Source organism: Culex quinquefasciatus, chromosome 1 (assembly GCF_015732765.1).
Source record: "Culex quinquefasciatus strain JHB chromosome 1, VPISU_Cqui_1.0_pri_paternal, whole genome shotgun sequence".
In the NCBI taxonomy this organism is placed as follows: domain Eukaryota; kingdom Metazoa; phylum Arthropoda; class Insecta; order Diptera; family Culicidae; genus Culex; species Culex quinquefasciatus.
Window position 1 is genome coordinate 80,387,483 of NC_051861.1, and position 72,089 is coordinate 80,459,571.

Sequence of the window (72,089 nt, forward strand, 5' to 3'; positions counted from 1 at the left end):
ACACTAAAATTTTGCAATCTTGGAATCTTATAACCTTTCAATCTTAGAAATCTTGGAATCTTGAAACATTTGAACCATGTATTGATGTAATTTTAGAATATTAATCTATAATCCTTTGAATCCTTGGAATCATGAAGTCTTGGAATTTTCTCGAAAATTTGGAATATTTCACAGTAAAAAAAATCATGGTACCGTAAACCCGGGTGACTTTGATAGGATTTCAAATTGTTTTTAGAATATTTTCCAACAGGTAAAGGTTTTCTCAAGATTATTATTTTTAAAACATGTACTGGGGTAGGCCACACAAAGTTCATGCACTATTTTGGAAAACAAGTTTTTTCAGTAGTGTTTAGAAAAATAGTAACGTTAAAAATTATTAGTTTTAATTCCGGGGTGACTTTGATAGTCATAGTTTTTCTTGCTAAAATCATATTTAAGATGTTTCAACTTTATTTTTACGTTAAATGTACCATCACTAAAGTAGCTGATATAGTTTGTAAGAAAAAAATCAATGTTTATGTTAAGTTAACTAAGTTTAAAAACTTATTAACAAAATACATATAAATTTTAGGTATAATTGCTAAAAAGTCGGAATTTTGCCTGAAATTTGTTAAAACTAGTTTTGTTTATAAAATTATTGATTTATATTGCATTTTATACTGAATTCGAAGCACGAATCACAAGTTTAAACATTTTACATGAAATTTGTTCAACTGAAAATGCCTATAAATTTGAAGATTTTTTTTTAACTGTGTTTCAAAAACACATATTATTTATTATTTACAAACTTATTTAATCTTCTCCTAGTAGAAAATTGTCAAAAGAATCCGAAAATCCATTCCGTTTTCCGATTCAAAATCATGTTCATTGAGAAAATCATGACACTTTGAGAAGTTTAAAATAATGACTTTCATTAACATTTTCTTAACTATAGTTAACTAACCTTTTTAAACTCTTCAAAATTTTATGAAAACTTCTTCTTGAGGAACTTTGAACACTTCTCTACCACGGTCAGTATGTTTCTGAACAATTCCTTATGCTTTTTAATTGTACTCTTCATTTTGCGGAAAAATCGCAAACCTATCAAAGTCACCCCGGCTATCAAAGTCACCCCGTTTTACGGTAGTAATATATCTGGGCAGGGCTACATTTTTTATGTCAGAAAAAATGTGTAATTTTACCTTTGAAAATGTGTAATATCACTTTTTCAATGAAAATTGAGGTAAAATTACATCATCAAAGAGATAATATTCAACAATCTGAAATTACAGCTTCGAAATTTATACAATTATTTACTGTGTGGAACATTTCAACCGCGCAATCATGCAATCTTGGAATATTGGAAGCTTGATATCTTGATATCTTAAAATCTTAAAATTTAGAATCATGAATCTTGAATTATAAAAAATTTGAATCTTGAAACCTGTGAATAAAAAAAACTTAAACTTTTTAATCATGAAATCTCAGAATCTAAAATATCTCCACAACATTAATGCCTAGAAATAAATAAATAACATCTAAAAATTTTGGAATTTTGAAATCATGGACTCATTCAATCTTGCTATCATGGAATGCAGATATCTTAAAATCTGAAATTTCGGAGTAAAAAAATAAAGATCTTTGAATTTGAAATCATGAAATCTTAAAACCGAAATAAAAATAGTCTTGAATCTATAAAGTATCCATAACTTCAATATCTCAGTAAACCTGACATCTCGAAATCGGTTTTTTGAGTATTGGAATTTGGAATCTTGGAATCATGACTTCTTTCAATCTTGCAATCTTATAATGTTGGAATCTGGGTATTTTTAAATTTTTAAATTACGAATCATTAATCTTCTAATATTGGAAAATTGGGATCTTAAATCTTGGAATAAAAAAAACTAAAAATCTAAATCCTTTCAATATTGGAATCTGGAGATTTATAATAATAATAATAACAATTTTGGGTCTTTAAAATCTTCACAACTTTAGTGTCTCAGTATCTGATATCACGGATATTTGTTATTTTGGTATCTCGCAATCTTGAAATCATCCAATCATTCAATCTTGCTATCCCAAATCTAAAAATCAAAATAAAAATAAGTTTGAATCTCTCAACTGTACAACTTCAGTATATCAGTAAATCTCAAATGTTGAAATCTTGGATTTTTGAATTATGGAATTTCAAAAAGTTGGCAGTTGGCATCTTGTAATCTTGCAATTCTGGAATCATGGAACCTTGAATCTTAAAAGGATAAAAATTTTATAAAATCATGGAACTTTGGAAAATTGGAATCATAAAATATTTCAATCTTGGAATCGTGAAATCGGGAAATACAAAAAAAAATACAATTTTAAATCTTGAAATCATGAATCATGAATCATCTTGGAATCTTAAACCCAAAATAAATCCTGAATCTTTCAAGTCAAAAAACCTTCAGTGACACAGTATCTGACAAGTCTCAGAATCGTTAAAATTTCAATTAGCAATGTTTTGCACTTCATTATTTTTCAGTATTTTTTAATTTATAAAATGTTTAAAATTTTCAAAACATTAAAAACGGTATATAATCCTAATCTCAAAAATCTCAAATCTAGGAATCTAGATATTTAAAAATCATAAAATCTTGGAATAATGTAAAAATGTTATTCTTGCATCAATCAAATTTGGAATATTGAAATATCTTTGTTAATGGAAACAAAAAATTTTTAAAATTGAACCTTTAAATATTGGAATCATGAAATCTTAAATTTGAACAATCAAATCTTGGAATCATAGATCTAAAACTGATAAGTTCCTGAAATCTTTAAATCTAGGAATATTTTAAAAATGATACCCTAGAATTATTCAAATTTGGAATGTTGAAATCTCAGAATCTTGAAAACTTTTATTATTGGGATCATGTAAACAAGATTTACAAATTGCAAACTCATATGATTTTGAATTTTTTTAGATACCATTATTACAGACCGAGCCGAACCAGCGTTTATGGCTGAAAGGCTCGTTAATAAAGACAACTAACTAACTAGATACCATTTTTTGATAATGAAATCTAAAAAACTAAAAATTGAACCTTGAAATATTGGAATCATGGAATCTTGAAATCATGATGTCATGAACCTAAATATCTTGGAAACTCAGATCTAAAACTGACAAATACTTAAAATGCTGTTAAAAAGGAATTTCAAAAACCATTTGATCCGGATTAGATTTATGTTTGGCAAAACCTATCATGGGATTGTTTGTCCTGTCTTCATATTTGTACACGGTTTTCGAAAATTCGTTCGAATAGGCTAAACAATGGACACACTACGAAATTAAGCAAAATGAATTAACGGATAGTTTGACTTTCACCATGGGAGAACACTGCTAAGAACGGAAAAGTAATTTCACTTCATTTCGCAACCTTTCAATCAAAATTCAAAATGAATAGAATTCCCTCCTGTACATATTTGAATCACTTTGTTCTACAACTTTGCCAAACAAGAGCTCCAAACGCTTGCAAAGAATTTGCTTAAAAGCTTCCTTTCTTGGCATACCAGAATTGGATGGATTCCGATGGACAAGAAGCAAAATTCCTGTACCATTGAAGTCAAAGAGTTTCATTTATTTTATTACAATAAAATACACATAACCAACCCCGCCTACCACCCCCCTTGTTGGCTAAAATCATCTTGCAGGGAAACGGAATGACTTCCGAGTCTCAGAGTTCAGAGCCAGGGCCAGTAATCCGAGCCAGGACTTGTACAACTTTCTTCTCCTCATCCTCCTCCTCCTCGCATGTAATGATTGCTTGCTGCTGAGTTGTCCGAAAAGTTTCAAAACTACAAACTAGCTCATCACAAAATTGCTCGGGGGGCAGTTTGCGATTTGTTCTGCTGTGGGATGTATGTGGCAAGGATATGAGATTTCTGCCTGTCGTTGGGAAATTTGTGGATGTAATAGAGGAAGTTCCATTAAAGTTCAGATATGCATGCAGATTTGAGCAATTTAATTCAATCAAACTAAATCTGAACAAATACGTTGTAGATGGCAGGGATAGCTTTTCGCAAAAGTTCAATTTTGATTCGATAGGCAGCGACAACATCAAAACCCAACTGAAACAACACAAATCCTGTGTTGATTTTGAATTAAATCAGTTAATTTGCTACAATTCCTGTGTTTAAAACATAAAACTAGCGTAACTTAAAACATTATTATACAGCAATTCCCCACGAAAACAGCGTTTTTCGAAAAAAAAGTTCTACGATCGGGCACAAAATTTTCCTTGGCCGAAATGATGAGACCCGTATTTTTTCGTTTGGACATTAGGGTGACCTACGCCGTGTTAGGGTGGTCCGAAAAATGGCAATTTTCGTCGATTTTCTCAAAAACCACTTTTTCCAAAAAATCATATCTCCGCGCCATTTCATCCGATTTTAGCTACCCTAGACGCAAAAGAAAGGTTATTAGTTTGACTATTTAAGAAAAATAGTAAGAAGTTTCAAAAATCTAGCTTAACATATGAAAAGGTCGTATGAAAACTTAAAATGCTGTTTTGAAGGTCTCGGGACCAAAGAGCCTATATCTGAAAATATTTTTAACGGATTCCTCGGAAAATTTCACATAACATATAAAAAAAATAGTGAAGTTATGTTTTTCGTACTCTGAGATACGATTTTTTGAAAATAAAAACTGAGTTTTAAAAATGACAAAACGGGAAAAAATCGTTTTTTTTTTTTTCGCTAAAACTGCGATAACTTGAAAATTTCAGCGATGACCTATACATGTAAGGGTTCCAAAAGTTGCGTATTTCAATTACGAAAATTTTGGTACCCTAACATGTATAGGTCATAATTGAAATTTTTATGTTATCGCCGTTTTAGTGAAAAAAGTCATTTTTTCCCAATTTCGTCATTTTCCCATTTCTGCGCGAGGCGCATCGAAAAAAAATAGTTTTTGTCCTCAAATGATCGTATGTGAGAGTATCAAAAACATAATTTTACCACTTTTTGATATGTTATGTGAAATTTTCCGAGGAATCCGATAGAAATATTTTCAGACATAGACTCTTTGGTCTCGAGACCTTCAAAACAGCATTTTAAGTTTTCATACGACCTTTTCAAATGTTAAGCTAGATTTTTGAAACTTCTAAATATCTTTCGTAAATAGTCAAACTAATCATCTTTCTTTTGCATTTAAAGGACAGCTAAAATCGGATGAAATGGCGCGGAGATATATTTTTTTGAAAAAAGTGGTTTTTGCAAAAATCGACGAAAATTACCATTTTTCGGACCACCCTTACATGGCGTAGATCACCCTAATGGCCAAACAAAAAAATATGGGTCTAATTATTTCGGCCAAGGAACCCCCAGAAAAATTTTGAGCCCGATCGGAGAACTTTTTTTTGAATCATGCTGTTTTCGTTGGGAATTGCTGTATGCACATTTTTCCAACTGTACAAATGGTCAGCACAATTAACACTCATTCTGTAAAATTGGTGAAAATTTCAATCGAGAATAGTTAAAAAGAACTATGTGAGACCATTTGTTTAGAACTAAAAAGTATAAAGACTGACGAAATTGATTGATGGACTTATGCAATTTATGTTCAATAAAAGGCTAGTTTAGCACATTTAGTACATTAGTTGTATTTAGTACAATACTCTTTGGTGTGTGGTTTGGTGAAATTTCAGCATTATGAGCCATTATTGGGCCATTCAGTTAGGTTCTGTTTAAAAACGTTTTTTGAAAGATGTTTTTTATTAAAACTCAATGTAAAATATGTTCAGTTCAACACAATTTCAACCAACACATAGTAAAATTGTGTTCAACTTTGTTCAGTTAAGTACACAATCAGCATACTCCCATTTCCCCATTGCTGAGAAATTTCATACAAGTTTAGTACAATTCTATTTAATAAACAAAACTTAGCACAAATTTTGTATGGTTTGACAAAAATCTAGCATGATTGGGCTCAAACCAGAGAAAAATTAACTCAAAATCAGCAAAAACAAGAAGGGCAACTCTAATAAGTTCCGTTAAGGACAATAACTCGTTTTTTTGCAAATTAAATCCACACAAATTCAAAATCATTTACAAAAAAAAGAGTAAGATAGATTATAATTGTAGTACAGTGAACTATATTTAAATGCAGCTTAATTTAATAAGGTTTTAAATTGAGTACCACTCTTTGAAATTCAAAAAATGAGCATAACTGTGCTTTAGCTTAATTAACTACATTTTCGGTTCTATACCCAAATCTGCTGGATAAAGCACAAATTTAGTACAACTCTCTAAAATCTGTACACAAATTTTGTTAATTTTAGCCATATTTTACTGAAGCAAAATTTAGTGCAATTGCATTACTTTATTTCAGCACAAATTTAGTACAACTTTACAAAATCTTAGCACGAATTCTGAAAAGCTAACTTAAGTTTAATGTAGATCAATTAATAAACAAAAAATATGTTGTAACCAAATCCGTAAATCTGAGCACAAATTTTGAAAAAATGAACTAGCGTTGTGCTTAAGCTAAATATATTATAAATTAGGTTGAAAAGTGCAACTTTAAAATTCTAAGTGAAAAATCAGTTAAATTTCCCAATAAATCATTCCAGCACAAATCAATGCAATTTAAATTTTGCCCAACACTGTGAAAATGGCAATCATTTAGTAGAACTTTTCGAAATTCAATAATATTGACCAAATTATGCTTGAGCTCAATTTATTACCGAATTGGTATTGTACACATCTCTGTAGAATGGTGCACAAATTTGTTGCAACTCTGAGAAATCTGTAAACCCATTTTATAATATTTAGTGATTTCACTTCAACACACTTAATCAAACATTCAGTATTGTGTCCAACACTGTAAAATTTAGCATAGGTTCAGAACAACTTCCCAAAATCTTGTTTTTACCAAACTCTGTAAACTTGAGCATTTATTTAGTACAGTTCATTGAAATAAAAAAATAATCTTAAGCTAATTTTCAGTACCTGGTTTTGTCCCATACTTTATTGGATGGAACAGAAAATTAATAGAACTCTATTAATCTGAACACAAAATCTGTAAATTTAAGCCAATTTTTTACTTCAGCCTTATAAATAAAAAAAATGTACCAAACACTGTCAAATTGAGCACATATTTAGTACAACTTTTTGAGATCAAATAAAATTGGCCAAATTGTACTTGAACTCAATTTCAAATATTAATTTTAAAATCTGTGCAACAGTTTTATAAAATTAAGCACATTATACATCACAACGCTTTCTTGCAGAATCAGTATTGTGCCCAACAAGGTGAAATTTAGTACCAATTAAGATCACCCTTTTCTAAATGTTGGCACCAATTCAGTAAAATAAAACTTAATTTTGATGCAGCCTAATTTATTACAAATCTATTTAATTTTAATTTTCGAAGCACCATTTTGAAAAACTGAGCACAAATTTAGTGCAACTCTTTAAAATCGAAAAATTACGCCAAATTGTGCATTATGGTTTATACGCTAACTAATTGACACTTTAGCCACTCTGGAACCGATTCCGGAGCAGCGGCAAATTGTAAAAAAATGTCAACAAGCGAAAAAAAAGGCAGAACGAAGTTTGTCGGGTAAGGCTTGTATTTATATAGAAATCCTGTAAGCTAATCCGGTAACTCTTTGTTGTTGAATTTGTTCAAAATCTTCGAAATTTTGTTCGATTTCATTGTAAATGTTTTCAAAATCGAGAACATTGTACCGTAAAACGGGGTGACTTTGACAGGTTCGCGATTTTTCCGCAAAATGAAGAGTCCAATTAAAAAACTTACGGAATGGTTTAGAATCATACTGTCTGTGGTAAAGAAGTGTTAAAAGTACCTTAAAAAAAACTTTTCACAAAAATTTTAAAAGTTTAAAAAGTTAGTTAACTATAAATATATACTAATATACTATAGTCTATAATTAAGAAAACGTTGATGGAGCTCATTATTTTAAACTTCCCTAAGTGTCATGGTTTTCTCAATGAACGTGATTTTGAATCGGAAAACGGAATGCATTTTCGGATTCTTTGGACAATTTTCCATTAGGAGAAGGTTAAATAAGTTTGTAAATAATAAATATATGTGGTAAAATCTCTAAATTTATAAGCAATTTCAGTTGAACAAATTTCATGTAAAATGTGAAAACTTGTGATTCGTGCTTCGAATTCAGTATAAAATGCAATATAAATCGATAATTTTATAAATAAAACAAGGTTTAGCAAACTTCAGGCAAGATTCCGACAACAATTTAAACTAAAAAGCTTATGAACTTAGTTAACTAAATATAAACATTGATTTTTTTTTTCTTAAAACTATATTAGCAACCTTAGTGAAGGTACATTTAACGTACAAATAAAGTTTTAACATCTTAAATAATATTTTAAACACGGAAAACTATGACTATCAAAGTCACCCTGGAATTCGAATTCATTTTTTTTAAGCGTAACTATTTTTATAAATACTATTGAAAAGGCTTGTTTTTCAAAAAAGTGCATGGACTTTGTACCCCAGTACATATTTTAAAAATGATAATCTGGAAAAAAAACCCTTACCTGTTGGAAAATATTCCAAAAACAAATTGAAATCCTATCAAAGTCACCCCTGTTTACGGTAGCTCAATATCGAAAAAAATGTTTTCGATATTTAAAAAAAATACTGTTTACAAATTCGACAACAGAAAGTTACCTGATAAGCTTACAGGGTTTCAATCCGTGTAACGAATCAGTTTAGTACCCAACTCTGTAGGATGGTAAATTTAGTAAAAATTTAAGCCAGATTCTGCTTCAACACGGCTCTTTTTTAAATAAATAAAAATGTAAGCAATACCTCGGTTAACTAAAACTAAACTGAGCACAAATGTGCACAATATGAGAAGTTAAATTATTAATATTTTTAAGGGTCAGAAAAAAAACGCAGATAAACTTTCAACCCTCACTTTCCTACCCTTCAAACAGAAGCATCCTTCTCCCTTTTAGCAGTTTCCCTGCTCCCAAGGTTCTCCCAGATTATGGCCCCGATGCAAAGTGGTTGGATCATTTGGCGAAAGCACTTGCACAGGGAGCGAAAATTTTCTGCAATGAAAAACTTATGCTACCATCGTCAAAGTCCTCGTCACCACCGACGACGACCGTCGTATGTGTGTGCGAGTGTGTGTGTTCAGGTCGTTAAAAAGAGGATAACAGCCTCAACCGGTTCCAAGGTGGCCCAGAATCCTTCCCCGACAGGACGAAGGAACTGGCGGCGGCGGCGGCGGCGACGTGTTTGGTATGTAAATTTGTATCTCTTGCTGTTTATTTTAAACTTAATTTATAGTCGGATTTATCTCTTTTTACATGGTATCTCTTTCCCCAGGTTCGCTCGTTCTAGGACCGAACCCGAGGATCAGCGGTTCTAGGGCGGGGGGAGATTGAATTAAGGAGCCGGGGAGGTGGAGAAAAGTTCAGCACAAACAACAAGACAAGAAGAGGGAACCTGTTATGATAACGTTTCGGGACGTGTTATTCCGATGGTTGCCAATATGAGGTTCTTATGGCACTTTACCGACCGTGTTCTACACGTGTGAGATTCTGGCGGGAAAAGGGCGACTCACCTGGAAAGAGAAAGAGAAAAGGGAAAAACTAAATTTAGATTTTTATTGCTGGTAATCAGAAGTGATTTGGTAAAATGGTTAGTAGTTCAGAATTTCTGAAATTTATTCATAATTTTGCACTGAGTTTTCACTCCTGGCACAGCTCTACAAATTTGTACAAACCTTGAAAAAATGACACAAATTATAGTTTGTTACACAGATCTTTAATTAATTGAGCCGAACTTCACCTAATTTTGTACAGCTCTACACAATTCTGCTTATAATGACAAAATTGGGCACAGCACTATACATATCTGCCCAGCTGTATTAGAGTGCACAGCTCTACAAAATTGTACGGGGCCCCACATAATTGTGAAAATTTCTATACAATGGTACAAAAGTTTACCTAATATCGCACAGCTCTATACAATATAACACAACTGCTCTTAATTGGACACAGCTCTACATGATTGTACAAAACTCCACCTACAGTTTTAGATATTGGTACACAACTTCACCTAGTTGGGCACAGCTCTACAGAGTTCTACATAACTTCACATAATCGGGCGCAGCTCTACACATTTGTGCTCAGCTCTATCAAAGTACACAAGTGTGGACAATTTTGAACAGCTCTAAATAATGGTAAAAAGTTCCGAAATGACCCTTTTTACACTAAGCTCACTTACACTACAAAACAAACCTTTGGTAGTGAGTGTTAGCTCCGTGTAAAGAGAGTGTCAAAACTTAAAAATGGACATCGATGATTCGACATCGATTTTTATCAAACCATCGACTATAGTTTTTTGTCTCGTCTCTGCACAATTTTTTCAAGCTATGTACAACTAAATTAAGCTTTGAACAATTGTGTAGAGCTGTGACAAGAATGCTAACCATTTTCAGTGTACATATGTTCGCACAATAGCGCACAGCTCTCAGCAATGTAACACAACCCCACGTAATTGATCACATCTAATGTTGAACTTTAGACAGTTTTGCACAGCTCTACACAATTGTACATAATTTTACACATTTCTGCCTAACTCTGTCAAATAATTGTGTACAGCTCTGCATAATGGTACAAATACTTAATATCGCACAGCTCTACACGATGTAACACAACTGCACCTAATTTGATGCAGCTCTAGATGATGTTCAGAAATCTACATAAGTTTGTACAGCTCTAGATAGATAGGTACACAATTTCACCAATTTGGGCACAGTTCGAAACAATTGTGCACAACATCACATAATTGTGCACAGCTCTACACAATTGTGCGCAACTCTTCTCATTTTTGTGGACATCTCTGAAGAATTGTGCACAGCTCTACACAATTGAATGCAATTTTACCTAATTGTGCACAGGTCTAGGCAATTGTGAGAACCTTTAAACAATATTTGTAAAAACAACTTTCAATTTAGCAAAAACTCATGGCAAAGTTACACATAATTGTGCACAGCTCTGCAAAATTATATACAAAGTGACTACAATTTTAAACAAAATCGCAAAAGATGGTCAAAAGTTAAAGTACAGCACTGGACATTTGTGCATAATTTTAAAAAATCATAAAATTTTCATGACTTCACAAAATTTAGCACAAAATGAAACAAAATCTTACAATACAGTAAAAACACATGGTACAGCAATGTTTATTACTTTACATTGTTTAGTACAACTTCATACAAAACTTCAACTGTGCAAAGCCTACACAGTTACAAATAGATTTGTCATGACTTGATATGATTTAGCTTACAATTCGTACAAACTGTCACAATTGAGCAGAAAGTCAATGCACACTTTTAAACAACTGTGCACAGCTCTACACAAATCTACAGATCACTGAACAGCACTACACAATGGTGCACAGGGTTTTATGACTCAAGATAATTCAGCACAAATTCGTTTAAAATCTCAGATAAGAGCAAAAGCGCATTTGGAAGCTCCTGACAGCAATTGGGCTCAGCACAAATTATTAAAAAATTTCAAAAATCTTCAAAATTTATTGAACATTTTATATTTTGTTAAGTACAGCCCTTATCCATTCATACAAAATATCTCTGCAAAACTATAGCACAGATATGTTAACATGAAATAATTTAGTACAACTTCAAACTCTATTTCAAAACAAAGCAAATTTCTAAGGACATCTCTACAACATTGTGCCTAGGCTACACGATTTTACACAAATTTATCATGACTTCAAATAATTCAGCATAAATTCGTACAGACTGTCATAATTGAACAGGAATTCAATTTACAGCTCTAGGCATTTGGGAACAGCTCTACATAATTTACACAAAGTTACTATTTTAGAATGACTTCACATAATTCAGCACAAATTTATTTAAAATCCTTTAAAATTCTACACGATTTTAAAAGATTGACACAATTCAACGCAACGTCAAAAACGCATATTGCTATTCATAGTTTAGCACAAATTTATACAAAATTTAAAATGGTTACAAACTTTAATGGCACAGCCCTACACAATTTTAAACAATGTCACAAATTTGCATGAATTCACTCATAGCACAAATTCGTACATTTGAGCACAAATTCAAACAATTCGGAACAGCTCTACAAAAGTCAGCTCAAATGGAGCTTAAAATTTCAAGCACATGAAACAATCAAATCATCACATCAAATCATCTTGAAAAAAAAATCATCTTGAAAAAACGATATCCTTTTCCTGTTTAACCATTTCACAGCTGCCTGCCACTACAAATCGTTTATGACAACCGCAGCGACAAGACCTGAACCTGAACCTTGTCACAATAGTAAACAACACTACCGGGCTCGTTAAATTTCGCCCCCTTTTTTAAAGTGCTCCAGCCGAATTCCCGACCAACTTGACAAAATAATGCCACCTTCAGAGACTCTTATTTTTCGTGGAGCTTTTCCAGCAAAACGTGTCGGGAGCAAAAAGAAAAAGCTGCACACCAGCAAGGAAAGCTCGCCTGCCATCTATTCAGGGCAACTCAGCCGGAACTTTAACCCTTTTTTTTGGAACAGCACTGGATGAAAAAAGGACGACGACGATGCTGCCAAAGAAGAGGGCGTCCCAGCGTCGTTCTTGTCTGAGATTCTGAGCTCTGTACAACAGAGAGTCAACAGTTTAGAGCGGCAAACTCTTGACGTTTTGGGATTATGGGAAAATTTTGGGCGAAAAATGGTCAAGATTTGAAATAAAACTTTAATTTGTTTGAACACAAATTTGGCGATGATTTATTTAACGTGTAACTGTCAGATTTCTAATTTTAAAAGTATAAGCATTCAAATTAATTCATCTTTTATCAAAACAGAATCTACTCACAAATGCAAAAATAGTACTGCTGATAGATTTGATTGAATTTAACTCATTTCGCATGAAGATTTTGATCTTAGCGGGTTATAGACTGGATTTCGTCATGTTTATGTGATGATTGCCCAGGCCAAGGTTGCTTGGATATTGATTGTAGCCACTTCTAGTCATCTGAGCTTTTTACTCATTTCTGAGTAGATTCGATTTTGACAAAAGCTGAGTGATTTTCTGACATTTTTTCCCCAAATTCAAACCCACCGTGCTTCACCCCTCCGTTCAAGAAGCGGGACATTTCGCGACGCTTCCAAAACAAGTTGATAAACATAATTAAAATTACGAGCCAATTTCCCCGGCCTTAGCCTGGGCCAGACCGAAGAACCATCTGTTCTTATCTGTGGACCAGCGAGCGGGAGAGATTTCTGGCTCTGGAGTGGAAAATCGGAACAAAAACCCACCGAGCTGGAAAAAGGTGCAGCCAACAAAAAATATAAAGAAGCAAAATTAAAGGTAAACTCATGTCATGTTGTGTTGCCTGCTTGCAGGCGTTTTCAGCTCATTCCTTGTTTGGGCAGGCGAGATGGGGGTTACATTTTAAGCAAAACTGCCTAGAATCGGGCTCAAAGTGTGGGGAGCTGGATTAGATAATGTTTGCCGATTAAATTTAATTAAAAGTGGCTTTCTGGATGTTGATCTTTGGATGCGTTGCAGAAATGCTGGCGAAAATTTGTGTTCTGACTCTCTTTTTCATAAAACAAACAGGTAAGCAAATATCATTCGAGCAATCACCGGAGAGACAAATGGGAGTTGAGAGTGTATTTGGCGAACATGTGAGTTAGGTTAGGTGGGTTGTGTATATTTGTATATTGGAATATTTTATTCAGAACGAGACTTTTAATTGGGTTTTTGAGCGTACTGTTTTGTGCGATTGCGAACGAGCAACTTTTTGGTGAACTTTGAAAACAAAAAGGAACATTTGAAAAAAACTGAAAACGTGTTTTGTTTTTGTTGATGAAGTGAAATTAAGTGAACTTTGTACTGAACAGTTGTCGGAAGTTGTGTTCAAGTTGTGAAAAATTGTATGCAAGCTTTAAACAGTTTTGCAGGCTTGAACAATTTTTGTTCAAGCTGTATACAGTTTGTGAGAGTTTTTGGGATTTAGTGAGTTGACTTGGAGAATTTGTGCGACCTTGAAAATGTTGTGTTAAGGCTGTATGCAGATGGCAAAAGATTGTGGGGCTCTCTGAGTTTACTTGGAGAATTAGTGCAATCTTTGAAAAGTTGTGTTCGGGCTGTTTTAAGGTTTTGAGAGTTTGTGGGATTTTGTGAGTTGACTTGGAGAATTTGTGTGACCTTGAAAAAGTAGTGTTAAGGCTGTATGCAGATGACAAAAGGTTGTGGCGCTCTGTGAGTTGACTTGGAGAATTTGTGCAACCTTTAAAAAGTTGTGTTAAGGCTATTTACTGGTTTTGGAAGTTTGTGAGAATTTGTGTGACCATGAAGAAGTTATGTTCAGGCTGTGTGCAGATGACAAAAGGTTGTGGGACTCTGTGAGTTGACTTGAAGAATTTGTGCAACCTTGAGAAAGTTGTATTCAACCTGCTTGAAGTTTTGAGATTAGAATTTAATTAAACTAAAATCAACGTTTGAACAAACTCTCGCCCATGGAAGGATATCCCCACAAACTTCCAGCAAACAATTTCAGCAAACTCAACCCACAAACTCTCTTTAACCATCAACCGAGCGGGAGTCTCCAACCGGTTTGATTGCTTCTCGGTGAATGGCTTAGCAATATCGACTCCGTCAATTTTTCATCGCACACAAGCCCAGCGTTGTGTTTGCGAGCATTAGCTCAACCGGCTGGTGAAAATGGAATTTTATTTGCTCATCGTGCCGAATAAATAAAAAGGCTTCCCCAGCCTGGGCCTGACTGATTTTTCTAATACACAAAAAATCGGGATTTTTGCAAGCTAAACTCACACTCACACAAATATTCGCCTAACATTATGCTGAGCGAACTTTTATTGCCAGGAATTCCTATAAAAACAAAATGCAGCATCAGCGTTGAATGAGCCCGAGATATGGGCTTTTTGCAGAAGGTATCACAGATTGACAGACCAAACCATTTCTTAAATTTGTTATTCAAAAAATTACTGTCATTTTCATGTTAAGATTTCAAAAAGCAGCACAAAATATGTCAAAACTCACTTTTGTGCCCATTTTTGGGCACCAATTCGTACAAACTTTCCCGTACGATAATCTGTGCCAAAGCTACCATTTGGGTTCCCTCGTCGTGTCACGCGAGGGGTTGTTCGCGTACTGCTTCCCATTTTTTTACGACCGGTCTCGCCCTCGGTCGCGCCCTGCCATGTGTGAAATGTGGAAAACTTTGCGCACCGGATTTCCACCGTCCGAAATTCGCACAGCTTCCGCGGGAATTTGCAATCGGAAAATTGTTTGTTTTCGCTAGGCTTATACCTAGTGGGCGAGCGCGCGTATTGTGGCCGGGGATTAAAGTGTTTAGTTTTGAAATGGATGCTGCCGGAAAGGATTGAAAGGTTAGGTTGCGTTGTTTGAAAATTGTTTTGCGGGGTTTGCATGTCAAAACGGTGGTTGTTTAAAGTTTTTGGGATTAGTTTTGTGGTTTTTGGGCAGTTGCACACCGTGTTCCCTTCACTTTACATTCTGTGCTACTGCAAGATAACTTCTAGAGCTGTGTCTTTTTATGCAAGGCTGTGGACATTTGTTAAGTTGTGCTTTTTGAGCAATCTAATGAATTTGTGCCCTTTTGCTTCTGAGCACTTTTCTGCCTCTTTGTAAGACTGTGCCCTACATGTCATGATAAATCAAAAGTGTAGAGCTGTGCTTTTTGTTTTTAATGATTTTCTTAATTTTGAGTGAGTTTTTAGTGTAAACTGAGTATACTAAGTTAAGCTCTTTTGATCGGATTTGTGCTCATTTATGCGATTCTGAACTAATGTGTTATTTTGAGAATGGTTGTGCATTCGTGTGCCTTTTTTTAAGTGTAATGCCCTGTTGTATATAATTGCTCAGTCTTGTAGGGCTGTGCTTTTCTGTATAGTTGTGCATTTTAAATGTTGTAAGGCTGTGTTAATTTGGGCTGTGTACAGCTGTGCCCTTTTTACCACCCTTTTTAGTGATGTGCCTTTTTATTCATGATTGTTCTTGTAGGGCTGTGCCTTTCTGTATAATTGTGCATGGTTTTAAATCTTGTAGGATTGTGCCCATTTGTGTTGTACAAAACTGTGCCCTTTGGACCACTCTTTTAAGTGTTGTACCTTTTTATACACCAATGCTCAATCTTGTAGGGCTGTGCCTTTCTAAAAAGTTATGCATGGTTTTCAATCTAATATTTGTGAACCAATTTGTGCTTTTCAGTAGAGCTGTGCCCTTTTGACCAACCTTTTCAGTGTTGTCTCCTTTTATACATGATTGCGAATTCATGTAGGGCTGTGCCTTACTGTATTACTGTGCACGTTTTTTTCGTTCCTGTGGGGTTGTGACCATTTGTGCTGTGTAGAGCTGTGCACTATTGACCAACCTTTTCAGCTTTGTGCCCTTTTAAGCACGATGTAGGGCTGTTCTATTCTGTAAAATTGTAAAAAAACTGGTAGAGTTATGCCCATTTGTGATGTGTAGAGCCAACCTTTTTAGTGATGTGCCATTTTATACAAAATTTCTTTATTTAGTAGGGCTGTGCCTATCTTCATACTGGGCTTGATTTTCAATCTAATATTATTTTCGGGTTTGTGTATTCTTAAATCTTGAAGGGCCTGTGTTAAAGAGTTGTTCCCATGATAACTCAGTCTTGTAGGACTGTGCCTTTCCTACAGGGTTGTGCCCTTACAGTAATTTGTGCCAGCAGTACAAAGCTGTCAAACGTTATTTTGAAGGTGTTGTGCCCTTTTGTACATTGCTGACAAATATTGTAGGGCTGTGCCCTTCTGTATATATATAAATGAATTGTAATCTAGAGAAATAACACATTTGGTAGAGCTGAGCACTATTTTTCGATTTGTCGATTTGGTTCTTTTAGTTTGGTTTAGCTCAACTATTGCTTTGTGTAGAGCTGTGCCATTTTGTGAACAAAAATGCTATTGTGCCATTTTGAAAGTGACTTTGTGCTTTTTTTTATCAGTTCATCACTTGTCAATAACAGGTAGGGCTGTGTTAAACTAATGTGATCTTTCAAGCTCTAAATTTGTGCAATCCTGCAGAGTTGTGTCCTTCTAGCAATAATTTGTGCCAGTTCAAAATTAATTTGTGCCAACTGAAGTAACTTGTTTCCAGGGCGTGGGAAGCCGTATTCCAACGAATCTAAACATTTCTTTTTGCTCAAGCCTAAAAAAAATCAACCAATCCAACTCATCAATCATTCATCAAACCGGGAAAGCTCCCCAAACCACAACCCCAGGTCTTACAATGAACTAATCAGAATCAGCTTTCGGTCAACCTTTGGTCGTCGGCAGCTGTCCAGCGTCAACGCACACATCTCGCCCCCGATCCGAGTCAATGAATTAATCAAACGCTTCAGGCGGACGATTCCGGAGGCCCATTCCGTAATCACCACAATCTTCTTGGAGCGGCCCGCTCCATCCGGCAGCTCGTAACTTTGTTGAACTGTTGGAAAATTCATCCTAATGTCACAACACTGCGTCCATTAGAGCCGCCGACTAACTGTCAGTCGCTGGAACGATGATTGGTTGATATCCCTTGGAGTGACTTTGCTTCAATCGTGAATCGTTGATTTGTATACCTTTAGGCGTTTCGAGTCCACATTCAGGCGAAAGATTTCCAAAAGTGAACCATTTGTGCCATGGGTTAACGGTACCGGTCAATCTTCCGCTTGGTTGGACCATACCCGGACTGACACCGGGGTCCAATTCAATCCGGATTCGGTCCCTGAATAAATGAGAGTGTGAGCTAGAGACGACGCACACAAATGATAACATCAACCGGTCGGAATTGCAAAGATCATCCAGAATTTAGTGCTGGTTGGGGAATTCCCGGGGCGTTCGATATTTTGTGACACGCTGCACTGCACACCGACTTGAAATCGGTCTGGCAACACTGCCCAGCCTTCTTCCGGAGTCCGAAACCCGTTCCGGATGAGCATCGAGAGAATATTGAATAAGAATCGATTCAGGCGTGAATATAATCTGATTGTGATTATATTTACCCCTGGTTCGTCCCCCCACCCTTAAGTTGGTCCAGCTAAACTTCTTCCTCTTTCCCTAGAAAAAGTCTTTTCGTCGCAGGACGTGACTTCCCGAGCCCGAGCATGGATCTTATCAGGTTGGACGTGGTCGTCATCGTTTTTCCTTCCCTAGTTGTTGTCGAGGATTCCGGAAGGGTCTTCCCTGGTTTGGTTTTCTTCCCGGGAAGGGTTGGCCAAGACTGGGGAAGGGGGACGGCAAAACTATTACTGACTTACTATTGCATAACCTCACTGCCTGTGCCGGTTGGGATGAAGTTCCGTTTCGCTCAACTTGGCATTTTTCCGCTAGGACGGCGTTGGCATCGATGGAGGGAGGGCACTTGAATTAGGGTAGGGGGTCGTAACTTGGGCAGAAATCTCAAAGTTGCTGAATTGTTGTTGATTAGTTGATTTACTAAGTTGTTCAATTGTTTAGTTGTTGAGTTGCTAGCATTTTGGGATCTTGAACTTAGTCAAAACATCATTCCACTACCCAACTCTCACAAAGATTCAGCAGTCGTGATGAGAGTAAATGTTCAGAGGAAACGAAAGGACTCATCTATCCTCAACGTGTATGTGTTGGTGGACGAAGTCGCCGAATACAGCTAGGTAAGTTTGTGTGAGTTGGGCGATTTTTTTGCCCGGTGGTGTGGATTAGTGGTGGAAAAAGATTGGTATGATTAAAATAAATCCTTGAAATTAATTACGAGAGCGGATAGAAAAGTGGTCCGTACAACGCGACGGCACAAACTAGTGGGTAATCCACCCGAATGAATAGTTTTTAGGTTTTCTAGTTTCGAAAGATAACATCGCATTATTTATGTCACATTCCAGTTCTTTTTTCAAAAGAAGTTGTCTGTTGTCTGTTGTCTGTTGTCTTTTGTCTTTATAATCTTTTGTCTTTTGTCTTTTGTGTTATTTTGCTTGTTAGTTTTTAATTTGAAACAAATCAGTTGAAAAAATCAATTAATTTAGTGATCCTGTCGATTTATATATTCTACTAACCCCATCCTACTATAGAAAATTCATCAACCTAAAAACTGCAGCCAAAACCAGCAAACTAGAACAAATCCCGGGAAAGCTGTGCCGGTGTGTCCCGCGCTCTAAATTCACACCAAACACTTCCCGGGGGCACCCTCACTCGGTGCTGCTGCTGCTGCTGCTCCGTCCTGAATTATTAATAAGCTTTTCGCTGCAGACTCCACCGGAAACTCTGCGGACAAACAACGGTGAACTCCACGGGGTGTGTGTCACACGTGCCCTCACACACACTTTACGCTAATTTGACCACGCACACACATAAATACACGTGCTTGCCCGGCAGGTGGCCAATGGCCAAAGTGTTGCCATCCTGCTGGGCCAATCGTTTCAATACACTGGAAGTTTTCGAGAAAGTTTAATATTTTGAAAATTTCATTCATTTTAAATTTGTTTAATTTTCAACTTTGGTTGAAGATTTTTGTTAAATTGAAAAAATAAATATTATTTTCAAAGTTATTTTTTCCGTGTACCTCATTGAGAAATCTGTTTCTCATTTCGTCAATGACTCCATTCCGGAGTTCGGATGGGTTCAGATTTCTTGGTCGTTTCCAAAATCACCCTCCCCCGCAGCTATTTCTGGGGAAAACCTGCTCCTACAGGAACTCTAAAATCTCATTAATTTCGCTTTTCCTCCAGGCAATACGAAATTCGATTACTGGCGCGGTGCCGCCTATCCCTCCAATCTTCATCATCACCGGGAGGGGGGGGGGGGGGGGTGTCACATCTTTGGGCAGCTTTCGGGCCAACGACGGAATCGAATTTGAATTGTGTGTGGCAGTCTCCAACTTTTGGCTGTAAGGATGCCATTATCGTTTTCGATAGAAATCTATTAGGAACTGAAAGTTAAACAAAATAGCAAATTTTTATTTTTTTTTCTAATAAGAAATTTTAAAAATACATATTTTTCCGTGCATCACTTCATTCTTCTTCCCAAAGCCAGGCAAAAGTAAAATGAGAAACTTATCAAGTGGATGAAAAAAAAAATCTCTCAATTTCACTCAAAAGTGTCATCAAAATCATCAAATTTGATCTGGATGATGATGGCGCGATGTCGATGATGGAGGAAATCTTCGAATTTTTGCCCTCCGCTTCACTACTGAAGCATGAGATTATTGAAATTGGCGCTAGTATGGCTTTGAGGTGGAAAATTGGGGGAAAAAACATTTTCATCGTTCGAACTATGCTAGGTTTCTCCTGCAGGAGATGCTATAGATAAAGTTTGTTTTCTCAAGAAGGCTCAGCGCAATTGTTGTGCACGAACAAGCCAGGCCCTTTTGACATTGTTGGCTTCGATGTTGGAGGAAGGAAAGTTTGAGAGTCTAAAATTTCAAGGAATATTCTGGGATTTTTTCTTGAACAAGTTTATTTCAAGGAATTAAATAAGGAACTGTCGGTTTTCACCGATAAAATCAGTGTAATTCGATAACGATAAAGTAGGATAGGAACAAATTTTATTTGAAAATCAATCCAAAAATCTAAGAATAATTACTTGATAAATAAAGAGGATTCAACACTTTTGTGGCTGATAAGCCAAGTCACACTTTTAAACAGATTTACCATTTACCATGTTCGATCTCGAAATATTAACTAAAGTTAGAGTTTACCCAGATTTATTAAGCAATTCGTAAATAAATAACTATTTGATAATATTATCAACTTTAAAGATCTGACCACCCTGCTATCGGATATCGTCATTTCAAAGCGATTGAAGTATTTTCTTTAAAAGAAAAATACAATTTAAATAGCAATACAAATAATCTGGATCACTTTTCCAATTAATCATGAACATTGAAGATATGGCAACTCTGCAAAACAAATATCGCCCTTCTTCGGGAAACAATGTAGTACAGAGTAAAAACCATGTGTTTAAAAGATAAATTCAGCTGAATATCATAAAATTTGTAAGTATTTTTTTGTTTATTATCAAATTCGTTAATAATTTGCATTGTTTCTATTATTGCATCACTAGAATAAATAATTAGAGATTAGTTTGGTTGTTCAAATTATAAATACTAAACAAAATTCATAAAATACCGTAGTTTTTAAAATTTAGCATGAACTTTGATTTAATAGATTTTTTTTTGGTTCTAAAAAAATCTCAGAGTTATGGATTTTATCGAAAGTACTCGGTTTAAAAATTTGCAAAATGAGTATGCATGCATTTCCACTTATTCGAGTTTTTTTTAAATATATATTTTTTTAAAGTACCGTAATTTTTCGAAAAAAACTAAAATTTTCAAATTAAAAAAAAACTTTATCGTCCAGGCACGAGAATTAAACTCACAACCTCTGGATTGGAAACACAGCACGCCACTAGTCGAAACCCATCCCCTACCGGTCAGGATTCCTAATGAGCAGATTTAATCTTTGAAGGGATCTAGCATAGGGACGTGGCGTTGCATCGTGCTGCCACCGGTTTTTTTTTATGCGCAAGAGTGGAAAAATGCTGAGTCATCGTCTAAAAATAGACGGCGTCCTATCCCGCCCAGCAAAATGAAGTCGATAAAGTAGTCGGTTTCGATGAGAAAAAGTGGAAAACGTGGTCTAAAAATAGCGACGCCATCCCCCTATTGCCAAGCCAGACAGGAATCGAACCCATCACTTTCCGCTTACATGGCGAAATCCGTAACCTTTCGGCCACGGTAGCTCGGCCATTTGTATCACATTTTATGCGCATTATTTTTTTATAACTATAATTTACACCACATACCGTTTTGCCTTCCTCACTGAGGTAAGGCTATAATCCTGCTCTAAAATTGAACTTTTTATTAAAAGCTCGAAAACCCACATTGATGTATACATATCGACTCAGAATCGAAAACTGAACAAATGTCTGTGTGTATGTGTGTGTGTATGTGTGTGTGTATGTGTGTGTGTATGTGACCAATAATGTCACGCAGTTTTCTCAGCACTGGCTGAACCGATTTTGACCAAACCAGTCGCATTCGACTTGGTTTAGGGTCCCATACGGTGCTATTGAATTGTTTGAAGTTTCGATAAGTAGTTAAAAAGTTATGTATAAAAATGTGTTTTCGCATATTTCCGGAAGATGAATAAATGGCAGTAAACTGAACCAAACATCATCATGTTATACATCGTTATTTAGGTAATTGAAAGACCTTTCCAACGAGTCCACAACTTTGAAGATCTGGCAACCCTGTCTCGAGTTATAACCACTTAAGTGATATTTATGTACTTTTTTTGTAGCCGGATCTCATTTAAATGTATGTAAACAATGTCCGGAACCAGAATCCGACCCATCGTTGATTAGGTAATTGAAAGACCTTTCCAACGAATCTACAACATTGAAGATCTGGCAACCCTGTCTCGAGTTATAACCACTTAAGTGATATTTATGTACTTTTTTGAAGCCGGATCTCACTTAAATGTATGTAAACGATGTCCGGATCCATCATCCGACCCATCGTTGGTTAGGTAATTGAAAGACCTTTCCAACGAATCTACAACATCGAAGATCTGGCAACCCTGTCTCGAGTTATAACCACTTAAGTGATATTTATGTACTTTTTTTGTAGCCCGATCTCATTTAAATGTATGTAAACAATGTCCGGATCCATCATCCGACCCATCGTTGGTTAGTTAATTGAAAGACCTTTCCAACGAATCTACAACATTGAAGATCTGGCAACCCTGTCTCGAGTTATAACCACTTAAGTGATATTTATGTTCTTTTTTGTAGCCGGATCTCATTTAAATGTATGTAAACAATGTCCGGATCCATCATCCGTCCCATCGTTGGTTAGGTAATTGAAAGACCTTTCCAACGAATCTACAACATTGAAGATCTGGCAACCCTGTCTCGAGTTCTGACCCCTTAAGTGATATTTGTGTACTTTTTTGTAGCCGGATCTCACTTAAATGTATGTAAACAATGTCCGGATCCATCATCCGACCCATCGTTGGTTAGGTAATTGAAAGACCTTTCCAACGAGTCCAAAACATTGAAGATCTCGCAACCCTGTCTCGAGTTCTTTTTTTGTAGCTGGATCTCATTTAAATGTAGGTAAACAATGTCCGGATCCATCATCCGACCCATCGTTGGTTAGGTAATTGAAAGACCAACCCCTCGCAACCCTGTCTCGAGATATCCCGACTTAAATGATATTTATGTACTTTTTTGTAGCCGGATCTCATTTAAATGTATGTAAACAATGTCCGGATCCATCATCCGACCCATCGTTGGTTAGGTAATTGAAAGACCTTTCCAACGAGTCCAAAACATTAAAGATCTGGTAACCCTGTCTCGAGTTCTGACCACTTATAATGCCACTTATGAGCCCTTGAGTGATATGTGTGTTTTTTTGGATCAAATTTGTGTCCAAACCCATCATATTACATATCACCCATTGTTGGAAAAGAGTGAGGAAGGCACCAACCACATAGGTGGATTAAGTTAGTTTTTTCAACTCAAATTTCAATGAAAATACGATATTTTGTGAAAATATCAGTATTTTACTAAAAAAAGGAAAGTAAAAATGCATACAAAATTTCGCATATTTTCATTCCAAATTACAATAATTTGAGTTTTGCCTTCCTCACTGAGGTAAGGCTATAATCCTGCTCTAAAAATGAACTTTGTATAAAAAACGTCGTAGACCCACCTTCATGTATACATATCGATTTAGAATCGAAAACTGAACAAATGTGTATGTGTGTGTGTATGTATGTATGTGACCAACAAACTAGCTCATGTTTCTCGACACTGGCTGATCAGATTTGACCCGAACCTGTTGCATTTGACTTGGTTTAGGGTCCCATAGATCGAGTTTTATACAGATTGAAGTTTCGATAAGTAGTTCAAAAGTTATGTATAAAAATGTGTTTTCACATATATCTGGATCTCACTTAAATGTACGTAAACTATGTCCGGGTCCATCACCCGACCTATCGTTGGTTAGGTTATCAAAAGTCCTTTCCAACGAGCCTAAAACATTGATGATCTGGCAACCCTGTCTCGAGATATGCCCACTTAAGTAATATTGATGTAATTTTTTGAAGCCGGATCTCACTTAAATGTATGTAAACTAAGCCCGGATCCACCATCCGACCCATCGTTGGTTCGATTATAAAAAGACCTTTCCAACGAGTCCAAAACATTGAAGATCTGGCAAGCCTGTTTCGAGATATGCCCACTAAAGTGATATTGATGTATTTTTTGGAAGCCGGATCTAACTTAAATGTATGTAAACTATGTCCGGATGCACCATCCAACCCATCGTTGGTTAGGTTTTCAAAAAACCTTTCCAACGAGTTCAAAACATTGAAGATCTGGCAACCCTGTCTCGAGGTATGGCCACTTAAGTGATATTTATGTACTTTTTTATTCCGGATCTAAAAAATAAATGATATTTTTGCACAATTCCATCATATAAGCTATTGTTGGTAACAAGTGAGGAAGGCTCCAACCACATAGGTGGATTAAGTTAGTTTTTTTCATAAAACAAGTTATTTCGCCAAAAAAATGTTTTTCTTTCTGAAAATTCTGATAAAAAGCAAATGTCAAGAATGTTTCACAGTATTTTTTTTCCTTGCAAATTATGAAAATTTTATTATTTTCTAAAACTAACCTAACTTTTGTGAACATTTTAGTATTTTACAATGAAAAAAATGAGTTGAGTGAAAATACGTAAAAAATTTTGCATCGTTTATATGCGCTTCGTTTTATACCGACATTTCGAATCATGATTTTTTTTAACTTTACGTACTTTCAAAATCATTGCATTTTTTTCTCAATGAAAGTTTTGAAATGGTTAAAGTCAATTAAAAAAAATTAAGGCCATTGCAAATTTTATTTCAAGTTTTGGTCCTCTCTCCCTCCTTCAAAATTGCCTAAAAAAATCAGAAAAAACTGAACTTGTACAATTCAGAAGTTTTTTTTGAAAAGGTCCAATAAACCAAATTTTCACTTTTTGCTTTTTGGGTGTTTTCCAATACCCCTGACTCAAGACGGTTTCAAAAACACTTAAAAAGCAAAAACTGGAAATTTGGTGCATAGGACCTTTTTCAAAAAATTCCAGAAATGAATGAAAGCATCTTGAAATATATTGTATAATATTCATTTCAGTATTTTGATAAAAGATTGTTTACAAATTTTGACTTTTGGGACCGCAAATTGGAAAAAAATACATAGAACTTCTTGAAAAAAAAATGTTTTCATAATTTCATTAATATTTTGCAATTATTTGGTAATAGCATAATTGTAATCGCTTGAAAACTTTGAAAGTTGAGCTTGAAATTTATTTATATATTATATTATTGCAAAATAATCGAAAGTACGAATAAATAAAAAGTAAATTTAAAAAAAAAGTCAAAGGATACATATATTTTAAACATTCTGGCAATCTGAGAGCACTGCCAACACTTAAAAACAAAATTTTGAAAAAAAGAGATTCAAAATCGTGCCTCAATTATCTCGAATAACGCAATTTCCAAAATACATTTTCAATTCCGCAAATCAGAACTTCTCACGTTTTCATCTCAAACACAGCTCCAAATCGATACAGAAAAATTGCAATCAATCATTAATTAAATTGCCCTACTTAGTAGCAGGAGCAGCAGCGGCGGTAACTCGCCCCATACCGTCCAATTTTCTCCCCTTCACCAACGGTCACGTTTTTGTTTCGCACGAATTTTTCCACTCTTTTCATCACAGGAAAAAAAAGACGTGCCGAATTTTCCTTCGAAGCAGCTTCCACGCCGACAGCTGGCGTTCCTGTTGTTGTTTTCCGTTGCTGGGGAGAAAAACTAGAAAAATCGATTTCTCGCGCCAAAATCGAAAAAGTTGTCGTTTTTTGTTCTTGGGAAGCCAGGATCGGGTTCATTAAAACGAACTTTTTCCTTGCCTTGGAAAAGCAGCTAAACCAGCCTGTGGCACTTCTAATAAGGACATTAGATTTTCGACGAAAACGAATGACTTGTTTGAAGAAGAGATTTGATCACTCAACTGCACGCAGTTGAAAAACATCTGCCAAACAACTGAAAACGAAAAAAAAAATGGATAAAGCGGAAAAGCGAAATGATTGAATATTCAAATTTATTTTCCTGCACGAATGTTCGAAGGGAAAAACATGCCGGAAAAGCGACACACACACTCGAACGAAAAACTCTCTAAACGAAGGTCTAATCGAATCACGGAGCCGGAAAAACTTTCGCACCTAAAATGTCCCTGCCTCTTAATGCAAGTCGAAAAAGATAGACCAGGGATGATGTTTTTCTCTCCTGCTGCCACCCGAAGACACAGACTCTTCGACAAACTTTATAATATTCATTTTCGTATATGAGTCTCATTAAAAATTAAAAGCATCTTCAAAACTTAATTTCAATTTTGGATTTGCATAGAAGAGACGCGTTCTCTCTCTCTCTTTCTCTGTTTCCATCAAACTTGTCTATTTCTTCAAGGTGAGACGAGTTCTTTTTCTAGGACACGAAAAACTTTTCCTCAAAGAGAGCGCTTGCAAGATTCGTCCAGAGGAGTGAGAGAGAAGGAGAGCGGGGAGCGAAGAGGAAGTATTTGCATTTCCCAGGAGAGCCGCTTCCGGCGCGACTCGCGAAAGAAGCATTCTTCATCAAACAAATAATACACACCGGGAAAAATAAACTGGGAGCATCCGCCGGTAGGGGTGGGTTGCAAAACAGGAAACGCACTTTTTCCAATGTTCAAATTTGCAGTGTAAGGGAATAAACCCTTTCTCATCAAACACCTATCTTCGTCATATGGAGAGTTTGATGCTCGATTAACATTCCAACGCCCAAGGCTCCAATAAAGTTGGAACGGTAACTTCAACTCGCTGGTTCTCGGGCCTAACTCAACCAATCAAGATGATTCTTCTTTCCAGTGATTTGTTAGGATGTCTAGATCATTCTAGAACTTTGCAGAACTTAATTTGATCAAATCTGTAATTTTTGTGATCAAAAACATCGTTCCAACTTTTTTTTCGCGTGTAAAAAAAATTCGCCAAAAATTCCGCGGAGGCAGTCGTTTTAAAAAAGGTGGAACGATGTTTTCGGTCGCAGAAATTACTGATTTCATCAAATTGAGTTCTGCGAAGTTCTAGGATCATTTAGACATCCTAACAAATCACTGGAAACAAGAATCGTCCCGATTGGTTGAGTAATGCCCGAGAACCAGCGAGTTGAAGTTACCGTTCCAACTTTTTTGGGAGACTTGGGCGTCCGTGTAAGTTGGACATGCGTTGGGCGTTCCAGTGTTAAACCTCCAAAAATACTATTTAGGCCATAAACTTACCAGCAACAGCACCGCCTTTAGTAAGCACACAAATTTATGCCGTTTACGGACCAAAAAGATTAAATTTAATGCACTTTTGATCATAATTTATATTTTGCGAGATCATTTCCCATCATTTTGGTGGCACACACATCCACACGCAAGATCAGAGGTTAACTGCTTAACGAAAGTCGCCATCAATATCTTTTCACTTGCGCTAACGATTTCAAAGCGCTTAAGATATAAAATAACTTCCAACTACCGGCAACATGTTCTTTTGCACATTAGTTAGTCACTCACTTGAAAAATAATGCCGAAAAATGTAAATAATTAGCAAGCACCATCAAAAACAAACGTGCTAAGTCTTCTGACGTTTGAATTTTGAATACCCATTCCAATCGAAGACTGCAAGTGCTGCTAGGAAACTTTTGCTATAAATGCTACTTTTCGTGAGTGTTCGTTTAAAATTTCATCAATTTTGGCAGCACTAAGCAGACCCAAAAGAGCGCTGGAAGAAAAAAAGAACTAAGCTGAAAATAGAAAAATGGGCGTGGCCCAATGCACTCGACTGATTAGAATGCATTTTTGAAATATTTTTTTAATGCTTGTAAAAGAAATAGCGTAACTTTTAATAAAAGGGATAATAAGCAGAATTGTTCACAGAAAGTTGCTCTACTCGTTGGTGTACTTAGATTTAGTGAATTTCAAAGAACAATCCAGATTATCCAGCATCATTCAAACACGACCGCTTATTAGGCTTAAAATGGGCATATTTCCCCTAGCTCACCAAGTCACGAAGATCACTTTTTTTATGTAATTTAACCATGAATTTAAGTGTAAACAGTGAAATTACACATAACGGGACGCTTGTGGCTCGGAGCGAAGAAGTGAAATTACACATAAAAGTATGTAAATTTACGGTAGGTAATCCGTAATTCTCTAGAATTAAGCAACTTTTTGAGAGTTCCAGTTTTGTATTTTTATCTATGCAATCTATATGCAAAACATGTAATCTGGCAAATTTTCAAAACAAATTACAATGTTTTCAAGTTACAGGCACTTTCAAGCTGAAATATTCAATTTTGCTACCTTTTTCTAAGTAAGCATCAACATTTCCCGTGCTCCTAATCCTCATTCCTCTACCGGTTAATGGTGGAGATGAGAGCGACCAGCAATGGACGGCTTTCATGGTGCTACCTGTCCTGTTCTGGTAGGATTGGTTTTCATTCCCTCTAATCAATTTCTAAGCAACCTGGGCTGGACAATTATCACACAAACATGACTAAATCCAGTCTGCAACCCGCTAAGATGACGATCTCTATGCGAAGGCGAATGCGAAATATTCGGAAAATGTTTAGATCGTTGCAAATATTTTTTGAAGTTTACGTCCCTCAACTCTGATCAAAGTCGAAGGGGGCAAAAAATAAAAAAAAAGTTTAAAATTGAAATTACAGGCCCGGTGTCAACATTTGAGCATGAGCATGAGCATGGTTGACTGCCAATGAGCTGCTACTCCGTTATTGACAGATCAGCTGAAGTTAAACAATGAATCAAAAATGATCAGTGGGAGCCAACCATCCGTTCACTGTTTAACCTCTGAAGATCTCTACTTTATTAGTCAATACCGGCGCCCTCCCAAGAAGCCTGCAGTTCAACGAAAGGGAGGAATGTTAGTCCGATAGTTGAAGTTGCAGACTCATAAAGCACATAGTTTTTCGCTATATAGGGGAACTATACCCTTTCTCAGCCTATTTCTATTATCGGCCTATCAGCACTTTTATCATGAATTACAGCTTAAATAAAGTGTTTTTGACTGTTTCAAAGTAATAAATAGCTCAAATAAAAGTGAGCAAGCAACTCTTTATTGTTGATACATCTGAAAATGTTGATTTAATAGCGGAAAACGGCAAAAGTGATGAGAATTGGTCGAACGGCTTAGTGTGATTAAAATGGGTATATTTCCCCTACTTGTTGATACCGCTTGAGACCGTTGAATCCACAGCATCTCCTTCAAGCATCACGTAATTATTTTTTTTGGGTTAGTAGGATAAGGTATTGGCTTTTCGATGCCTCCCGAGCTACGACGCTATGGAGAGGATTTTCATAACAGACCCGTCGGCGAGCCTTCCGAGCAACGATGCTATGGGAAGGTATTTCTGGTTAACACACAAACTCACTCACACACAGTTATTTTGCTCCACTATTAACTCAACGATCCAAATTGTCAGTGCGTCTTTCGTTCATTATATAGAAATGGCTTTTTCACCGCAAAAAATAAAACCTTATTCGAAAAAATTTAAACACAATATACCCGACACCGTGCCTTCCGATCCACGATGATATAGGAAGGGCTTTGAAAATCACAAAAGAAATCACTTTTCACTCCGAATATTTTTTACGACCACGCGCTTCCTTTGACAATAATGCACACTTACAGGCCCGGTGTCAACATTTGAATGAAAAAAGTGTTTTAAAATGTATCATGCAATCATTGATTCCAAAGTTTCTAAATACTGACGAAAATTTTATTTTTGCGAGAAAAAAAAGTTTTTGCGGTGCTGTACATTGTAATTTCATAAAAGTTCAAATTATTTTTAAATGTGTTAAATATGATTATCAATGCAGAAAAAGGCATTTAAGATTGTTCTCAGTTGATTAGACTTCTATTTCCATTGAAATTTTGATATTTATTTGAAAAAAATATTTTTTTTGCCACCTGATTTTTTGGGGTGACATAAACATTGAAAAATATTTGCAACGGCCTTATTATTTTCGAATGGTTGATAAAAATTCCTACATTTTTCATTTGTAATTTTGATGATCGTTTATTTCGTTCTTGAGATTTGAAATAACTGACTGATAACTAATAGGTAAAGTTCAATTTGTGGATCAGATCAAACAACTGACAAATTCCATAATTTCTGTTTTCGTCAAGGTATGATAGACCAACTCCCTGAACACTTTGCGATCATCAGAATTGTTTTTTTTTTGTGAATTTTCAGCGAAAAAGTAAATTTATAGTTTCGAGAATAAATCATGAGTAAGAGACGATTTAAGCTCAAAGTTTTGCCATGCGTAAAGCGAAGTGTCAAACTTGGTGAGCGTTTATCTCTAAACACCGAGTTGATTTACGGGTGCCACGATATCTCGAGATGAGATGGACAAAATTGGCTGAAATTTCGGGTGAGGTCTCTCGAGGCATATCCCGTGTGCATGACGAAGCCGGATTTGGAAATCTTGCTTTTTTAAAAAAAATACAAAAATCAAAAACTAACGATTGTTTTATATGAAAAACATAAAAAATAATTTTATTTTTTTTGAAAATGAACTTTTTGAAAATCGGCCTTCGTCATGCACACGGAACCAGTTTAACGAGTCTTCACCAAAATTTTGAGCCGATTTGGTCAAAGCAGTGTTGAGATATCGTGGCACCCGTTTTTTAAAACTGCAAACTTAAAATAGCTATATCTCGGCGAAGGCACAATCAAATGTGTTCAAATTTATTTCATTCATAGATGAAAATGTATTTTTAATGTCCTGAAAGCAGATTTGAAAAAAAAGTTTATGCGTGTGCTCAAACCAACCTCTGAAATGTATGCCGATTAACATGTATGTAACCCCTTAAGCAATCATGCAAACGCTGGAATTTTACTAAAATATTATCCTGAGGAATCCCAAATCTATCATACCTTGACGTTTACTGACATCAACTTCAAAAATGTCGAGATGTGTTGTTTGAAAGTAATTTTCAATGAAGCAAAATCTTGCCCATCATGACTTCTAGCAAAGCACCACCCTTATCCATCAATCGATCTCCGTCCATCGCGGACGTCTAAAAATTTACGTAACGTGCCCTCTACCATCGCCGTCTTCACATTCATCTTCATCCAGGTGGGTGCGGGTGGTATAGAACAGCCGAACGTGCCTACCACAAATTGCACGTTCCAAAAGTCAAGTCCACTTCACCTTTTCTTTTTTGGTTTCTTTTTTTCGCCGTGTAGTGGCCCCCAAGAGAACCACAAAAACAAACCGTTTCCAAAAGTTACCGTTCCAATGTCATAACTTCCGATTCCGTGACGGCGCGAGGACAAAAAAAGAGCGAGCTCCACGACCAAATCAACCGTCATAAATCCAGTGGTAGGTGGTGTAGTTTGTGGTTCTCCAAGGACCAAGGACCACGACTAGGTATCAAGTCAACCGTTCAGGTTTATCCCGGAATGACAGTAGATTAGTTCCCAGAAAGTGTCCTGTTCGTTTGGGGAAATTCCCCGAGGTATTTGGAAAATTGAGTTGTTTCTGTTGAGGTTGAACCTTAACTGACTTTAGCTATAGCAAAGAATTATGTTTATCAAAGTTTTCTCTGAACAAAAATTGCGTATCTGGCAACACTTCTTGCACGCATTTCACCATAAAAATCATTTAATTGTGTCTCGAATGTTTTTTTTTTTGTTTTTTTTTCATGTTGACTTTTGATCATATTAAGGGCTTTTGTGAATAAATATGATGTCAGTAATCAATTTAAATGTATTTCTAGACTATTAAGGGTTACATAATCGAATCCAAATTTCGCTCAATCATTCAATCACCCGCAAAGTCACCAGAATTTTATGCAATTCGATGTGAGAAACACAATACACACATCAAAAAATTGTGCTGCGTAAGCAACGAACCTTATGAGAAAAAAGCAAAAAAAAGATGATAAAGACGAAGCTCGATCACGATTATTGAACCCACAAAAAAGCGGGGGTAAGTTTCCTAAAAAGCTCAAACAAGCAAAAAGCGAAAAAAAAAACCCCGACATGCCGGGTTGTATGCCGACTGTGATGGCGCTCCTGCGGTTGACAGCACGGCCCTGTCACTGAGTGAGTGAGAAGTGTTTTCTTGCGAGTTGTAGTGCGCGTTATCTTGTTGGAAAGTTTGTTGTCTCGGCGGGGCAGGGGCGTCAGTCGGGGGTAAGAATTATTCAGCATCAATACCAGGAGAATGGGCAAATTTGTATGGGAGCTGGTCCAAGGATGTACACGAACGGGAGAAACTTCATTCGAAAGATCTCGCCAAGACATGAAAAAAAGTCTTCTGGACAAACTCTCTAAACCCCGGGGTTCAAAAGTTACAAGTTGTTGAAGTTTGAGTATTTTGGGTTAAAATGTTCCAAAAAACGTTTTTTTACTATTTCTAAAATCACTCATAAAATCCTTATTTTATTGTGGATTTCGATCATCTTCACTTCTTTCGACGCGTATCAGCAAAAACTATGAGTTCTGATATGTCTTAGCATGATTGAAACATGATTTCTCTTTTTTTATCCGTTTGAACCGTTTGAGCAAGAGGCATTCCATAAAAACAAGTCGAAACTTGAAGATTTTGAAAGCGGATCCTACCCAGACTGCTTCAGTTAGTATGGAAGGCTACAGTGCATTGGTGTAACAACTTATTGAGATTTTCTGGTTCGTCCAAGAACTCCTTGGAGTTAAGACCGGTGGATAACGATTATCCGAAGGCCTTGGACAAATTTCTCTTCGGATAATCGAAATTTTGGATAATCAAAACTTCGGATAATCGAATCTGGATAAAATAACATTTACATTGCCTTATTTTGAGTACTTAACTGTTGATTTTTTACTTTGTTGAGATCAGTGATTACGAAATTTCGACTTTGTTTGTAATACACTCCAATCGTCTTCGCCAAGACAACCTGATTTTGATATTCTTCTTTCGATCGTTTCACACACAAACAGCCCTCTGGTACCACTGTAAATATCTAGAACGTTTGACAGTCACCAAAACCTCGAAGAGTCCACGCATTAGTATGTGTGAAGAGCCCACCTTACGGATGTATTGGATAGAGTTTGTGCATTACACAGAAAAAAAATCAATTCTCGAAACCGTGAAGTCAGTTCACGATTATGAGAACCAAGAAGGAATATATTCACGTTTATGGTGCAAATGCACCATACTCATGAATAAATTCCTTCGTGGATCTCACATTCGTGAACTTAATTCACGATTACGGGAATTGATTTTTTTCTGTGTAGTTTGTGTGAAGAGCCCACCATCACCAAAGCTTTGGATGAAGAAGTATTGGTGTCTTCTAATTGTTTACATCAAAATAGGGAAATGGCGAACGCGAAAAAAGTTAACCAAAACTAATATTGTTGTGTGAAAAATATTACAAAATTCGGTTTAAGTGGTTACGCGAGTGGTCCTGTTTATCTTGGGTATGTTTCCGGATGTATATCGTGTGTGTATGAGGCCGGAATCGAAGGAGCTCTTGGATCGGCTGGTGTAAATTTACCTCTTCAGAAGACTGGTACCGGAACCGGTTCTCGTTCTTTCGGAGCAAGAACCCGTCAGGAAGCTGCGTGGAGTAAGTAAAGAACCTTCCACAAAAGCAAAGAAGGATCAACAAATTTTAAGGAAAAATCCGAACCGACCGGGAAAATCTGGGACCGGGGATCGAGATCTCTAGAATTTCTTGGAATCCACGCGGAAGGAACATTCTTAAAAGAGACCTGGACATGCGGCAAGTGTAACAAAAACATAATTTGAGAAACGTCTGTGCACTTTGTTCATTATTCAAAATCTGACAGTAGACACCTTCGTTTGCTTCTTTGTTTTCTTGATGTTCGTCATCGAATATTTTGGTTTCATAAACATGGCGGCAGTGACAGAGGGCTGCACACAAACGAATGAGTGCTAGGCAAAGTCACTCACACAGTCATTGACTTCTCTCTAGAAATACAATCGCTCAGAGAACGGTCGTTTGACATTCTAACGAGATTCCGATCAGCTCTCCCGTGATCGCAACCATATGACTTCTGTCACCACGCAGCAAACACATGGGAGAGAGAGACAAAAACGAGAGAAAGAGAAAGAGCACGTTTTCTCGTTCGGGCGGCTGCTTGAGTGATTTTATTTTTCGGTTGTTTCGTCTTTGCGTTTACGTTCACCGACTGTCGCCAAGCAATGACGATCATGATATACGCTGAGTGTCAGGGATCAAGTTTCGTTTTGGGAAATTTTCGCTGACAGAAAGTTCTATCAAATATCGAGGAGCCACATTCAGTGATAGATCCTTTTCAAGCATTGGTTGAGATCGATCAGAAATTTTGATGAAAAAGATAAGTAATGAGTAAACATGTTGAGGCCGGACGATACTATTATGAATCATAAAAGTAAAAGTAAATCTTTCCCTGTTTCTGAGGGGAACACCTGTGAAGAGTATCGGGGCCGGCATTTACAAAGCGTTATGTTAACATGTTAAGATTAATGTTAACATTCTAGAACGTTGTCTTCCTAAGGTGTCTTGAAAAGGTCCAGTTGGTGACGATACACTACCTTTCCTTTACTTAAGCAATCGAATCCAGAAGGGAAAACATGTGTAAGTGTATTTGAGAATTGTTTAAATTTTAGTTTTATTTCACTATTTTAGCGTAGGGGCAAATCAGGACCACAATCTGAAAAGAACAACAGTTTTTATGGCACTCGAATGTCTAACATTTGAAAATTGATACATTAGTTTTGTTCATTTGTGTCTATTCTAACTAAAACCAATCAAAGCCTTAGTTATTCTACTTAAAAAAAAGGCTTGAGAATTTGGTCTTTTTCCATATTTTTTTAAAATTTTCACCAGTTATAAAAAAGTTCTGCCAAATGTAGCCTTAACCCTATTCTGCCCAATTTTTTTTTCGAAAATTTTAATTTTTCCCGTATTCAGGAGGTATTTTTAAGCAACTTTTTCTACGAGAAACTTGACTCTTGTTTCATTTTTAGTAATTTAATTGCATTTATCTTGTTTAGTTTATGTTTGTTTTTGGTAATATTCGGCCTATTCTTCCACATTCTATCATTACATTTTGCCTACCTAATTTATTCATGTTTAACAGTCACTTTTTAAATTTTTTGTTTGTTTTTTTACATTTTCTGCTATAACATGGTACCACTATTATTTAAATTGTAAAAGAATGCGTAGATGCATTGTCTGGGACACTAGAAAAAATACTGCAGACTTCTTTTTACTTTAAATAAAGAAAATGTTAGTAAAAAACACAACCAAAGTTGATCCCTGAAAAAAAAAACATTTTTTAAAACATTAGCAAGATCACATAAAACAAGGAAAACTTCCAACCTATAAATTTTCTAAAATTCTAAGAGTTCTTCTTTCCATGCTTTCTAAAGTTCAAAAATTGGTTGAAAAATGGATTTTTGGCTATTTTTTAAATCGAAGCCCGTCTAAAGGCGGCGTTGGGTTGTAGAGGGTTAAAGCTAGAAGACGGTGTTTTAGGGGATTGCAGACTGGACTTCGTCATGTTTATGTGATGATTATCTAAGCTCCGGTGGTCTAAGAAGAAATAAAGAGTCCAAAAGACCTATGTGAAATTTTGTTATGCATCGGTAAACGAACATGTTTCTGTTAACTGTGAGAATAGATTTTCAACACTATGCCCGCTCCTCGGAAATTGTTGATGTTCCACTTTTTTAAGGGGATAAGGGAAATTCTCCACGGTTTCCCCAAGTAAGTTTCACTTAGAGTTGGGCCTGTTGTTGGTGGATGGTCCGCTAAATTACGTTAAATGAAAATTGTAAGTCCTAAGTAGGTATTCAAATTAAATGCTTGACCGATGCTTGAATTCTATATCAGTCTGAGTCCTTCAAATACACATCGTTATGTCTTTTGATTCATATGAAAATAAATATATTTAACTTTCAAAAAGAAATTTATTGTGAAAATGCTTGTTCGACAACCTAACAGATCTTGAGTGTGGAAATTCTGGTAAACAAAATTGTGAAAGAAATTTCACACTGCACTGCTAAACTCTGCAAACGTCATCTTTCAATTAGTATCCAGAAATTTGTCGAAAATAACATTTCTATTAATACAATCAATTTACTTCTGAAACGCTAATCAATGCACCCTCCTCTCCCTCCACAACCCTTACTTCCCCACTGCTTTCGCACACACTCACTCAGGTGAGCCTCTGTAACCCATTACACCGCTTCTCACAGCCACCTATTAGATAACAAGTGTTGCGGCCAGTGTTGCCAGCACCTTCCGTCCACGGCGGCCCAATTGCCATCACAACAAAGCCCCCTACAATACCGGACGGATTCCAACTGGAATTGACCTTGCGTCTGCTCTCCTGGACGGACAGGATTATGTAAGTTGGATAGGTTGCCTACTAGGACTGTCACCAGACAGGTTAAAATTAGGTTCTGGAGCCAGTGCCGCCAGCAGCAGGCGCCCCCGCTCATTAAGTTGCCACCTCATTTTGCTAATACTGATAACAAGAAACACTTTCTTTCCCTCTTGACGAAAGAGGACTTACCAGGTGCAGCACGGTGTTGACCACCTCCCGGTTGGAGACCTGGCCGACCTCGATGAGGCCGATCAGGACGGCAAACTTGAGGTTGTCCGTCATCGACATTTTGACGACCTCCTCCGGTCGCTTGATCTCGCTGAAGGGCGGCCTCGTGAGGTCCGCCATTCTGACGACCCGGTCCACCCTGGCCGGAATCACCTTTGCTCCGGGGTAGGACACTTCTTCCTGGGGATGTGCCCCTTTTAAGAAAGGGGGGTGGTCACTCAATGCAATTTATCTTTTCGAAATCACTCTTTGAGGGGGGAGGACACTCCTTTCGCCCACTCTTAAGCACACACTTCCTCAAGGGGACAATCCTTCTGCCTCCGGAGCTCCGGAACAAAACGGAACCCTCCACTAGACCCGCCCCTCTGTGTCACGTAGCACTTCTGTAGAGGAACTCCTAGCGCCCCTGGAGAGGGCTGTGGATCCGGCACGTAAGGATTCCAGCTTCTTCCGACAGGATTTTCCAGAAAAACTCTTCTCCAGTGAGAAAATGATTCACATTTTTTCACACGCACGCACACACATACACAGCTACACACACACACGCAGCACTTCTAGTTGGATACACCAGCAGCAATCGCAGCAAGCTCGGCAAAATTGGGGTTCTTCACGCGAGTTGCCACCGCAACCGGGTTTGGCCACGTACCGCCTACTACCGTTCGCCCGACCCGCGACTACGACGTTCGGTTCCGGACGTCCGCGAACGCGCGCGTTTCCCGTAAAGGCGTTGAAGAAAAACACGGACACAACCCGCGGACACGGGACCCTTGCGAGAGAGACACACAGCACCAGTACCGTAGCAGTGGATCGACGCGAGCAAAATCATCGATTTTCGCTTTTTTCCCTATCATCCAACCCTCTATCCAGCAGCAGCAGTGCAGTGCAGAAGAAGAAGCGACGACGACGACGATATCCAGACTTCTGACAGTTGTGTGTGTGCCGTCCTGCTTGCGCAATCGTATTGGAACTCTGGTGGAGTGAGTGAGACGCGGCGATGTCAAGAGCTGGAGCGCTGTGGTAAACGAGGGAGTGCCTGCTGAAAGAGCGGTCGAGTGTGTGCGTGAGAGCGCTTTGCGTAGTGACAGGTGCCGCTGACAGCGAGCCATTCTTGTATAAACGTCACGCGCTGGTATAAATGCGTTCGACCGGTTTACTCGGTTTATCTGACAGAAAGGAAAGGGGAAAGCAAGCTGCCGCTAAGTTTGTTATGGTTTCGAGAAGTTGCCGTAAACAAAAATAGCAGGTTTGTACCGGTCGTAAACGGAGCATTTAATTGATTGTATTCTCGTTTTAGGTGATGTAGCGAGCATCTACAAGGGAATGGATTCTACAAACTCAGCCGAATGTCAACATTCTTGGTTTGAACGCAGAATAAAGAATACCAAATAAAACTATCAAATCGGATGTCATCAGCCTTGATTACATCAAGTTGTCGTGGTTGATTGGATGCGGATTCTGCCCACTAAGTGGAACGTCGAGGGTTCAACTCCCGGTTTCGAAGTTTTGGGTTTTGTTATCCGTCGGTAACTGTTTGATATTATGATTAAGGATAGTTTTTACTAGATTTTGAAGTGTGAATAGTATTCTTATTAGAAAGTGATTGTTTTTTTTGTTTGATTTTCTTTTATTTAAAAATAATTGTAAGGAAATATTCAATCTTATTCGCAATTCAAAGTTTTTTTTAAAACAACATCTAAAAATACAACTAGACGTCATCGCAATTTTCCCACCATCTACACAACTGACGAGGTGGCCGAGAGGTTAAGGCGTTGGACTGCTAATCCAATGTGCTCTGCACGCGTGGGTTCGAATCCCATCCTCGTCGGGAACTTTTTTTGGAGATCGTTGAGTTGTGTTTTTAGAGATAACAATTCAAGATTTCTTTAACTAGCTTTTCAGGAAGGATTTCTGTCATCTAATCAAAACTACCGCAATCTTTGAGCAACCATCACACCTTTATTTTATCCTGCCCCTCCACCGGCTGGTAGTCCCCGCGGGGATCTTTGCTGGGCACCACCAGCGTGGTGGGACGTTCCTTCTGCTGCCGACGGAGAGTATTCTTGAAGATCAGTCCCATTACGACGGAAGCTAGGGCGATCAAAGCACCAGCGGCAGCCACCGCAAAGCCCCCGAAGTAGCCCAGCTCGGACACCTGCAGTTGGGCTTTCAGCTTCAGCACGTCCTCCTCGGCCAGCTGGAAGCGTTTGCTGAACCAGATCATCGGGACGTACGCCGTCGGGGAGTCCTGGTACAGACTGGAGAAGCAGACTTTTTAAATTTGATTTTTTTCATTTTACAAGAATCTAACTCACGCAACATTCGACGACGGCCTCAGCAGCGCGTTGATCTGTATCGCGATCGTCGCGTTCAGCACAATCCCCGAAATGGGCTCAACCACAAAGAACGACTGGTGCCGCTCCCGGTCTGGCCTCATGCCCTCGACCTGTCCCCGGTAGAACGGATCCGCGAGGTAAAAGTGCGGAAACGACGCAAACGCCGGCGCCCCCATCCGACACTCCGTCAAATTCATTACCCCAGCCGGAAACGACTCACTTCCAGCGGTGTAACAGCCGGTCTCCGCCGGGTAGGCCGATCCGTTGTCCAAGGTGCGGGCCGTTCCAACGAACCGGAAGGCACGCACTCCGTACACGTCGACTTCCTGCTCGAACTCGAACGTCAGTACTCGACAAGCTTCCGGCGTAAAGATCCGCAAAACGCGGTCCTTCCGGATCTTCGTGGGAAACAGCTCGCCGGTGAAGCCCTGGTACTTGCCGCAGGCCGTTCCGTCAGCGTTCGTGGACTGCAACCGGTAGTTCCACGCTCGAACTAGTCCGTACTGCGACGAGTCGTCACTTCCGGTGTCCATGTTAAAGTACCCATAAGCTTTCTTCGTCCCGTTCAACGTGTGGAACCAGCTGAACCGTCCGTCCAGGCCCATATCCTCGCCGATGAAGCTCATCACGTCCTCCAGCCCCTTGATCAGCGGTTCCGGATAGCCGTCGAAGAGCAGCTCTGCAGCCGTTTTGGTTACAAAAACCTTCTGACCAAACGAAAACAGCGTAAAAGAGATGCCCCGTTGCATCGTGTAGCCGGAGTAGCGACCCCGGTTGGCCGCTGCTAGCGCCACCATGTTAAGGTTCGTGATTGGTTCTTCCGGCAGGGCCTGCGACTGGTCCTCGTCCCACGCGAACATAGTTCGCTTGCGGAAGCTAACGGTGGAGTTTTTGGTGTTGAAGCGAACTTCGATTTTTTCCGAGGATTCTGGAATATAAAAATTTCTTGTAATTATTTGCAAATCCCTTACCTTTCTTTAGTAAGAAAAGCAAAAAATATAATTTATACCGGTAAACGTGTAGGGTCCCACTTCCACAACTTTTGGCCTTCTAGCTCGATTCTCCAGAAAGTCCACCGCGTTGGTACAGTTGAACAGCGTCATCTGCCACTGGGCCTGAAAGGGTGGCCGTTTCCACAGCTTGAACGCTTTTGACGTTGGCGTGAGGGATTTTTCCTGAAATAAACAAAAATAGTCATCAGTTTCAATCAAACTAAAAAATACAAGTCGCAAAGTCGACGTGCGAACGCTACCGTCATAACCTTAGTACAATGTGCATCGTTTTGCGATTCTAAGTGCATTAAATCTGTCTTTTTTGCAACAATCCGGAATGTCCAGTGTAAACAGACAATTACCACAGCCAGAGACTACACTATTTGCACGCTTTGACTAACGATCCACCGTGCAAGGTGTTGTAATTATCACTTCATCAATAATACATCTTGTCTTGCGAGTCTGCCTTGATGTCATTACAATCCCCAACCGGTAATCACAACCTTCAAAGCTAATCCAGAACATTTCAGGTGACGAAAAAATCGGTCGTTTACATTAGACTAATTGCAGTGCCCGAGTCAATGCGGTGAGTACGCGGATATCGGGGCGCCTCAATAGAACAGGTTATCAGTCTAGAACCTCAGATCCGCGAAATCGATTCCGCCCTTTTCTCACCTGTAACGTGCAATTTTAGTAGCGCATCGCGATTAGCGAACCTTGCCGGCGAGTGGTTAACCTTAGGTATCGATTAGTGCTGCAAGTTGAATGGAGCTACTTGTTGATTTTTATCTGGGTTCGAAGATTTCATCGCATCGCAATGCAAATTTTCATTCATGTTTTTGCCCCCCTTCCACCCTATCAAACTATGTATCTTCAAAAATCAAAAATAGTAAACTTTTTAGCATAAATTTAACAACATTTATATATTCTTTTTAATCTTTGACAAATGGGCTTCCACAGAAGAAATATTATTTTCATAAATTCATTGATATTAAGACATTTTGAGACGGTTTTCAATCGGCTTTTTTTTTTTTGAATTAAATATACTTTATTGAATCTTTCTTACAATAATTACATTTGGTTTACATAATAAGTGGTCAGCTGTGGCTCTTCAGCTTTAGTTTGCTTTTCGTGATTTAAACACTGTTCATTTTCATAACTTTAAAAGTATATGATTTATCATTTTTGTAACACTAGGTACAATGAGGAAAAAAATGTTAAGAAAACATAACCTAACCTAAAACTAACTTAATCTTACCATAAACTAAACCAATCCTTGAATCAAGGGGTATTCAGATATAGCACATTTTTCCCTGAATTTCAAACATTTTTCTTGAATCTTCTGATCCAACATTTTTACTTCTGCTAATTCATGAACCTCACTTGATCTTGTCCAGCCAGGAACATTCAAAACCATTTTGAGTACCTTGTTTTGGACACGCTGGAGCTTCAATTTATGAGTTCTAGCGCAACACTCCCAAACAGGTACTGCATACTCAATAACGGGGTAAATTATTTGTTTGTAAACTGCTAACTTATTTTTCAAAGATAGCTTTGATTTTCTGTTAATTAAAGGATACAAACACCTGATGAGAATGCTGCACTTGTTCAATATTTTATCTACATGCTGCCGAAACAATAGTTTCGAGTCAAGTATGAGACCTAAATAGACAACTTCCTTTGACCAGGGTATCGAAACATCATTCATTTTAATCAAAACATCATCCTTTGGGACAAATCTGGCCGATTTGGAAAGTGGAAAAATGATGGTTTGAGTTTTGGCTGCATTTATGCGAATTTTCCAGTCGCCAAAGTATTCGGAAAGAACGTCAAGACCCTTCTGAAGACGGCCAACTAAATATCTGGTTATTTTACCCTTATAAATAACGGCAGTGTCATCAGCAAAAGTGACAACACACCATTACCAGGAAGAGTAGGCAAATCAGATGTAAAAATATTGTACAGAAGTGGGCCAAGAATACTTCCTTGGGGAACCCCAGCATCAATGTTGAATAATCCAGAAGCAATCCCATTCAGAAAAACCTTGAACGATCTCTCCGAAAGATAGTGCTGGATAATTTTGATAAGATACATTGGAAAACCGTATAAATACAGTTTATGTATCAAACCATCATGCCAAACATTGTCAAAAGCCTTCTCAACATCCAACAAAGCCATAGCAGTTGATTTAGACTCAAGCTTGTTCTGCTTGATGATTTTAGTTACTCTCGTAAGCTGATGAGCAGTATTATGTCCCTTTCGGAAGCCAAACTGCTCATTCAAAATTATATTATTATCGTTGGTAAAATCCAAAAGCCTTGAATAGATGACCTTCTCAAAGAGTTTGGACAGACTACTCAAAAGACTAATGGGACGATAACTTGTTGGCGATGTTGGATCTTTTGAGGCTTCAAAATTGGTATGACTTTGCCCAGCTTCCAATTGGTGGGGAAGTAACCAAGTTGCAAACATTTATTGAAAATATTGGCTAGATGTTGAAAGAACTGATCACTCTGTTTTTTCAACACTAGATTAAAAATGTTATCAAAGCCAGGAGCTTTCATATTTTTCATTTGTTTAACTGCAACTTTGACTTCCTCACCAGAAACATGGGAATCTGCAGGAAATTCAAAGGTAGAGTCATTGATTGTTGAAATACTATTGGCAACTGATGTTTCTTTACGGCTGGTCATGGAAGCGCCAAGATTATGTGAACTAACAAAATGAAGCCCAAGTGCATTTGCCTTTTCCTCGGATGTAATCAAAGGAGAATCCTCAACAATAAGAGGAGGAATAGGCTTTGGTTTGTTTTTAAGAACTTTTGAAAGTTTCCAAAATGGTTTTGAATAATTCCCAAGCTGGCTTACATGTTTTGAAAATTCTTGATTTCTGATATTGTCAAGTCGGTCTTGTATGATTTTGTTCAAATTGTTCACTGAAATCTTTTGTCATAGTCCCCAGTCCGTTGATATTGTCTCCTATAAACATTCCTAAGTCTAATCAAGTGTTTAGTATCTACGTCAATATCAGTTACCTTAAAATTAACAGGAACCTCCCGAACGTTGGCAGCCTCTGCTTGGTTGATAGCCTGCTGGATCACCTCCAGCGAACGATCAATATCGGCAGAAGTTTCCGGGTGTTGATCATAGTCGATGTTGCTGTCGACCACTTGCTGAAACTGCTGCCAGTCAACGTTGTGGTAATCTTTCCGGGTTGGTTGCCGCTGCGGAGTAACGGAAGCTCCAACCTCCACAACCACCGGATAGTGATCAGAACTCAACTCTTCAAACACCTCAGGATGAGCCACGTTCTCAGCCATATTGGTAATGAAGAAGTCGATGATTGAGTGATTCCCAGACCGAGCCACCCTCGTTGGACGATCCGGACTCACAACGTTGTAGTATCCGTTTTGCAGATCGTTGTGCAGAATCACTCCGTTCCGATTCCTCCTGCTGTTGCCCCAAACTTCATGCTTCGCGTTGAGGTCACCAGCGATGATGTACTTTGCGCTCCGCCGTGTCAGCTTCTGGATATCGCTCTTCAGTTTTGCTGCTGAACCATCTCTGGCATTCACCTGACGTGGGCAGTATGCAGCAATGAAGAGTACTGGGCCAACCGAAGTGGGAATTTCCACCCAACGGCCTCGATGATGTCCAGCTTAAAGTGTGGCAGCCGGCGTGGCTTGAGATCACGATGAACAGCGACAAGCACACCTCCTCCTCCAGAGGTGGTCCTATCGAGCTGCGTCGCGATCTTGTAGTTTTGCAGATAAACTTTTTCACCGGGCTTCAGATGAGTTTCCGTGATGGCAGCTACGTCGATCTCCTTCTCGCGAAGAAAATCCACCAGCTCTAAATTCTTCCTCCTAATGGAGCAAGCGTTCCAATTCAGCAGCTTGAGGGACCTACGATCCATACTGGATGACGAACGAGGTCAGCACTTCAATCTGCTGGGTCTTGGTTTTGCATCCACGCAGTGCAGCGGACATCTGTTTGAAAATATTGAGGAGTTCGGTTGAGGTGTAAAGATCATTACCATTTTCCTCAACTGCTGGTTCTTGGGTTGGTCTTGGCTCCTGGCTGAAGCCCGGTGGTGGCGGTCTCGGCTCCTGGCTGGAACCCGGCCGTGGATGATTCATCTCAGCTCTCTTCCTGGGATCCAACGGCAACGGTGCCAAGTTCGGGACCTGGCGTCGCGGTTGAAGAGGTGGAAAATTTTGCTCCACCAGGGCTGGAGGAGTTCTACGACGCTGAGGCTGATTCTTCGTCGATGCTTGCTGCCGAATTTTCACGAACTCAGCTCTCTTGGGGCACTTTCGGTCGGTTGACGAGTGCTCACCGTTGCAGTTGAGGCACTTCACCAGCGAATCTTGGATGCACTGGGATGTGATGTGCGCATCGGTACCACATTTGGCGCAACGACGCTTCAGGTGGCAGTTCTTACCTCCGTGCCCGAAACCCAGGCAGTTGAAGCATTGTGTGACGTCACGATGCACTGGTCGGTATCGCTCCCACGACACGATAATGTTGAAAACCGCTCGAATTGCCTTCAGCTCAGGAAGCGTCGTCGATCCCTTAGCCAAATGCAGCAGGTAGAGCTGGTCACGGTACTTGATGTCTTTGTTGCGTCGGCTCATTTTGTGCACGGCCAACACATCCAGTTTCAAAACTTTTAGCTCGGCAGCTAATTCCTCCACTGGCATGTCGTACAGACCTCTGACGACGATTTTGTACGGCTTATCCATGACGACATCATGGGTAAAGTACTCCGCCTCGTTTTCGGTCAAGTAATCCTTGACCAGTTGATAGTGCTGCCTGGATTGCACCAGCACCTTAAATCCGTCCTGACACAGACGAATGTTGCCTAGGACTTTCCCAGACTTGATGAGTTCAACCAGCCCCGCTCGAAAGTCGATCGTTGCTGCTGATTGCCGCACATAAAAAGGAGGCAGTTTCTCCTTTCGCTGTTTCACTTCATTCTCCTTTGCTTCCGCTACCTGGTCCTCGTCAGGCAGTCCAGCAAACTTGTTGTTCTTCAATAGCTGCTCCTCGTGCGACGAAGAGTTCTCCTCCTCCTCATCCATCGGTACAGTACCGTCGCTCTTTTTCGTCTTTTTGCTGTTCGATGTCACTTCCAAAAGCACCTTCCTTTTGGAAATCCCGGTTTTTGGCCATCAGTTGAGGCCTCAACCTTCCTTTTGGAAATTCCCACTTTTTTGCCTGCTTGAGCCACAGGTAGGGCAATATTGCCGGCGTTTTGCGCCGGGACGCGACGAGTCATGTTGATTCAGACAACCTTCACCAACGAATGCTCGGATTACAATGATTTTTCAATCGGCTTGAAATTTGTAATTAAGTTCTTTTCAGAATGGCAACATGAAGTCACTGGCTCAAACAAAAAAAAAACAAATAAAATAAAACGTCTTCTTGATGTTTTCTGTATAATTTCACCCTACTAGTTTTAGGACCTTTATCTGTACATTCTCTTGCTATTTCAGTAGTAAAAGTAGTACTTTTAAAACAAAAAACTGCATTTCAAGACTATTTTATTCAGGGCAGCTAACACTGCCTCCAAATTGCCTGTTCCATAATTGTGGTATGTTATTGTGCCTCCCACAATTGTGGAACATCTGAATTTAACTGCTATTTTCACAAAAAAAACATTTTGACCATTCATAAAACATAACTAAGCTTGAGTTTCGTTGGTTTCAGTGCGTGAAGTCATTATTTTGTTACAAATATGTACTCCTGGAGAAAATCAAAGATTGTTTACATCCGTAAGAAAAAAGTGTTCCGAATTTGTGGATTTCAAGGGTCATAGTTTTTCTATAAAAAACATGAAAATTTGCAGTTGTTCGATACAGCATTCGAAAGATCGCAAGAAAAGCTTTTAAATGAAGGTATAAGCGAATCATTAAGTTCAATTATCGATTTGCTATGATTTTATGAAAATTGGCCGATCTTTAAACTATTCCGAATATGTGGGATAACTGCATTTCTGATTATGTTCCTGAAAATTAGTTTGAGAACTTTATTGCCAACATTTGAATAAAATTTTACTTTTTTCTTTGTTCTTAACAAAATGACAGGGCTGTGAAATCGGAGTCCAAAAAAACCAGGTAATTTTGTAGAGCTGTACTCGGAGTAGGCAAATTCTCAGAAACCGTAGTCAGAGTCACCTATTTTCAAGAAAATTTTAATAATTCGGTTATATGAGGAAAGATGAGGTTGCTGACTCTACAGAGGCTGAAGTCGGAGTTGGAGTCGTTTCAAAAGCCATCAGACTCCACAGACACGAAAAAAGGAAATCAAATAACAAAAAACTATGTTCAAAAATGGTCCACCATAATTAGTACAAATGTGGCTTCAATGAAAGTCGTTTCGCCGAAAGGACATTTCGCCAAATAGACATGTTTCCGAACGTGCTTTTGCCTTTGTCACGTTATTGAGGAAAGGCTCTAAAATCACTCGAATAAAGATATTCTTAATACGAGCTCCCAGACCCACTTTCTCGTATACATATCGACTTAGAATCTAAAACTGAACATGTGTGTTTTGAGTGTGTGTGTGTGTGTGTGTGTGTGTGTGTGTGTGTGTGTGTGTGTGTGTGTGTGTGTGTGTGTGTGTGTGTGTGTGTGTGTGTGTGTGTGTGTGTGTGTGTGTGTGTGTGTGTGTGTGTGTGTGTTTTTTTTTTTTTTTTTTTTTTTTTTACAAGGTCGGAATCTGCTATCAGACACCTGAGAATTAATTTCTCAGGTAGTGTGGGGTTGGGAAAACAAAAAGAGTTTTCCCGACCCACTAAACCAGTCCTTGAACGCCGTGCCCTTTTCCCCCCGGGACCACCTTTCGGTATAACTTCGGGGGGAGGCGTTGCCTTTTCTGCACTAGTCTACTTACAGGATCCATGCCGGGTACTAGAACCATTTCCTGTTCCACATACATATGAGTCCATGCGAGGGTTTAACCGCGCCCAAGAATCGCGTTGCTTTTGATCGGCTAGTCATATGCAGCCCTCTCCTTGGACCATCGAGACGTGTACCGATTTGGTAGAGCCAACCGTCATAACGTGCTCTCCTTCACAGCCACACTCGTGGGTTCTCGACTCCTGTGACCATCGAGACGTGTACCGATTTGGTAGAGCCGACCATCATAACGTGCTCTCCTTCACAGCCACACTCGTGGGTTTTCGACTAGGCTTCTAGTCGTTCCTCCTCTGATCGTCTCTCCATTTCCGCTGGAGAGCCGAAGTGATCTGCGTCACTGCTCCGACGACCGCATTCCACTTGGCAATGTCGCCGCACATTCTTTGCACCACATTATCCGGGCTGGTGTCTGCTCCGATAATTGCCAGCATTTCGCTTCGCGCTGTCTCGAAGCGAGGGCAGGCGAACACCACGTGCTCCGGTGTTTCTTCGCACTCGTCGCAATCCGGACAGAGAGGAGACTCTGAATGTCCGAACCTGTGCAGGTACTTCCTGAAGCAGCCATGGCCCGACAGGAACTGTGTGAGGTGGAAGGTGACCTCTCCGTGCCTTCTGCTCACCCACGTGGATACGGACGGGATAAGCCGATGCGTCCATCTGCCTTTCTCCGTGGTGTCCCACTCACGTTGCCATCTTGCCAGCGATTCGGCTCTCGCAGCTTCCCGGATACCTCTCGTGCCTCTTCGGGTGTAGCGCACGGTGTCCTCCTCCAGTGTGATGCCGATGGGGATCATTCCGGCTATGACGCCAACTGCTTCCGACGAGATGGTCCTGTATGCGCTTGCAACCCGCATGGCCATCAGTCTCTGCGTTCTGTCGAGCAGCGCTCGATTTCGCTTCGTCCCCAGCGCCGTCCACCATACCGGTCCGCCGTACCTAAGTATGGACGTCGCGACACTTGCCAAGAGGCGGCGCCTACTGCTCCTGGGTCCAGCGTTGTTCGGCATAATCCTTGACAGTGCCATGATCGCCTTAGCCGCCTTCTCGCAGGCGTAATCGATGTGACTGTTGAAGTTCAACCGGTCATCCACCATCACCCCGAGGTACTTGAGCGCTCTCTTCGAGTGCACTACGTGTTCCCCAACGTGTATCTGGGCCTGCTGCACCTTTTTGTGGTTACTAACCAGTATCATCTCCGTCTTGTGGTGAGCGATCCGCAGCTTCACCTCGAGCATCCAGTTCTCGATCATTGCGATTGCCTCCATAGCCAGCACTTCGACCTCCTCGACATTTTCGCCGGTTACCGTCAGCACTATGTCGTCTGCAAAGCCAACAATCTCTACGCCGTTGGGTAGCCCCAGTGTCAACACTCCGTCATACATTCCGTTCCACAGTGCTGAACCCAGAATGGATCCCTGCGGAACTCCCGCGGTAACAACAACGGTTTTTGTCCATCGGCAGTGTCGTAGACCAGCACGCGGTTCTCGAAGTAGCTCTTCAAGATCATGCACAAATAGTCAGGCACCTTCATTTTGTGCAGCGCTGCTGCTATGGCCGCCCAGCTCGCACTGTTGAACGCGTTCTTGACGTCAATCGTGACTATTGCGCAGCAACGGTTCCCCTGCGTTTTCCTTCGCGCTTCGTCGGCTTTCTCGACCACTTTCCGGATGGCGTCCACCGTGGATCTCCCTTTACGGAAGCCGAACTGCCTCGCTGCTAAGCCATGCTCGCTCTCCGTGTACTTGGTCAGCCGGTTAAGGATGATCCGTTCCAGAAGCTTTCCGAGGGTGTCCAGCAAACATATAGGCCTATACGATGATGGGTCCCCGGTGGTTTGCCTGGCTTCGGCAGCAACACGAGCTTTTGAACCTTCCACGGGTCGGGGAAGTGTCCTTCGTCCAGGCATTTCTGCAGGACTGTTCGAAACCTGTCCGGGAATGCTAGAACCGCCGATTTCAGGGCGAAATTCGGGATTCCATCCGGGCCGGGAGCTTTCTTCACCTTCAATCTCTTCGCTACTGCCAGAAGTTCTTCGTTGGTGATCAGATGACCTTCGGCGTTGCTACCCCCTTCGTCGTTGTACGGTGTAGGAGGCCAGGTCGTTGGATCATGTCTTGGGAAGAGCCCTTCCACAATGACCTTCAGCTTGTCGGGACACGTTTCAGCCACCATCGATGGGCCTCTGATCTTCGCCATCGCGACACGATATGCGCTCCCCCAAGGGTTTGCATCAGCGTCTTGGCATAACTCCTTGAAGCAGTTTGTCTTGCTGCATTTGATCGCTTTCTTGAGTGCGGCCTTTGCTGCCCGGTACTCCTCTCTGCACTCCTCTCTATTTGCTTCGGATCTTGCTCTCTGGACTCGTCTTCTGGCGCTGAGGCAATTTGCCCGAAGGGTACCGAGTTCTTCATTCCACCAGTAGGCTGGACGACGACAGTTCCTTGGCTCCAGTCTCCGCGGCATGGTTGTGTCGCATGCTGTCACTAGTTGTGCTGTTAGCACGTCGGCACTCAAGTCTTGGGGACCATCACACCAATGGAGCGCTTCCACGAAGAGACCCTCGTCGAAGTACTGCAGCTTCCATTTCCTTCCGTAGGACCGGCTGCTCCTATCTGGTACAGGGGCTCGTCTCCCGATGCTGTACCGGATCGCTTGGTGATCACTATGGGTATAGTCTTCACTTACCCTCCAGTTCATGTCGGCCGCCAGCCGCGGGCTACAGAACGTAACGTCGATAATGGACTCACGACCGTCTTTGCGGAAGGTACTGCTGGTTCCGCGATTCGCCAGCCTAACGTCCAGCTTTGCCAGAGCTTCCATTAGGCTATGCCCCTAGCATTGGTGCATCTGCTACCCCACTCGACTGCCCACGCGTTGAAGTCACCTCCGATGACGATCGGGCTTCGTCCGATCAGTTCGTCGGTCAGACTATCCAGCATCTGCTGAAACTGCTCCAAGGTCCATCTTGGGGGAGCATAGCAGCTACAGAAGAAGGTTCCGTTTACTTTGGCGATCACGAATCCTTCAAACGCCCTCGAGACCACTTCCTGTATGGGGTACCGCCCCATCACGTGTATCGCCGCCATTCTTGCTGTATCCGCGGCCCAGCTTCCGTTGTCGTGTGGAACTCGGTACGGTTCTGCAATAATTGCCACGTGTGTGTGTGTGTGTGTGTGTGTGTGTGTGTGTGTGTGTGTGTGTGTGTGTGTGTGTGTGTGTGTGTGTGTGTGTGTGTGTGTGTGTGTGTGTGTGTGTGTGTGTGTGTGTGTGTGTGTGTGTGTGTGTGTGTGTGTGTGTGTGTGTGTGTGTGTGTGTGTGTGTGTGTGTGTGTGTGTGTGTGTGTGTGTGTGTGTGTGTGTGTGAGTGAGTGTGTGAGTGTGTGTGTTTTGGATGTGGGCACCGAAATATTTACACTCCGTTATCTCAGCAATGTCCTTTAAATATCGACAACGAGAGAGTCCACTGTAATATCATCTAGAAAATAGTTCAAAGAACTAATAATGTTCAACTAATGCAAAATAATGGTGGAAACATCAAATAATTTCATAGAACTGAAAAAATAGCAAAAACTCCCAGAAATGCTCATGCATGACTTTTAAAATATTTATTTGCTGATTTATTTTTCACAATTCGTTTTTTGTAAATTTCTTTCATTCTGCGAAATGTCCATTCGGCGAAACGACTTTAGGCAAAATGTCCCGCACCCCAAATGACTAAGCATAAAAAAATATATTCATGTTTCTGTTGCGAAATTGGATCAGGAACTCGAATTTGAATTTGAATTTGATACCTTTATATGTTAAACTGCTTAACTTAAATATATTTAAAGCACAGATGGTAGTCCCAGATGACCCTTACAAAATCAAGGTTGTAAGGCGTAAATATCCAAATGAAAGATGTATTAATTTGAGTTCTAAAATAGTGCTTTTTCACTGCTGATTCACTTTCTTTTAAGTTAACCTATTGGAATTCTCTCTTCATTATGAAAGCTTTCAGATGCTGTTTGAATCTTTAAATATATCTAAATTTTGCCTTACCTACAGACCTTTATGTTAATTTTGACGTTTATTAGAACTTCAAACTTGGTGTCTTGATTTGCCCTTCTTCCAGGCCCATTGTCGTTCAAAAATACCAAGTGTCAAAATATACAAATTCTTTTATTTTGATTTAAGTTGTAGTAAAAAATTGAATTAGAATATGTTTCTTTACATCAATATACTTTTTTTTCGAAATGTCCTCGATCAAAACCAACAATTTTTCAAAAAGATAAAGAAACCTTCGAACATCACTTTCCTCAAAAAAATAGTCTATTCCCCACTGTTTGATTAGCCTCACGCCAACCACTGCAAATTGACGTCGTTGTTTTCCCATTGCCACCAATTTTAATTTCCACCCCAAAGGTTTCAACAAGTCTTGACCCCGCCGCGTTCCTCACGTCGCACATGCTGAACCTGGGTACGGGTCATGCATGACTAACACTGATGATGAATTGTTGGAGAAATTTAAGTAGAAAATAATAGTGCTGAGAATATCACGTTGGCGCACACCTTCTTTTTTTGATGGGAGGGGGTCGTCCTGAAATTACGGCACGATGCGTCCATTTAATTCAAAATATATTTTCCATAAACGTAATTTCAGCCTAAAACCTTAAGTTTCGCTACGTCATTTGTGGAAAACCTCCTCCTCCAGCAGATCAAGTGTAGGCAAATTACACGATTGAGGCCTTGCATTTCCTGAGTTGCATTGCGCTAAGAGATTAGAATTTCCTTGAACAATTGCATTTGCTTGCCCGCGCGCTACTCACTGGTCAACTTGCATTTGAATTGGATGCTTGATTTATTAGATGTTTACTATCGCTGCTGGGAGAACGATCCACGTGGCAAACACATTAATCTCTGTTCACATCGCAAAGTTTTGACGGGTGTATTAGCTCGATTTGATGTTGCTGGGTATCAGCCATTTTTTTTTTGAATTCCAGGGAATTGTATAATTAAATGTATTGCATACTTGATTGAAACATCTCTTTAAAATGTATGCTGGTGATCAAAATCGTTCTACTGATCTGTTTGATCTCGAAGTGGTGCCGATCATTGGATGCTGTACTTCTGTTTTATTTGAATTTCTAAATCATTTGCTAGCTGATCAAAATTTTACTCAATATTAATTTTATTTAAGTGGGTTATTTTTAATTAGGTTTCATAAATCACATTCTTGAATTTAAAAATGCCTTGAAACATTTGATTTTTTTTTTTTAAGTATAGAATGTTTATATCATTAACTTTAAAAAATATACATTTTAATTGTGATTTAGAAAAAATAAGCTTTGAAAATGTTTATTTTGAAATCAAGGGTGACATAAAAAACAGATTTACTAAGAAATTTGTTTCAATTAAAAAAATGCTTATGGGTTATTCTCTGCAAACTCACTAAGGGGTCCTTTGGTCTATAATCACTAACCTGAAGTCCAGTTTTCGATAAGTTGTGAAGAATGAGTAGTACATTTTGAACAAACATTGTTTTCAATCATTTTCATTCCGAAATGATTGATGGTTTACTCAAAATTCTAAAAAAAAACTTAAAAGTTGTAAAAAAGTCAGTATAAATGGCATTTTTCGGGAAATTCAATATGCTATTCGAATCTGCATTGACCCAAAAATGTATCTTTCCATTTAGAACAATATTTCACTTTAAAATTACGTATTAACTTTAAAGAGTGCATCAATATGAAGTTTATACCAGGGCAGGTGGGAATAACAAAACGGAAATCATTTCAATAACAAGTCCTGTTAAAATATCTTATTTTGGTATCAGAATATCATGACAATCGGTAATGAGAAGAAAAAATAGTGACATCCCCAAAACTTAGGTTGAAATTTGTTAATAAGATCTCAAGGGAGAATGCCAAAAAGTAAGACAATAACAACTCAACTCATGGCACTAGAAAAATCATTCAATCATTGATTGCGTTATTCGTGTGATATTTCAACTTTAAAAATCAATCGGCAGCCATAACCAAATTTGATATATATTTTTAATGTTAAATTTTACTTTAGCTATGGCTGCGGTTATTATTTTTTATTAAGCTAAATATGTCCAGAACTATGGGGAAATTTTGATCTCTGAGATTTCGGTCATTCGATTTTTTCTGTATTTTTTAATCCGGCTGAAACTTTTTTGGTGCCTTCGGTATGCCTAAGGCTACCAACTGTACGGATTTTTTCCTTACCGTACGGATTTTTGACCTTCTCCGCGGATTTTTAACAGGAATTTTCGTACGGAGTTTTTCACATAATACGGATTTATACGGAATTTTAACAACTTTTTAAAAATTTCATTGCATTTTCAATTGTGCCAAAGCTTTCTCTAATTAGATATTTTTATTTAACTGTCAATTTGATTTAAAAGGGATAACTTGCATAATCGTCTGCCTATGTGGATCAATCGGACCGCGCACTGGGCTTTCAATCCAGAGGTTGCCGGTTCGAATCCCGAGGCGGGCGCACAAAAATTCTAAGTGTAATATAGGTATTCGGTGCCCTCTCCCCGTGCCATACCTTCACAATTAGGAGACCCGGGAAGGCCACATTATAAGGTGTTACGTCGATTCCGTTTGCATAAGTTTCCGGGTTTTCCTCAGTTCAAAATTGATTGTTCTTTTCAAATTCCTTACAAAACATATTTATTAAATAAAAGATCAAATTTTGGATTGTGATAACCTTGTGTAGTGCTTGTATTTATAGGACCTTTCCAATAAAATCTCTAGAAATGTTTTCGTGAAAACACTAACAACGATATTATTCGTAAAAGCTAACTTGACGTTTCGTAAACTTTTAAACGTTTAACAAAAATATTTTCAATTCCCAAATTCCAAACTTATCTAAATAATTCCTTGACAGTTTTTGTTATACCATGGTGTCATATCGGTAAAGTATACGGATTTTGGCTCAGCAAGACTTGGTAGCCTTAGGTTTGCCCAAAGAAGCCATTTTGCATCATTAGTTTGTCCATATAATCTTCCATACAAATTTGGCAGCTGTCCATACAAAAATGATATGTGAAAATTCAAAAATCTGTATCTTTTGAAGGAATTTTTTGAACGATAGTGTCTTCGGCAAAGTTGTAGGTACAGTCATCCCACATATTCGGAACACCCACAAATTCGGAACACTTTTATGATAATTTGTCAGTAGCATGCCATAAGTAGCTTTTCTGTCGACCTTACTATTTTTAGAACCTTCATTTGGACATTATCTTGCTATTTCACAAGTAAAAGTAGTACTTTTTGAACTAAAATTTCATTCCAAGACTAGTTTGTCCAGAGCAGCAAAACACTGCCTCCAAATGGCCTGTTTCATAATTGTGGGATGTTATTGTGCTTCCCACAATTGTGAAACACCTGAATTTAACTGATATTTTCACAAAAAAAAAGTTATCAAAACATGTATAAAACATCACTAAGCTTGAGTTTCGTTGGTTTCAGTGTGTGAAGTCATTATTTGGTAATAAATATGTACTCCTGGAGAGATCCAAAGTGTGTTTACATTCGTAAGAAAAAAGTGTTCCAAATTTGTGGATTTCAAGGGTCAAAGTAATTCTTCAAAAACTTCATATGAAAGTTAAAATTTGCAGATGTTCGATACAGCATTCGAAAGATCGCAAGAAAAGCTTTCAAATGAATGTAAAAGCGAATCATTAAGTTCAATTATCGATTTGCTATGATTTTTTGAACATTGGCCGTTCTGGAAACTGTTCCGAATATGTGGGATGACTGTATGGATATGGACTACACTGAAAAAAAATGATGCACGGTAAATTTTTTTTTTGGTGATTTTTTATTTAACTTTTTGTCACTAAAACTTGATTTGCAAAAAAAACACTATTTTTATTTTTTTTTGTTTTTTGATATGTTTTAGAGGACATCAAATGCCAGCTTTTCAGAAATTTCCAAGTTGTGCAAAAAATCTGTAACCGAATTATGAATTTTTTAATCAATACTGATTTTTTCCAAAAATCGAAATATTGGTCGTGAAAAATTTTCAACTTCATTTTTCGATTTAAAATCAAATTTGCAATCAAAAAGTACTTGAGTGAAATTTGGATAAAGTGCACCGTTTTCAAGTTAAATCCATTTTTAGGTGAGTTATTTGAAAATAGTCACAGTTTTTCATTTTTTTTTAAATTAGTGCCCATGTTTGCCCACCTTTGAAAAAAAAATAATTTTGAAAAGCTGAGAAAATTCTCTATATTTTGCTTTTTCGGACTTTGTTGATACGACCCTAAGTTGCTGAGATATTGTCATGCAAAGGTTTAAAAACAAGAAAATTGATGTTTTCTAAGTCCCACCCAAACAACCCACCAGTTTCTAATGTCGATATCTCAGCAACTAATGGTCCGACTTACAATGTTAAAATATAAAACATTCGTGAAATTTTCCGATCTTTTCGAAAAAAGTGTTTCCAAAAATTTTAAATCAAGACTAACATATCAAAAGGGCGTAATATTGAGTTTTTGGTCTTTTTAAAATGTTAGCCTTGATTTAATTTTTTTTAATATTTTTTCGAAAAGATCGGAAAATTACAAGAATGTTTCATATTTTAACAATGAAAATCGGACCATTAGTTGCTGAGATATCGACATTACAAACTGGTGGGTTGTTTGGGTGGGACTTAGAAAACATCAATTTTCTTGTTTTTAAACCTTTGCATGACAATATCTCAGCAACTTAGGGTCGTATCAACAAAGTCCAAAAAGCAAAATATAGAGAATTTTCTCAGCTTTTCAAAATTATTTTTTTCAAAGGTGGGCAAACATGGGCACTAATTTAAAAAAATGAAAAACTGCGACTATTTTCAAATAAGTCACCTAAAAATGGATTTAACTTGAAAACGGTGCACTTTATCAAAAATTCACTAAAACACTTTTTGATTGCAAATTCGATTTTACATCGAAAAATGAAGTTGAAAAATTTGTGCGACCAATATTTCGAATTTTTGAAAAAATCTGTATTGATTCAAAAAATCATAACTCGGCCAAAGATTGTTTGCCCATTCTGGAAATTTCTGAAAAGTTGGCATTTGATGTCCTCTAAAACATATATAAAAAAAACAAAAAATAGTGTTTTTTTGAAATCAAGTTTTAGTGACAAAAAGTTAAATAAAAAATCACCAAAAATTTTTTTACCGTGTATCATTTTTTTCAGTGTAGTCCATATCCATACCTACAACTTTGCTGAAGACATCAAATCGATCAAAAAATTCCTTCAAAAGATACAGATTTTTGAATATTCACATATCATTTTTGTATGGACAGTTGCCAAATTTGTATGGAAAATTATGTGGACAAACTAATGATGCAAAATGGCTTCTTTGGGCATACCGAAGGCACCAAAAAAGTTTAAGCTGGATTAAAAAATACAAAAATTAAAATTAAAGAAAAAAGACCGATTTCGTAGAGAACTGCTCCTCTGCTTTAATTTTTTTCAATTTCACGATTTTGGTTATTTTCTCACTTGGATATATTACATGGTCTCTGTTAACTTCAAAATTTAGCATTTTTAAAATCAAGCTCATTGATGACACAAAAAACCATTTTTGAGCATATCTGGCCATTTAGGGACCGGTTCCTGGTTCTCCGGTGGAACCCGGAATATCTACAATGACGAAGCTTTTTTTGTGGGAATATGGGTATCAAAATTCAGCATTTTTAACATACAATTATTTGGTGACTCCCAAAATATTTTTTAAATTTCTTTTAATTAGAATATCCAATACTATTTTGGACCGATCTGGCCACTTTGGGACCGGTTCCAGGTTTTCCGGTGGAACCAGGAATATCCCCAATCACAAAGAATTTTCAAGAATTCGGCCAGATCGGTCCAAAATGGTATTGGATATTCTAATTGAACTGTAACTTGCATTATGGTAAAATGTAATTCAACATTAGATCCAACATGCAAAACAACTAGAAAATAGAGGGCTGAAAAAAAGTTGCCTGCTTGGTTTTGGGAATAACCTAGGGAAATTGCCTCTGTTTTTGACATTTCAAAAAAGCAAAATAATCTAAATATCTGTCCGCATCTTGAAGTTGGACTTTGCCATTTTTCACTAGCTTGGTAGTTCGCAGGATAATATTGAGGATGGTAGTTTAAGTGTTAAATTTTACATTTTTTGAATGTTGAACACAATTTGTAAGCCGTCAGAAAATCTTTAATGATTTTATTGAGCATTTCAATATGTCATTTTAAATTGGAACCAAGCAAAAATTAAAATTTTATAACAAGCTAATAATTAGAAAAAAAACTATTCTCAAAATCAGTTATTTACAAGCGCAAAAAATATATCTCATCAATACCAAATTAAGCTATCGGGATCAATTTATCTTCGTTATCAGATTTTTCTGTAATAATTTTTGATAACAGAATGAGTTATTGAACGAACAAATCTCTGTTATTATTTTTTGTAATTTTAACAGCTAATCTGGGTATCTAAAAAAAAGTCCTGACCTCCTAACAAAAACAAAACTTGTACATTCCAAGTTATTTTCACCTGCTTGGAATTTAATCATCTGATTAGGGTCCATCCATACGTGGGCTAGGTGTCCAGTTTTTGATTTCTATAAATTTCTTTTAAGCTTTTAAAAATTTGTAGAACGTATTTAAATGATAATTTAATCACTGCTCGACCATGTTCATAATGGTTCCCATTTGATTACACAGTTCAACAAAAAATCAAATGTTTCTTGTCTCTGAGACGAGAATATGTGTTCCTAGTAGATTTTTGCCTGCTGAATCCGAATCCGGGTCCAGAATTGCTCCAAATGGTCCCAATTTTGAGATACACCCGTTTGAAATGTTAGTTTAGGCCAAAATTAGCTACTTTGTTGACTATTTTACAAAAGAACTATTGAATAAACAAATAAACCAAAACATGTATCTTAAAGTTCACGTTTTCCTCTTTCTGAAACACCCCTGGTTTTTTAAAATTTGATTGTTTCTACGCATATTTATAGCCATTTTTAAATTATATTTTCAGTTGGTTATCATTCAAGTTTCCAATTTGCATGCAAGTCAAATTCTAATTTTAAAATGGCTATAAATATGCGTAGAAACAATCAAATTTTAAAAACCAGGGGTGTTTCAGGAAGAGGAAAACGTGAACTTTAAGATACATGTTTTGGTTTATTTGTTTATTCAATAGTTCTTTTGTAAAATAGTCAACAAAGTAGCTAATTTTGGCCTAAACTAACATTTCAAACGGGTGTATCTCGAAATTGGGACCATTTGGAGCAATTCTGGACCCGGATTCGGATTCAGCAGGCAAAAATCTACTAGGAACACATATACTCGTCTCAGAGACAAAATCTTGTTGGACTGTGTTATCAGCATCGACATTTTCAAGGGTGTCCCCAAAAAATACTGTGCAGCTCAAAGCTGTTTTCATCATAAATCAACACCAAACCTAAATAGACACTGATTCGAGATAACTTCACCAGTTTATGTTTGCACCAGTTTTTGTTCCACTATTTCACACATGTTTTTTTCTCTCAATTTATTTATAAACAACATTGTCCGAAGAACTAAACAGAAACCAGTTTCAAATTTATTTTTATCGTCGTCAAAGACTCCAAATTAAGTTGCTTCTAATTATCTTCCAATTAATATTTCGCACTAGTACTAATCATCCAAAACTAATGATCACTTCAATTGCTTCACATTTGCATACGCGCATAATTAAAAAAAAATACAAAACTTTCCACTTAAAAACAACTCTTAGAACTCAATAATCCTCGCTGCTCATTACAGTTCACTGTTCACCGCGGCGATCGCATCGTGATTTTGGTTATTCAATGTAATACTCCACCAGTTGTAAATCGTCTGCCCATTAAATCAGGTTCATTACTTCTAACGACCCTTCCCACTCCCAACCCCCCGTACTGTGTTCCTCCCCGGTCTTCGCCGCGCACTCCCAGCAAATCACGCACCTTCACGATCACGGCGTCAAAGATGTCACCCCAGAACAGGGCGAAAATTGCTCCGGCCACGGCCACCACGGCCCCAACCACGGTCACGCAGTAGATCTTTGAACAGGGCATGGCGAATCTTCCTTAAGTCATACAATTTGGGCACTTTTTAGTTCAAATTTCCACCCGCGATGAAAATCTTACGATTTTTTCTCCACCGAAATTCTCACGAAAGAGTGAGAGCCCAAAAAGGCTCAACAAAAATCGCGGAGCTACTCCTTGTTCACGTCCGATCCGCGGCGACTTGCACGAGAGAATAAGCGACGAGCCTGCGCGGCATTCAGCTGAGCCGTGTTGAGTCTACTCGTCGTCAGTTGGAGTCGGTTTGCGCAATACTTAAGGTGAGCAGAACTTGATCTTCCGAGCGTGCGCGTGGAAATTGTCTGAGAATTTTGTTCAAGTCCGGCGGTTCGCTCAACTCGGTTGCTATTCAAGATCGAGGATTGTGTTTGTTTGTTTTTTTTTTTCTGCGGTGGGTGGGGTTCTAGTAGAGGGGTAAAATGGGCTTCTAAAATTTTAAACTAAACTTGAAAAAAAAAGATGATTCAAAGATTTTGCAGAAAACCAACATTATTGTACAGTTCATCAAGAAATTTCCAAATTTATCCTAAATTATGCTGTAAAAACAACCTAAAAATTTGAAATCCATAGTAACTCTTTGCCAATTCACACGAAATTGGAAAATAGTTGCCATCTCTCGGTACGACCCCATTCTTTTTAACATTCGAAAAATAACGTTTTGCTTTTCTTACTAAAGAAAGGTGTAGGCTGGACGTCATTTTCATGTTCGTAAATATGACGATTCAGCATGAATTTTAATCGGAAAATTCGCTAAAAATTGTGTTATTGTGGTATTTATTAAACTTGATAAATATGAAAGCAAATTCTTTTGAATATATGATATGTTTACCATCTATGCGAAGAATTGATCGATTGTGGACAAGTACAAACTGTGAAAATTGGTTTGACTCGAATCGGAAATTTCAAAAAGTAGTTTTTGCAATACCATTTCACCATTTTATATTGGGTTGAAAACTTTTCAATGAAACATAAACACCTTTTTCATAATTTTTAGTGATTCGAATAAAATGGAGGAATAAAAAAATGAAAAATATGCCAGGTGTGTAGAATTGCCTTAAACTGATCGATTTTCGGAATGTTTGTACAATTTATTAAAAACTGCTTTATTTTAGTCCTAATATAATTAGTGTACGTTTTCAAATAATCTCAAAACAAAATACAGTCCAGACTCGATTATTCAAATTCTTAATTACCTGAAGTCTAGATTATACAAAGTTCGATTGTCGGATGTTTTGTATGTAAAAATGTAAAAAAAACTGAAATATCAAGCCAAAGTCTTAACATTGGAATGAAAATGGACTTTAAAGTGTATTTTACACTAGTTGAGTTGTTTGGCAATCATAAGTTTTCAAATAAATTTAAGATTTGACAAAAAAACAAAAATTTTAGCGAGAAAAAAAACTTTTTGCGGTTCATTGGAAATTATCAAAAATTCAAATGATTTTTTATAACATGCTAAAACTGGTTTTAAACCAGGGGTGACCAAAGTTTGGCCCGCGGGTCAAATGTGGCCCGCTGACCGATTTTGAATAATTATATAAAATGGCCCTTTGAGAAATCTGTAAAGTAATTTGTAATTTTTGAAAATTTAGGTTTAGTTATAACCTTTATAGAGATTTTTTTAATATAAATATTAGGGTAGGTACGGATTTTGAAAAGTTCTTAGAATAAGTTCTGATGTGGTTCCCCTTGTAGGGCATACCCATAGGGACTCTCACGCCAAATTTCAGCTCATTTGGTTGAAAACTGGCTTGTCTCAAGCTGGTTCAAGTTTACATGAAAATTACTATGGGAAATTTTGAATTTTTGTTCATTCGCTCCTACAGGCCTGGAGAAAACATGTAGAAACTTCTAGGATGGCCAGAAATGAGCGGAATCGTCTGGAGAACAACTTTCCCTAAGAGACCAGGTCGATACGTTCAACCCCTCATCGAGCTCAACGGCAATACATCCGGGGTTTTCGGAACCAACGGTTTTCCCCAGAAAAGCATCAAATTTTCCTTAGCATGCTATGAATGCTTGATGAACACCGCAACGCCACGTGTCAAACAGCTACCACGTGATTGTAAAATTTGCACCATAACATTTTTTTTTCCTATTTGGAGGTTTAGAATACCGCTTAATAACGTCATGATTCGAAATCCGGACACTTAGTAGCATATCATTTTTGTTATAGCTGGCAAAAAAAAATGTAATAAGTTGGAAATGAAGAAATATCATCAGGATGTAGTATTAACAGTCAGTTTTAAGAGAATGCATGCAAAATATGTCTTTTCTAACAATTTTTCATCAGAATTTTAAAATTAAAATGACTTGTTGTGCTTCGAATCCCGGACACTGACAAAAGCTGATTCGAAATCCGGACACTTTTGCTTCGAATTCCGGACACTCGATTTTACTTATGAATCGCACAAATTTGGACTGAAATGGTAGTGAATGGCATTCTTTAGGTCTCAAATAAGCTGTTAAAATTTAAACAATCGATAGTTTATATAAAAATTTGCTAGAATTTAAGAAAATCGAAACCATAAATTTCTGCTTTGCCTTCCCGGTGCTTCAAACGCCTATGAAATATTTCAAGTGAAATGTTTCGCATTTTTGGTAAACTAATAATTTTATTGTATTTAATTGTTTTGGCATTAACTTCTGCGTTCTAGCAAATTTTAAATGAAAGTTGATGTTGAAATTCATTAAATAACACAGTTTTGACATTCATAATGCGAACTTATATCCAAATAATAGATAAAACAAGGTGAAGTGTCCGGGTTTCGAAGCGTCCGGGAATTCGAATCATGACGTTATAGATGTTTGAGTATCAAAATTTTTGTAATTAGAATGCGGATTTAGGATCTCTAAATCGGAGCACCTCGATACGACCACTAGAACAAACCGAGCAAAATCTACATACTGCCTCTTAATTGAGAAATTAAAAGTGCAACATGTGTGTGTGTGTGCAACCAACCAAACGGGACCACGCGGTCGCTTCTTACAAATTGAGTTGTTTCCATGTATTTTTAGATCTACAACCTATACATGCAAATAACTCGCATAGGCATTTGGAAGGTGTTAGCTCTGCCGAGCTTCGGTGACCCATAGGGACGTGGCGTTACATCGTGCTGCCACCTGGTTTATTTAAGTGCAAGAGTGAGAAAGTGTTGAGTCATCGTCTAAAAATAGACAGCGTCCTATCTCGCCCAGCAAAATGAAGTCGATAAAGTAGTCGGTTTCGATGAGAAAAAGTGGAAAACGTGGTCTAAAAATAGCGACGCCATCACCCTATTTCTACGCTGGCTAGCCGAGCGCGAGGTACTTCAGCTTTATCGACAAGCCCCGCCCTGAAGAACGTTTGGACCAATCGGATTCAAACGTTATTTAGGACTTCCGAACCCTTGTCAAATGGACAAGGACCCAGCGCGTATATAGTTGATAGTAACAGTATTCCTAATTCCAGTCATAGCTCACCAAGTCGCGAAGGCATAGTGGTTAGCATTTTTGCTTACCAATCCAAAGGTCGGGGGATCGAACCCCGACTCGAGCGACTTTGATTTTTCGTTCATGTTCAGAGTTTCAAGATTTATATTTCCTATACTTTCTCGTTGGGAGCAGATGGGAATCGAACCCAGGACCATTCGCTTTCAAAGCGAACACCGTGACCAGTCAGCCACGGCCGCTCCACTAGAAATTAAAAGTGCAACATGGAGTTAGACTTTCTGTTAAGCTGTTGTGAAGGATTCCATGACAGCTCGGAAAGTTTCACTTCATGTTACCGGCTCACATCTCTCTTTTTAATTTCTCGATTGAGAAATTTAAAAGGTAACATGAAGATAACACAGAAAAATAAGGCTTATTTGCAGGGTTGTTAAAATATCAAAATATCAGCTCTCAGCAACTACAATTATCCCGCCTGAATATTCATGCCTCAAATACAACTATTCTTCTCTCCTTATTGAAACTCTCAGCGCCGAACATAGCCGAACACGTTTTCGTGTTTACACACTCGCGATTGACATTTTCCTTTTCTCTCTCATTCCCGCTTGCACGATCATCCTACCGCAACAGCGTTTAACCACAAAAGCCGCCACAAAACCAATTTCGCAAACGCAGTTTAACGATACGGCATGCGTGGTCGGCTTCTAATCGCCATCTCGCGTTCTCTCATTGCAGTTTTCGGAGAGATTGAGAGACTCAGCGGTGAGAGCGCATAGTCGAGGAAAGGGGGGGGGGAATGATAGAGAGAGAATGACATCGCTGGGAATCACGAGACACAAGAAGAGATCTCACAAGCTATAGTCACGGCCGCTATACTCTCGGATGATTTTGGTGCAGAGATAATCATTTGATAGCTTTTCTATCACTCATTTGCAACACTGCTTATTTGAATCAACTAAACGTTTTGTTGATTCGAAAATCAAGATTTTTGTTTTGTTTTTCAAAACAACAAAAGATTTTTGTGGAATTGAGAAAATCAAGGTTTGTTTCAACGCAAAATCAGCGATTATTATATTCAATAAAAATTTAGTTGAATCAAACCTCGTACAGGCTGATTCAACAAAATATTTTTCTGCGTGAACCTATAGAGAAATTAAAAAGAGAGATGTAAGCCGGTAACATGAAGTAAAACTTTCGCAACTGTCATGGTAAACTTCACAGAAGCTTGACAAAAAGTTTGACTCCATGGTTCTTTTTTGACATGTCGATAAGGCCAATGCAAATATTTAAAAAAGTTTTTGTCCCTCGGCCCTGGTCGAGGTCAAGGGGGGGGGGGCAAAAAAATAAAAAAATATAAAAATTTAAATAACAAGCCATAGTCTTTACATTTAAATGAAAAAAGCGAGGGGCGTGACAAAGGCCTTAATGTATTAAGTTTTGCTATTTAATACATTAAGGAATTAAATTCCTCATGTCATTTGACATTTGACAGCGCCACACCTGCTTTGAAAACATTGGTTTGCTTCGTGTCTCTTTCGCGCGCTCGGCTGTCAAGTTTGTTTGGTTTCGTGCTTGGTCGCGGTAGATGAAAAAAAGAAGCGGAGGAAATTCTGAAGCAGGACGATGCAAAAATGCCATAGGCGGAGAAGTTGCCATCAAAAAGTTGAATCAAAAAGCTGGGAAAGTGCGGTTTCATCGATGACGAGATCCTGGGACGCGCCTTGCGTCGGACACTAGCAAGATTTCTTTGCAGCTGGTGGTGGCTTGTGACAGCGATGCCTTCAACAAGTCGACGCCGGAGGAAATGAAATTCTGTTGTCCACTCACGCTCGGACGCTGGAGTGATTAATCCGGCAAATGGTTCGACTAGATGGCCACTTTAACGCTCGCAGGTTCAGGATCATGGGTCAAGGAAGAGCAACCAGGAGGAAGTGGACCATTATAATTATGAGACCATCAGGGTTGGTTACTCGAAGTGGCCTTCAGTTACGTTAGGTGGTGACTTTTTTGTAGATTTTATTAAAAATAGACAAATAAAATAACTCAACTCTGTTGTTTCATTTATTTCAACAAGAATCTCATCAGTTATGGAACCGATGACGGTCGTCGGTGGAACCGTGTTGAGTTGGTAATTTTTTGAAATGTCTGGAATAAGGATGTTCCCGGGAAGAGTCCTCATCACCGTCTACCGGCGATTGCTTTTCCACCGGGCTCATGGTAGTACCGGTGATGGAGGTCGTCACGGGACTAACGGAGGTCAAAGACTCAGCGGTGATGAGGGTGGCAACGGTAGGGATAACATCGGGGGAAGCCATATCTGATGAGCCGCGTTGAACATGCCCAGCTGTTTGGCGGGAGTGGCGACGAAGAAACCAGACCAAATAAATAGGACCATTTTGGCCGAAATATGTGGCCCGTGGGAAGAATTGGAGTCGAGGATACGTTTCAGCAAACGCAGCATCCAGGTATGTCTCAATGCGCCGCTTCCGGTTGGGCCAGCATCGATATCGTCCCTAGTACGTCCTGGTCACTGCCCTGGATGGCGCTGCGCAACTTTTCCGATTTGCCTGTGCCGCGCTGGCACTTATCTGCTCGACTTGCTCTTCGAGGACGCAAATTTTTGCACCAAACACAACAACAAACACGCGCGGTGTCAAACTGTCAAATCAATGTAGTGTAAGGAGAGGTGGCGTTGTTTTGACCGTAAACAATCGTAAATGTATTTAATTCCTGCCGTTAATTAATTAAATAATTTAATTTCTTGCTAATGTCACGCCCCTCGGAAAAAAGTGTTCTAAAATGCATTTTACACTAGTTCAGTTGTTTTGCAATCATTAGTTTTCAAAAAATCTAAGATCTGACAAAAACAAAAATTTTATCGAAAAAAAAGATTTTGCATCGAAAATTTTCAAAAAATTTTAAGGTTTTTTAATAAACCCAAACATACTAAAAATGATTTTAAACGCAGGAGAATGTATTTTAATTTGATTTCAGCTGGTTGCACTTGAATTTACATTGAAATTTTGAAGTTTATTGTAAAAAATTTTTTTTTGCCCCCTGATTTTTCGGGCCAATTTTGAAGGGGGGGGGGGGGGTGACAAAAACTTTTAAAAATATTTGTACCAGCCTAATAAAAAAAAGTTTTTAGCATTCCATTTCACCCCCACCTGCGTTTAACTCTATCTTCGAGTAGGTGCACACGAGGTTGTTACAGGTTACGAGGAACAGAAGAGAATTCACCCTCAGACACAAAGGTGTTGATAGTGGGATTGAGTAGTGTGAGGTAAATAAGAGATAAGTCAAGAATTTTAATAAAAAGGTTGGAAAATTGAAAAAAATCAGTGATCAGATCTGATTAACAAAAGAGTATTTGTTTTAAAATAAAATAAAAACATTAGTTATTCTATCAATTTTCCACCTCCTTGGCATTTAACTGAAAATAGTAACCGTAACCACAAATCGCCTAGTCCGGAAGTAAACGGAGCTGAGGGTGAAGGTGGCAAAGGAAGAATGCTATGCAGATACGTGCTATTAACTTGTTCGAGGAAAACTCGCGAAATGCTAGGTGCTAGAGATTCGATCTGCGTGAAATGGGAGCAAATGAGAGGGTATTTTAATGTGAGAAGCGTTTTGAGGGCATTACGAACGTTGCATCATTGCATTGACGTAATTTGTGCTCACGTGAATTGAGCACTTTGAGAGTAATTACAATTGATTCACGATTTAGAGAAGTTAGGCTTCTAAAATGAATTAAAACTTGTTTTAAAGTTTATTTTTATTTTTCATTATCAAACGCATGATAAAACGTTGCAGTGAGACCTCGCGTGACTTTGCCGACAGGTTTTCCTTCATATTAGTCAGTCTAAAATCCTTGCGTTTATTATGACAGACTGTGGAGTGACTAGTGAGTAATTTATAACCGGTAGCAATATCCCGTCACAAGGTGTAACATTGTATAAATTGCATCCACTCACTTTGCTTGATACTAAGTCACGCATCAATCAACTTAACCGATAGCCCTGCCATAAACTTCCAAACCTTGGTCCAAACAGCAAAGTTTCGTCAGGACGAACCGCAGTTCAGGAAGATTGTCCAGCTTTCGACTGGTGTAATCACCAAGTTGGGTACACCACCACGGTGCGACCGGTTGGCCTTGGTGGGTCAGAAATTGCTGCAATCCGCCTAGCATCAGGTGGAAGGTACCACTTAGGCAGTTAGGCACCGACTAGAAAGACGACATTCTAGTTGTGGCGGTTACGCGACAGAAAGGGTTCTAGTCCACTAAGAAACGTGGGTTCGGGTTATGGTGCGTTGGTTGGTTCTGACCGGCAGTTGGTCATGCATGCTCGATGAACTGGTACGGTACCTGTGGCACCTGCACGTGTCTCGATATGGACTTTTATGAGGAAAAGTGGTTTGGTAACTTGAATCTTAATAGAATAAAGTATGGTGGCGCTCGTAATTTTGTTACTTGAAATTTTGTTTATTCTTGAAATATGTCCTCTTCAAAATACTTAAATAAAACATATTTGAAATTATGTTAACCCCCCCTTACTGCCCATTTTCTCAAATAAAAAAATATTTTCCCTTGTTCATTTTGAGCAACTTTTGTTCTACGAAAAACTTAACTTTTCTTGCTTTATGTTATTCTTGTTTTATATTTACCGTCAACTGGGGTGAATTGGGACAGCAGTTTTAACCATGTTAGATCACAATATTTTGATTTTTCTGATTGGTTCCGGATAGAACAGACTCAGGCCAACAAAATGTGTACATCCATTTCCAAATTTAAAACCTTTAAATGTTCTAAACACTGCTGTCCCTATTCAGACTGATGTCCCAATTCACCCCAGATGACGGTAGTATTTTAATTTATGTTTATCATGTTTAGTTTATGTTTGTTTATGTTTGAGGCGGGGTTGGGTTGTGAAAGGTTTAGTAGATTCTGGAGTACCGCAAATTTGCCGTTGTAATTGCCATGCCTTGAAATTTCAATTTTTGTATCGTGTAAAATCACTATCTCTAGTGATATATTCACATTTGAGTGGATAAAAAGTTTATAAAATAAAGCATCGATATGTTTTATATTCAATTCGATTATCCGAAGGCCTAGGAAAAATTTTATTTCAGATAATCGAATCACAAAAAAAAAGTTTTCGTTTTCTTATTTTTGATTGACGAGCTTAAATATGCCCTATGAATGATTTATATTTTTCTTAATATTTTTAATATTGAAAAATGCATTTTTATTTAAAAGGAAATCAAATTGTCATTTTTACTAAAATAGAACTCGAATTTGACGTTAAAGGTATGAAAATAAAAGAAATACGATTTTTTCTTTGCTTTTTGATTTTGGATTCGATTATCCGATGTCCCATACAAACCTTCAGATAATTGAATCTGGACCACGCAGAAAAATATTTTGTTGAATCAGCCTGTACGAGGTTTGATTCAACAAAATTTTGTTGAATAGAATCATCGCCGATTTTGCGTTGAAACAAACCTTGTTTTATTCAATTCCACAAAAATCTTTTGTTGTTTTGAAAAAGTTGCTTTGGCGTTTAGCGTTGATTCAACAAAAATCTTGGTTTTCAAATCAACAAAACGTTTTGTTGATTCAAATATGCCTTATTTTTCTGCATGACTGTACACTGAGAGACCGACCATGGCTTCTAAAAATAACAGTGGCTTTTCGAAAAAACCTAGCTTTGCAAGGATTTAACTATATTTCATTTAAAAAAAATTTAAAGCATTAAAGTTAAACAATATTTACTCCGACATCAAAGTTAAAAATAACTCTCAAACAAAAAACAATATCGAGAAATTAAAAGTGCAACTTGGAGTTAAACTTTCTGTCAAGCTGCTGTGAAGTTTTTCATGGCACACGCAGAAAAATATTTGGTAGAATCAGCCTGTACGAGGTTTTGTTGAATATAATCAACGCAGATTTTGCGTTAAAACGAACCATGATTTTCTCAATTCTCTCTCTCTTTTTAATTTCTCTCTTTTTAATTTCTCGATCCGAGAAATTAAAAAGAGAGATGTGAGCCGGTAACATGGAGTTAAACTTTCCCAGCTGTCATGGAAAACTTCACATCAGCTTGACAGAAAATTTAACTCCATGTTGCACTTTTAATTTCTCGATAGAAAAATCAATCCGAGGGACTTTTCGTCATTGTGTGAGTTGACCATTAACAACTGTTCCCACATCTCCGCCGGTCACTGTGTGTTCATCACCGTTCAGAACATCGAACGCAACCTTGTAACAGATCTGTAGACATCACTCCGCCGCCACACCCGGGTTTACCGGTTGCAAGTTTACCTGCGGATGCTGGTCACGATTGCACGATGTTTATCACGAGTACAATGCAAACGCATAATCACAGACAACTAGACGTGAATCTTCTAGTGGCACAACTAGCGCAATCTGTTGACCTGCAACGCAACCTGAATTACAAAAAAATGTGACTCGGCGCGAAGTTACGATCTGTCAAAGTGTGAATTTGAAGTGGCCGTTGGCGATTTATTGGAAAAAAATTTCACATCTATTTGTCCCTGTTGCAAACATCGCCAGCGCCGGCTGAATGAAACGCGCTCTGTTGTCGTCGTTAACGGCGGTTTGTGTACCCTCCTCTGAACGTCAACAAAATCGTGACAGGCATGGCGCGGGAATGCACCTAAACTGTTATTAAGTTCGTTGATTTCTTGCACGGCGCGCGTAAATTGACCAGCAATTTGTCAACCAAGATTCGTCGCGAGACGAAAGTGAAAACAACGCACCGGGAGTGATGGGTTCGGAACTGGTTTTGGGGTAATTAAATGCCGAAGGAACTTGTTTTTATGTTGACTGTAAGTTAATTGTCCTTTTATTTTTTTTTGTTGAGGAAGGTTCATAAATGTTGTGATTTCAGGGATCGTTTCAGATTCAAATAATAACAACAACAGCTCAGTGAAAATATTTCCATCTTTATTTCTAACCTCTAACATCTTTTTGGTTTCGTTGCCACGTGCGTCGCCATCTTTAAAACGAGCTGTCAAAGTTCACTAGCTGTCAAAGTTCACTAGAAGCTATAAACACAAGGTAAGCGGAAAAATAACTTATTGCAGAAGTAGTAGTAGTAGATAGTACGCGACAGTGTGGTTGTCTTAACAACTAAAAGATTCCTTAAAAATGCTAACTTTTGCAGGTTAGTGCCACCTTTAATATAAGGGTGACTCGTAAACCCTGGTATTGTCACATGTACCCGACAGCAAACGCAAAAAAGAAATATTTACAATTTGGTATTGATTGCTTAAAATTTGCTCGTTTCAGTTCGTGTTAAACTATATGTACAATTAATTCTGTAATTATATTAGGAAAATTTGACGGAAACTTCCGACGGTTGCACGGCAAGTGCGGCTGATCCGGAAGTTCCTTTTTGCGACGAGAACACTGACATTTGGAACTTATTCTGAGTTTTCCTCTTGCTTACTGCTAGCTGACTGCATCTAACTATTTACAATTAATTACTTTGAAATGTCATTTGGAAAAACTATCTAACTGTCAAAGTGACGTTTCTAGCTGTTTATCGCTAGTTTGAGCATCTAAACCTATCGCCTACTGCGCGTGTCGTGTCGCTTCTTTGGAATGTCTTCACGTGTCGACTTGTATTTGTTTCCTGCTAGCCTTCTTCGCTTTCGCCTTACATAACCGTTTTGCACTCTTCTGCCGGTAAGCTGACCTGCTGCGATTGTTCTTTGCCACTAATACTATTGTTCTCGGCGACGCTGTCAACCGTCGGTGACGGTGCTTGCGCAGGCAGCGACTCTGGCTCGTCCGGTAACCGTACGGTTAGGATCGAGTTGATCGGGAGCAGTGCCTCCAGACTGGAACAGTCGTCTATCCGAGGGTTGGTGGTGATGGGTTCCCGAAGTTCCGGCTGCAGAAGCAGGCAACGTACTCACGTTGCTGACCGTCGAGGAGCTCGAGAAGGTTCGACCCTTGAAGCTTCCAGCAGGGATTGCTGCTGCCGCATGATGATGTCGTGGATCGGGATCTCGTACCCGTTGTCCGTCATCTCACCCATGGGTTGCTGGCAGTTTGGTAGCGCCACGGTCAAGCCCGTGGTCAGCGGGACGTCTTCGCCGGTGGAACACTTGCTGTTGGAACTATGGTTATCGTCGTAGACGAGTTCCAGATACTTTGGTATCGTCGTGGTCATGACCGTCGCACCGGAACCGCTGGAAGACGTTGGCGGGGTGATGATGAAGGCTCCTCCGCTTCCGCTGCTGCCGAACTTGATATCTGGATGGGGAAAAAGATTGAGGTTAGAAAGGAATGCTAGTGCGCGAAGTGCCGCGGGATGAAACCGGAAAATGTACCTGCCATGAACGGATTGTGATTGATGTCGGAAAGCAGATAGGATCGGTTAAAGATCGCACCTAGAACAAAGCGAATTACCGGATTAGTGGCGCGTGATGAGGCGATCGGAGTGTTAGTATTAGTTGTGGTTGTGCGAGTGAGCGGTGAACACTTACCGTTTTGCACCTTGCATGGGAACTGGGAAGTGATCTGGATAGAGTCACTGGTGCGCTCCTTGAGTGACTTGAGCACTTCCAGCAGGTACCGAAACGTTGGTCGATCCTCGGGTGAGTAGCTCCAACATTTAAGCATTAGTTGGTATCTAAAATAAGTAAACGTTAGCGTTGCACCGGCAACTGTCAAAATGAGAACTTACAGCTCTTCCGGACAATCCTGTGGTCGACCAAGTCGACCACCACCCCGGACATAATGCAAAACCTCAACGTTGTTCCGCGCCGGATACGGCTGCTGCCCAAGCGTCATGATCTCCCATAGCAGTACTCCAAACGCCCAGATGTCCGACTGCGAAGTGTACACTCCATCCACCAAGCTTTCCGGAGACATCCACCTCACCGGAAGCAATCCCTCACCGTCCTTCCGGTAGTAATCGTTCTTGTAGATATCTCTCGCCAGTCCAAAGTCGCCGATCTTCACCACGCGATCCTTCGGATCCGGCGACGAAACCAAACAGTTCCGGCAAGCCAAGTCCCGGTGCACGAAGTGCGTCTCCTCCAGGTACCGACAGCCCGTCGCAACGTCCACGCACATGCTGATCAGATCCAGCAGCGTCAACGAGGATGGAACACCCGGCGTTGGCCGGTTCGAGCGGAGGTAGCTCAGCAGGTCACCACCCTGCATCAGCTCCATCACGATGAGCAGCGAGTCGAACTCCAGACAGATGCCGATCAGCTTCAGGATGTGCTTGTGCTTGAAGTTGCTCATCAGGTGCGCTTCCTGCAGGAACTCGGCCTTCTCCTGCTCGGTAGCGCCCTTACGAAGGGTCTGCAAGATAACCAATGAGATAAAGAGAGCGTTCTACTGGATCGTTTAATGGTCTTACCTTAATGGCAACACTAGTCTCCGCTTCGGCACCGAATCCCTTGACAATGCCTTCGTACACCTCACCGAACGCTCCGCAGCCCAGGAATCTGGTCATGGTGATCTGTGGGTAGAACGGTACAACAGTTAGATCACGTCGGAGGGCCTGACCGTAGGCCAAACTCAGTTACCTGATCGCGCCGGATCTGCGGCAGCAGC

The 72,089-nt window shown here is 38.8% G+C and overlaps 3 protein-coding genes and 1 non-coding gene across 4 annotated transcripts in view; 1 reads left to right on the top strand and 3 right to left on the bottom strand.

Annotated features, from left to right (window-relative positions):
* Positions 1 to 19,202: 19,202 nt before the first annotated feature.
* Positions 19,203 to 37,642, bottom strand: LOC119770489. The gene is made up of 3 exons (XM_038265482.1): positions 36,664 to 37,642; positions 19,343 to 19,441; positions 19,203 to 19,278 (listed from the first exon to the last, which is right to left on the bottom strand). The coding sequence occupies exons 1-3, from the start codon at positions 36,834 to 36,836 to the stop codon at positions 19,203 to 19,205; spliced, it is 348 nt and encodes a 115-aa protein (XP_038121410.1). The 5' UTR covers positions 36,837 to 37,642.
* Positions 37,643 to 38,459: 817 nt separating this feature from the next.
* Trnas-gcu lies at positions 38,460 to 38,541 on the top strand. Its single transcript has one exon. It is a non-coding gene; the product is annotated as a tRNA-Ser (tRNA).
* A 111-nt stretch (positions 38,542 to 38,652) lies between these two features.
* On the bottom strand, positions 38,653 to 59,325 carry LOC6044151 (protein peste). The gene is made up of 4 exons (XM_038248139.1): positions 58,943 to 59,325; positions 40,059 to 40,224; positions 39,029 to 39,977; positions 38,653 to 38,971 (listed from the first exon to the last, which is right to left on the bottom strand). The coding sequence occupies exons 1-4, from the start codon at positions 59,051 to 59,053 to the stop codon at positions 38,665 to 38,667; spliced, it is 1,533 nt and encodes a 510-aa protein (XP_038104067.1). The 5' UTR covers positions 59,054 to 59,325; the 3' UTR covers positions 38,653 to 38,664.
* Positions 59,326 to 69,908: 10,583 nt separating this feature from the next.
* Positions 69,909 to 72,089, bottom strand: part of LOC119765473 (protein sevenless-like) — a 3,902-nt gene continuing 1,721 nt past the window's right edge. Inside the window, 8 exon segments of the mRNA XM_038249402.1 lie at positions 69,909 to 70,404; positions 70,406 to 70,483; positions 70,486 to 70,775; positions 70,853 to 70,912; positions 71,009 to 71,154; positions 71,209 to 71,834; positions 71,893 to 71,994; positions 72,062 to 72,089. The exon segment at positions 72,062 to 72,089 is cut by the window's right edge and continues 172 nt beyond it. Of these exon segments, the coding sequence (XP_038105330.1) occupies positions 70,174 to 70,404; positions 70,406 to 70,483; positions 70,486 to 70,775; positions 70,853 to 70,912; positions 71,009 to 71,154; positions 71,209 to 71,834; positions 71,893 to 71,994; positions 72,062 to 72,089 (1,561 nt within the window). The 3' untranslated portion in view covers positions 69,909 to 70,173.

Coding starts and splice junctions, on each gene's coding strand:
- LOC119770489 (XM_038265482.1), bottom strand. CDS start 36,836: ATGGCGGACCTCACGAGGCCGCCCTTCAGCGAGATCAAGCGACCGGAG. Junction 19,442..36,663: donor CACCTGGTAAGTCCTCTTTC/GTCAAGAGGGAA, acceptor GAAAACTTCCAG/TGTATTGAAACGATTGGCCC. Junction 19,279..19,342: donor GTGTGCGTGGTCAAATTAGC/GTAAAGTGTGTG, acceptor GTTTGTCCGCAG/AGTTTCCGGTGGAGTCTGCA.
- LOC6044151 (XM_038248139.1), bottom strand. CDS start 59,053: ATGCCCTGTTCAAAGATCTACTGCGTGACCGTGGTTGGGGCCGTGGTG. Junction 40,225..58,942: donor TTGACGCCGTGATCGTGAAG/GTGCGTGATTTG, acceptor TGTTTATTTCAG/GAAAAATCCCTCACGCCAAC. Junction 39,978..40,058: donor GGGACCCTACACGTTTACCG/GTATAAATTATA, acceptor TTTATATTCCAG/AATCCTCGGAAAAAATCGAA.